Source organism: Mytilus californianus, unplaced genomic scaffold, assembly GCF_021869535.1.
Source record: "Mytilus californianus isolate M0D057914Y unplaced genomic scaffold, xbMytCali1.0.p SCAF_11, whole genome shotgun sequence".
In the NCBI taxonomy this organism is placed as follows: Eukaryota; Metazoa; Mollusca; class Bivalvia; order Mytilida; family Mytilidae; genus Mytilus; species Mytilus californianus.
Genome location: NW_026262593.1, coordinates 20,054,904 through 20,126,992, shown reverse-complemented (window position 1 = coordinate 20,126,992; position 72,089 = coordinate 20,054,904). Strand labels below are relative to the sequence as shown.

At 33.0% G+C, this 72,089-nt stretch overlaps 4 protein-coding genes across 4 annotated transcripts in view; 1 reads left to right on the top strand and 3 right to left on the bottom strand.

Moving 5' to 3' along the window:
• The window catches only part of LOC127719704 (sodium/calcium exchanger regulatory protein 1-like), a 19,955-nt gene extending 3,459 nt beyond the window's left edge, over positions 1-16,496 (bottom strand). The window contains exons 1-2 of the mRNA XM_052225941.1: positions 16,291-16,496; positions 15,690-15,877 (exon numbers count right to left, since the gene is read on the bottom strand). Of these exons, the coding sequence (XP_052081901.1) occupies positions 15,690-15,877; positions 16,291-16,360 (258 nt within the window). The 5' untranslated portion in view covers positions 16,361-16,496. The remainder of the gene's footprint in view (positions 1-15,689; positions 15,878-16,290) is intronic.
• Positions 16,497-33,882: 17,386 nt separating this feature from the next.
• On the top strand, positions 33,883-41,120 carry LOC127719698 (uncharacterized). Its single transcript, XM_052225936.1, has 5 exons — positions 33,883-34,367; positions 35,729-35,881; positions 37,641-37,761; positions 38,351-38,524; positions 40,858-41,120. The coding sequence occupies exons 1-5, from the start codon at positions 33,898-33,900 to the stop codon at positions 41,065-41,067; spliced, it is 1,128 nt and encodes a 375-aa protein (XP_052081896.1). The 5' UTR covers positions 33,883-33,897; the 3' UTR covers positions 41,068-41,120.
• A 3,509-nt stretch (positions 41,121-44,629) lies between these two features.
• LOC127719702 (signal recognition particle receptor subunit beta-like) lies at positions 44,630-55,470 on the bottom strand. The gene is made up of 7 exons (XM_052225939.1): positions 55,295-55,470; positions 50,772-50,863; positions 50,300-50,374; positions 49,259-49,341; positions 47,903-47,962; positions 47,458-47,589; positions 44,630-45,260 (listed from the first exon to the last, which is right to left on the bottom strand). The coding sequence occupies exons 1-7, from the start codon at positions 55,416-55,418 to the stop codon at positions 45,047-45,049; spliced, it is 780 nt and encodes a 259-aa protein (XP_052081899.1). The 5' UTR covers positions 55,419-55,470; the 3' UTR covers positions 44,630-45,046.
• A 7,889-nt stretch (positions 55,471-63,359) lies between these two features.
• LOC127719705 (SH3 domain-binding glutamic acid-rich-like protein 3) lies at positions 63,360-71,451 on the bottom strand. The gene is made up of 4 exons (XM_052225942.1): positions 71,280-71,451; positions 69,218-69,385; positions 64,755-64,843; positions 63,360-63,582 (listed from the first exon to the last, which is right to left on the bottom strand). The coding sequence occupies exons 1-3, from the start codon at positions 71,322-71,324 to the stop codon at positions 64,778-64,780; spliced, it is 279 nt and encodes a 92-aa protein (XP_052081902.1). The 5' UTR covers positions 71,325-71,451; the 3' UTR covers positions 63,360-63,582; positions 64,755-64,777.
• Between the last annotated feature and the right edge of the window lie 638 nt (positions 71,452-72,089).

Below are 72,089 nucleotides of genomic sequence, written 5' to 3'. Positions count from 1 at the left end.
TACAAATTACTACACAGTTACAACTTAAATCCGTCATTGTACCCCGTTATATACAACTTATAACACCGTCACATATCATATTTGTCATTGTACCCCGTTAAATACAACTTACTACACCGCCACATCTAACATCTATCCTTGTACCCCTTTGTATACAGAGTAGCACACCGCCACAACTTACATCCATCCTTGTACCCCTTTATATACAGAGCATAACACCGCCACATCTAACATCCATCCTTGTACCCCTTTATATACAGAGTATCACACCGCCACATCTTACCTCCATCCTTGTACCCCTCTATATACAGAGTATCATACCGTCGCATCTAACATCTATCCTTGTACCCTTTATATACAAAGTATCACACCGCCACATCTGACATTCATCCTTGTACCCTTTATATACAGAGTATCACATCACCACATCTAACATATATCCTTGTACCCCTTTATATACGGAGTATCACATCACCACATCTAACATCCATCCTTGTATCCCTTTATATACAGAGTATCACACCGCCACATCTAACATCCATCCTTGTACCCCTTTATATACAGAGTATCACAACGCCACATCTAACATTCATCCTTGTACCCCTTTATATACAGAGTATCACTACGCCATATCTAACATCCATCCTTGTACCCTTTTTTATACAGAGTATCACACCGCCACATCTTACATCCATCCGTGTACCCCTTTATATACAAAGTATCACACCGCCACATCTGACATTCATTCTTGTACCCTTTATATACAGAGTATCACACCACAACATCTATTATATATCCTTGTATCCCTTTATATACAGAGTATCACACCGCCACATCTGACATCTATCCTTGTATCCCTTTATATACAGAGTAACATACCACCACATTTAACATATATCTTTGTACCCCTTTATATACAGAATATCACACCACCACATCTAACATCCATCCTTGTACCCCTTTATATACAGAGTATCACACCGCCACATCTAACATCCATCCTTGTACCCCTTTTTATACAGAGTATCACACAGCCACATCTAACATCTATCCTTGTACCCCTTTATATACAGAGTATCACACCGCCGTATCTAACATCCATCCTTGTACCCCTTTATATACAGAGTATCACACCGCCACATCTAACATCTATCCTTGTACCCTTTTATATACAGAACATCACACCACCACATCTAACATATATCATTGTATCCCTTTATATACAGAGTATCATACCGCCACATCTTACATCCTTCCTTGTACCCTTTTATATACAGAGTATCACACCACCACATCTAACATATATCCTTGTATCCCTTTATTTACAGAGTATCACACCGCCACATCTAACATCCAACCTTGTACCCCTTTATATACAGAGTATCACACCACCATATCTAACATCCATCCTTGTACCCCTTTATATACAGAGTATCATACCGTCGCATCTAACATCTATCCTTGTACCCTTTATATACAAAGTATCACACCGCCACATCTGACATTCATCCTTGTACCCTTTATATACAGAGTATCACATCACCACATCTAACATATATCCTTGTACCCCTTTATATACGGAGTATCACATCACCACATCTAACATCCATCCTTGTATCCCTTTATATACAGAGTATCACACCGCCACATCTAACATCCATCCTTGTACCCCTTTATATACAGAGTATCACAACGCCACATCTAACATTCATCCTTGTACCCCTTTATATACAGAGTATCACTACGCCACATCTAACATCCATCCTTGTACCCTTTTTTATACAGAGTATCACACCGCCACATCTTACATCCATCCGTGTACCCCTTTATATACAAAGTATCACACCGCCACATCTGACATTCATTCTTGTACCCTTTATATACAGAGTATCACACCACAACATCTATTATATATCCTTGTATCCCTTTATATACAGAGTATCACACCGCCACATCTGACATCTATCCTTGTATCCCTTTATATACAGAGTAACATACCACCACATTTAACATATATCTTTGTACCCCTTTATATACAGAATATCACACCACCACATCTAACATCCATCCTTGTACCCCTTTATATACAGAGTATCACACCGCCACATCTAACATCCATCCTTGTACCCCTTTTTATACAGAGTATCACACAGCCACATCTAACATCTATCCTTGTACCCCTTTATATACAGAGTATCACACCGCCGTATCTAACATCCATCCTTGTACCCCTTTATATACAGAGTATCACACCGCCACATCTAACATCTATCCTTGTACCCTTTTATATACAGAACATCACACCACCACATCTAACATATATCATTGTATCCCTTTATATACAGAGTATCATACCGCCACATCTTACATCCTTCCTTGTACCCTTTTATATACAGAGTATCACACCACCACATCTAACATATATCCTTGTATCCCTTTATTTACAGAGTATCACACCGCCACATCTAACATCCAACCTTGTACCCCTTTATATACAGAGTATCACACCACCATATCTAACATCCATCCTTGTACCCCTTTATATACAGAGTATCAGAGTATCACACCACCACACCTAACATCCATCTTTGTACCCTTTTATATATACAGAGTATCACACCACCACATCTAACATCCATCTTTGTACCAATTGATATACAGAGTATCATACCACCATATCTAACATCCATCCTTGTACCCATTTTTATACAGAGTATCATACCGCCACATCTAACAACCATCCTTGTACCCCTTTATATACAGAGTATTACTCCGCCACATGTAACATCTATCCTTGTACCCCTTCATATACAGAGTATCATACCGCCAAATCTAACATCCATGATTCTTGTACCCCTTTATATACAGAGTATCACACCGCCACATCTAACATCCATCCTTGTTCCCCTTTATATACAGAGTTTCATACCGCCACATCTGACATCTATCCTGCTACCCATTTATATACAGAGTATCACTCCGCCACATCTAACATCTATCCTTGTACCCCTTTATATACAGAGTATCACACCACCACATCTAACATCCATCCTTGTACCCCTTTATATACAGAGTATCACACAGCCACATCTAACATCCATCCTTGTACCCTTTTATATACAGAGTATCACACCGCCACATCTAACATCCATCCTTGTACCCCTTTATATACAGAGTATCACACCGCCACATCTAACATCCAACCTTGTACCCCTTTATATACAGAGTATCACACCACAACATCTAACATCCATCATTATACCCCGTTATTTACAACTAACAACACCGTAACATCTTACATCAAACTTAATTCATAACCCGTTATATACAATAGGCGGATCCAGGGGGGCCCCTTTCGTGGGAAAAGTTTGGTTGGTTGTATAGGGTATTTAACGTCATACCTTACACCCATAATTGCACCCCGTTATACACAAATACGCAAACATTCAGGGCAAACCAAAGATTTTTAGTATTTAATTCTGTCGATTCTTCGCAGCATTATAGTGTCAAAAATAAATTTGTTGGCTCAGAATCAGTATTATTTGGTTGAGTGCAACGACATGTTTTTATTTAGACTGTTTAGTGTGCAAATACGATACAAAAAAAAAACGGACTGCATGAGCTAGTGTGTCGGTCAAGTTCTCAACAATGTTCATCTCATTTTTTTTTTAAATATAACTTGTTCTTGTAATGACATGGCTTATAATTTGCTAATTCATTTCTACAAAATTTCATATTTCAATTCACCTGATATCGCAACAGAGTTACAAAAAATAAAGACATAATAAACCTTACAGTACAATTTTGCTTGACTTCAGTAAGTGAGGCTTGTCGTATGTTTAAGTTTAGAATGAGCCGAGTCTCCACTAAGGAAGAGAAAAACATAAAGTGATCAGTGGGAATCATTTCGGTATAAAGGTTGCAGAAAACTATTACTGAAAGCACACTGTATTACCTGCTTAGATTTTTGGCAAGATTTAATTTATCAACATTACTCTACAAACTTTATTTTTCTTTTCATAGTGTGGCGTGGTCGTTATTTTGCAAACAAATTTCTTTAACTTGCAGGAAGGTGAGAGTCTTGTTGCGTGTTGAATGCTTCACTGTGACTTTGATGTCAAAAAGTCTTTTGACGGGTTAGGTTCCATTTTCGGATCTCAGCCTCCCAGGACGTGCGACAGTTTCAATAGTAGTTTTTCCATTATCATTTCATAAAATATACTTCTGTAACAACTTCAAGCAATTGATCTATCTCATTGGCTGAACCTTTTGCACTTAAACACGCAAGTAAAAGGGTTGTGATGTCCCGAAAGGTGCCAAACATGCAGAAATAAGTCTACTGTAAGTGTTTTAGACGTTTGGGGCTACATAATGGATGCTTCCGGTTTCAGGACAATATGGCCTTTTGTAAACTACTATAGCAAGGCATTTCTTCTCCCAACGTTTTCTCTTTAGAAATAAACGAAAACAAAATATATAATTGACAATGTCTTTCAGCAGCAAGGATTAGCTCATTTGCATTTAATTTGCATATTTTTTTGTAATTTTCGAAAACCGTGCATTTCTCAAAAAACAACTCAGCATAATATAAGGGTTCATAGCGCATACATACTAGTATATACTTTTATAAAGATAAGATTTTGGAATACCCGTAAATCAACTTTCTAACAGATGATTCAGCTGTATGGAAAAAGGTGTAGGCTGTTTATAAGTAAACTTCTTACAGTTTTTTTCTTTCTCTCTAGTACTTACATTCGTTTGCAGACTACTCAGTTTACTAGACAACAGTCAACACAAAGTCATATACTTCTTACAAGGTAGCGTAAAAATGCTTTGCTTTTAAATTACGATTTTTGATAAATTTCAATTCTTTTTTAGTTATTTTTTTATTCTAGTATCATACATGTTGCTTGTTGTATTAAACCTACATATTAATGATAATTTTCTATAAAAACTGTAGTAATTGATTTAATCATTTTGAAATTATAGCTGTTCACAATTTTTAAGTAATTTTAATTTCACTTTACATTGAAGTAAATGAAAAGAAATCTTATAATTACTTAAAAATATACTTTTGCATCAAATGATTATTCTTTGTTTGATGTTTTACAACTAAAAGTGTCCGTCTTCTTGTATTATTAGCACTAGTATATTAGTCATCTTGATGTTGCTGAAGTATATAAACCCAACACAAATGGTAGTAATATCTGTTTGCGTATTATACATAAATAAAACCAGTAACGAGTCCCATAATTAGGATGAATCTTTGATGTGAATAAAACATATCGCTTTAGCGAAATTGCATATATGTTGAGATGGATGAAAGTGATTCTGACAGAAATTTCAATCTTCAAGAAAAATATGAATTGAAACACGATGTTTTAGTCTGATAACGATATTGTTTATTTCTTTAGAACAATAAGCCCTTAAAGTGCAGAGTTTGCGAATACAGCATCATTTGATTTCATAAAACGTTATGAATAAACTTTTGATTCCGACCAACACCTTTCTATAGGCCTGTGTATTCATAATTTTTTAAAGTGCAATAATATCAAAACAGAACAAAATACTGGATAAAAGAAGATGCCAATTTTGTGCATGCATATAACAAAAGGAAGCAATATTCAATTGTTTCATTGCATTTACGTTCTACACCAGCTAGACATGGTTCCATAGGTACTTGGGGACAGAACATTTTTTCAGACCTCCCCATTTTTTCTAAAATCCGTTATATTTTTTTCTATTAATTAGCGGTCACTTTTATATATAATCATGGAAGTATTATATTGTATTGTTTGTCAATATAATACTTCCATGATTATATATAGTATATCAGTGACTGCTGTGGATAGTAAACTTGGAATTGATAGTAAATAGCAAATACAAGTTACTTGTAGTATATTTATGTTCATATAATACAGAAAAACGCGAAAACTAATTGAAATTAATAGAAAACAAAAAGATAACGAATTTTGGAAAAAAAGGGGGAGGGCTAAAAAAAAATTGTCCTGTCCCCAAGTACCTACATGTATGCATGGTTCGTGTTCAGTGACGTTATGTAATAGACACGTTTGGGTTCCTCACACGTTTGAGAGAATGTATAGATTTCAACATTATTTATTTGTTTTCAAATACAAATTTTTAACTTGAATATCGGCAGAAATTATTGCGAGGTTTTTATTAATGCGAATAATGCGACTAGGTTAGTATCGCAATAATAAGAACTCTCATTCTGATATCTTATACATATATCTGTATGCAGATTTTCCTGACATCGCAATAATTAATCTCGCATTTTTGTCCAATCTTCAAAAATCGCAATAATAAATGCACGCAATAATTTCTGAATTTACAGTAATTATATTTTCCATTCGTAAAACTGTCCCTCCTCGGTCAAATAGAAAATTGGAGAACATACATACAAGATTCTATTTTTAATGTTTTGTATTCTACATTTTAATGTATATGAATTGATTGTAATAATTAATGTTTGATCTTTTGTTTGTGTGTTGATTGTAATGAGGACAATCCAGATTTTGGATAACATATCAATAAAATCCTTGTCTGACTTTGACTTTCAAACTAAGGATTAATTGCTTGCTCTTTTCATTCTTTCCATGACTGATTATCAAATGATGCAGAAAAATCAACGAACAATATAAACAGGAAACAAAATCTTATCAAAAGGCGGATAAGCTTTAGAAATACAATTCCTTTGAACCAACTTTAAAGATTGTGACTTATGTGTGAAATAGCCGTGGAAGATTTGAAAGAATTACGTTTAGATAAAAATCGCACCAATCTGGGGAAGAACGTTCAATGATAATAATTCTGTTTCAGCAATGTCGTGTCTTATTGTCAAAGATGGATGATAGAAACTTAATTGCATATGCAAGACAGTATGAAAATAAATATTTTGTCCAACAAAAATGAAGAAGAATGCTAAAAATAGCCGTTAACGTTAACAAATCAGCGCTAGAAATAACTTTAATTCTTCGGAGCTGTATTTTATACATCCTGTACATGTACTAGATTCCAAAACTTCAGCGTTTGACTTTTACTTATTATTTCTTGAGTTCAAAATATCTTAAATGTTTTGGGCGCACGATTTTTAATCTTCAACACATGACTTTAAATTTCCAAAGAAGATCAAAAGGGTTCCGCCTTATTTTGACATCCAATTATTTGCTATTCCCGAAGGGGGATATTTTTAAATGAATTAATAATCTATTCTTGCAATAAATGAACTCTTTTCCCAAACTATAGGACAATACAGTGTATAAAAGAGAATGAAAATAAAACCGTCTTAACAAAAGATTATAATATAAAAAAAGATAATAATAATTATATTGGTCAAATAAACGATTGTTCTACAAAAAAAAACAAAAACCAAAAAAGATGTAGAAAATGTATCACACCTTTTATATGGACAAAACTATTGCTGTTTTCAATACACCTTCACGTCAGATGTTCAGTCTTCGAATTTTTATATAAAATGTAAAATAAGAATTAAATAATTCCTTTATATGAATAAGGAAAAAAATTCAACAGATAACATATGACGTTGGGCACCATGAACCCATATTAGATATTTGTTTAGAGATGTATATAGGCGAGTGTGGGTGGTAATGGTGGTGGTAGTGGTGAGGGGGGGGGGGGGGGGGGGGTCTGGGGCACCATGAACCCAAATTAGATATTTGTTTAGAGATGTATATAGGCGAGTGTGGGTGGTGATGGTGGTGATGGTGGGGGGGGGGGGGGGGGGGGGGGGGGGGGGGGGCTGAGGCACCATGAACCCACATTAGATATTTGTTTAGAGATGTATATAGGCGAGTGTGGGTGGTAATGGTGGTGGTGGTGGTGGTGGGGTGTGTGTGTGTGGGGGGGGGGGGGGGGGGGGGCGGGGGGTCAGATCATCGTTTCTATATTTCTATATCTTTAAATTTTTTACCATTTCACTGTATTCTTTATTCTTTGATCTTTATTATATTCGTCCTAAACATGCATGAAATATTTGCCACTGGACATTAAGCAATCAACAATCAATCAATCTAGCCTTTATATTTCATCACCTTTTTATTCTGTTATCTAAAGTTTTTGGTCCCGCTCCTAATCTAATTCTTTGGCCCAATATTCTCTTATCTGTTAATTCAATTAATGTCCTCATAAATGGTGACCCATTCATAGTCCCATACATGAGGGTTGTAATGGGGTACCTTCATGATGAATAACGGTAAAAAAAATCTTGCCAAATGACGTTAACGGTAATTTTTGGTGCATGGCGATAAAATGTACATTTTCTTATGACGATAAAAAAATCGACTGATCGACGTTAAATCATTTCCAAAAATAACGGTAACGGTTAACTATTTGAGACCTCTGACGAATTACGATGAGGATACTTTGACGAATCACGATAAAAATTTAACCAATTTGACGCTAACGGTAGCCGAAAATGACCGGTTTTGACGCCTGACGGTAAATTGCATTCCTACCCTCATACACGGTAATTGAAACAAGAAACATATACCTTTACTAATTTACAGTATATTTGGACTGGTACATAAATGTATTAGTCCCAGATTATGTTATAAAGTAGGTCTTATAAAATTACAATAGCATTTTATTGATGATTATATATTAGACAATGTCAATTGCCAATTCATTTTTTTGTGGGAAAAGGGGGGGGGGGGGGGCAAGGTGTTTTAAAACAGATTGTTGGTTTCCTTTGAAAATTAGAGGGAAAAGAAATAAGACATTTATTTAAATAAATCTTGTGTGATATTGAAAATGAAATATTTTGTTGTTGAAGAAAGTCACACAAAAAGACAGTTTCGAGAAAAAAATACATTCACAAGAAATGGTAATGTGTGTATTTTGTTATGAAGACATATCCCATACCAACATTCATGACACTAAACATCTATTTGTACCTATTGTCTAAAAACACAGATTTTAGTTGGTAATTTCTCGGTACGTCGACCTAAACACCACCTAGGCCGCCTTGATGCACTAAGCTCTGGAAACTGCACTAAGGGACCGGTCATTATTTATCTCCAGGGGGGGGGGGGGGGGGGGGGGCGGCAAAAAAGTAGGGTGGGGGTCATGAAAAAAATTGAATCTGATAGAGGGGGTCATTCTTTTTCAGGTTGATCAAGTAGGGGGGTCATGATTTTATTGGCCATAGATTCATTGATCGCCATATACCATGACCATAGACTATACATGCATAGTTGTTTGGGCCCTTCAGAGCTAACTTGTCTCCTAGTTTGACTCTTTCACAAATATCAAACTCTCACTATCAGTGATCTAGCTAGAGCTAGTCACTTTACTCTTTGACTAATTTTATTGTCAAGTCACTAATGATTATTACCAAAAAATGTGCAAAATTAGTCACTTTTCTTATGTTTTTCTTAGCCATGATGTTATAGGACTAAGAAACTAGGAATAGAGATTATAAAATTGGTTTCATAATCCTGGCGTCTGACCACAGCAAAAGTAGACTTTGCTTTTTGAAGGTGACACCATTTTTATTTTTCAAGATGAACTCATATATTTTACAAACTGTTGTTTTATGTGTACAAAAAATATTCTATAAAGACATTTTCAAAGCATTTTCTTCTTATTTTTTTCCATATCTTAAATATACCTCATATAGATTTCCAATATAAAAAAATATATGAATGATTTGTTCATTGTTGAAGACCCTCCTTCTTCTGTCAGAGTAGAGAGCGACAATGTGGAAATGAATCATTTATAATACAAGAAATTATTGAAAGGCCAGGAAAATCTTCATTTCAACATCTCTAACTTGAAAAAAAGACATCCTGCATGACATTCTGTATGAATACAATAAAAAGTAATGCTCAGATATCAAACAAAGTTCAAATGTTTTACTCTTTAAAACTGTAAATGACAAAATCATAATTAAATACTAGTAACCAACTTAAACTCCAATTACTTTTGAGTTTGACGAGATGGTGCATATCATTGGATGAATACCGAGCTAAATATGCCACTTTTTAAAATCTGATTTTATATAAAATATATTGGAAATTTTGACATTTTAAAAAAAAATACTTTTAGTCTAAGATACTGTATTCATTTAATTATTTTGGAAAAAAAACTTTGGTGTCGCTATAAATGAATATTTTGTTTAACTTTATAAGATTTGCACTTCACATATATGATATACTGTCTTAATATGATTATTTTTTTAATATAGAGCAATTTTATTATATTAAAGGGTATTTTCAATAAAAAATACAAAAAATTTGTGATTTGAAATAGCAATCAAAATGCTGATTTGAGATTATTATGGTTTTATTGTTTTATAATAATATTTTAATATAAACTAATTGTTGATATTATAGTACATTGCATTGTATTTATGGCAAAAATTCTTGACACTATTTCTTCAAACAATGGGCATTTGGCTTGTTAAAGACTTTAAAGTTACATCAGGGTATCCTTGTATCGGATGTTGTCCTCAATGCATTCTCTGTGTATGTGTATTGAAATACATTACTAGGAATATAAGCAACATATGATAATGGAATCATTTGAAACCTTTCAATTATAATCAGAAAAGAGAGGGGGTCAAAAGTTTTTATGTAGTCGAAAGAGGGGGGGGGGTTAAATTTTTTAACACATTTTGAAAAGGGGGGGTCAATCATATTTTATCATTTCAAATTTACATTTTGCCGCCCCCCCCTCCCCCCTTCTCCCGGAGATAAATAATGACCGGTCCCTAAGCCCAAAATGAAACAGTCATACAAGCACAAAGGTCATCCAATCAATCTTTTAACTAGTAAATTGTTTTTCTTTGTTGCTAATTAGTAATTATAAAAGGGCTGTTGATCTTTTCTTTGATGCTTTGTTAGAAAAAATATATTTGAAATAAAAGATTTGCGGAAATAACAGTAAAAACAATGGATAATGGCTTATACTCAAAGCCGAGAATATTGTAGTCCGTTTCTTTATTTTTATTCTTCCACATTTACTGTGTCAATATTTGCACGAATAGACACAAATTTGAATTCAGACTTATTTCAAATATAAAGGTGTAAAATGTGGCGTCCTTGGGGTTCAACGCAACCCAATATCAACAATTATGACAGACCGCTTGAAATTCTGCAAGACGTAATTATTATTCATATAAAATAGGGAGTTATGGTATGATTGCGAATGAGAAAACTATCCACCAGAGTTGAAATGACGAAGATAATTTAAAAAGCAATTACAGGTCGCAGTACCAATAGAAAAAATAGTTTGTACAACAGCTGGATTGCTGAAATGCATGATCTTAGATTTATTTTATATTAACTGTCAGCTCATTATTGAGACACCATGTACTAAGCACATTCAACAATACTGGTAAATCTTCTTCGATCTCAGCCATTAAAATAACATCATCTTCAGCATATAACAATTAATAACTAATTTTTCTTCATCTATGGTAGTACCAATATTCAACACAATAATATCACCAACCATAATGCCTTCAACAATGAGAAAACCCCATATCGAATAATCGGCTATACGTGGCCCCGATTGATGATTACACGTTTTTCTTAAAGACAAATTGATAAACACATACTTTTCCTTGAGTTAAATGACTTTTTAATCAAAAGAAGGTACAATAGCATTAAATCAATTTTGTGAAAAACAGTATATTTTTAGTGGCCCCGACAGATATTTGACACACTCTAAGTCTTCCCCCTTTTTACGAACACACTATTCAAGGACCCCTTATTTTATTTTAACTATCTATATGAAAGTTGCTGCCCTCATAAATATTAACTACCGGCTGTTATCGACGGATGTAAGCTGTGGTATGATCCAGGACGATTGATGCTGTATAAAGCATAAAACTCGTAACGGTAAGATTGATTGATTGTTGGTTGCTTAACGTTTAATGGCAAATATTTCATGCATATTCAGAACGAGAACAAATTAACAATAAATGCAATAGGTAGGTTCTGTAATAGAGGCGTCCGGGATTGAGGTCGGAGAGATTTAGACTACCTCGGGAAATGAGGGTATATTGGATAGGGACAGAAATTTAGCCTTGTAACAGGTCACCTACGGACCCCTCAAAGAGTTGTTGCAAGGGTTCTTAACGTGCAAAGAGCGTGGCACTCTCTTCACACGAGGCATATGATTTAACGTCCCCATTCTGACCGGACGTGGCTGCAAATTTGTACATCCCGCACAGCCAAACAGACGCCTCACTTTAGCAAGGGTTTTACTGCCGGTCGGAGGAAGACCAATGATGACCATACTTCTATTCCCCAGTCACCCTTGGTGGTAACGGTAAGACAATAATTATCTGTTATCAAACAGTGAGTATGTCAGCTCTTAACGTTTAGTGAATACATATATGAAATTGCAAGTATTTGGCAACTCATAACGCTATTTGAATACACATATAAATTGCAAATGTATATCAACTCATAACGTTATATGAATACATGGCTTAATTGCAAATGTATGTCAACTTATAACATAATATGAATGCATATATAAATTACAAATGTATGTCAACTCATAACGTTATATAACGTTATATAAATACATTTCTCTAATTCTTCGTCAATTTATCCCTTTCTGCACCCATTGTATAAAAAAAATTTAATCAACGTGTGGTTCGTTTGATCTCAGTTCTTCATTGGTTAAAATCCGATTATGACGTCGAATTTTCTTGCTTTCCTCTGAATTTCCTATTGTGACGGCATGAAAAAAGGCGACCATGCCTGATGACGTCACATAGAAGAACACATCTTTTTGCAGATCATTCAAAAAGAAGGAATAAGTTTGCCTGCATATTGTTTGAAAATCATTAGAGAAACAGATTCCACCACCAAATCTCGTGTAATACGATATTTATCCACTCTCGACAGTTAAATTTTAAACATATCCAGAAATCAACGCCACTTTGCTTATTTGAATATTATACTAAAGAAATCGGATACGGGTCACGGAAATTATATTGAAATGATAGGGAATTTTGAAAAAATGTCTGTTTTAACTTTGATTTAAGTGATAGACAGGTTGCCGGGGCAGAAAATAAATATACACAACAATATACACCATTTAAACGAAATATAATGACTGTCGTTGCAAAAATCAAGGTTCCTGAGCTATTTTAAAAATCGAAGCGAGAGGCTTTTAACATTGCAGTATAAAATACAAGCTAAAATGGCTGAAACGTCAAATTTGCAAACTTCGTGTTGAAAATCGGCTAACATGGTCATTAGAAATACAGGTTGCCGGGGTGAAACTTGAAACTTGAATGTCCAAAGAATAAGCAAGTCCAAACCTTGTATGTGTAGTCGTTGAACTCTAGGTTCCCACGTAAAGTTAAAATGCCTCTATTTCAAGAAGAATAAACTCACGAAAACACGAAAAATTCACTAAATTCGCGTTCATTGTTTTGATTTTCACCGCCTGACAACTTTACGGAAATATCAGAGTGATTATAAAGAAGGACTCTGTGACGGGCAACTTATAATATCCGTGTTTTAAAGATTTTAATGATATCAAGCCAGTCCACTTCAAACTATTATCACGTGGTACAATTCTCATTTACATATAATGAATATTAAATAGCAAAAGTACTACTAATTTCTGGCTATGATATTTAAAACGCTCGGCGAGCCTCGCGTTTTAAATTTGAAAATTTAACTGTCTCGAGTGGATAAATATCGTATCACACTCGATGCAGTGGTATAATCTATATATCCAAATTGGAAATGTGTGTCAACTCGTAACGCTATGTGAATACATATATATTATAAATTCAAAACGTTATGTGAATACATATCTAAATTGGAAATGTTTGTCATCTCATAAAGTTATAACTTATACGAATACATATCTTAATTGTAAATGTATGTCAACTCAAAACGTTATGTGAATACATATATATTATAAATTCAAAACGTTATGTGAATACATATCTCAATTGGAAATGTTTGTCAACTCATAAAGTTATAACTTATACGAATACATATCTCATTTGGAAATGTATGTCAACTCATAACGTTATATGAATACATGTCTACTTATAATGTTATATGAATACATGTCTACTCCTAACGTTATGTGAATACATATCTAAATGAAAAATGTATGTCAACTCATAACGTTATATGAATATATGTCTCCTTATAATGTTATATGAATACATGTCTTCTCATAACGTTATATGAATATATGTCTGAATTGCAAGTGTATGCAAACTCATAACGTTATAGAAGTATCTGCTAGAAATCTAGAAACAATGCGAATCCATATCTACATTGTAATTTTCTATAACTCAAAACGCTATTTCAACAATTAATTCTGCCACTGCAAGTTGAAAGCATAATGCAAGTTGAAAATATAATGTGTTGAATGTATAAATACCCTGCCACGTCCCGGTCTCTGTTTTGTTAGATGTTTTCTGCTTTGTATCGATCTGAAGAGTTAAGCCCTTTTCAACTGATTTTTAAAGTTCGTTCTTATGTAGTACTTGTCCCAGGTGAGGAGAGGGTTGGCGCCTTCAAACATGTTTAACCCCGCCAAATTCAATATGTGCCTGTCCCAAGTCAGGAGCCTGTAGTTCAGTGGTTGTCGTTGGTTCGTGTCTGTCATATTTGTTTTTCGTATATTGTTTCGTTATGAATTAGGCCGTTAGTTTTCTCAATTGAATTGTTTCATATTTTTCATGTAGGGTCCTTATATAGCCGACTATACGGTATGGATTTTTTCCCTCATTGTTGAAGGCCGTACAGTTGCCCATAATTGCTAACATCAACTTCATTTGAACTTTGGTGAATAGTTGTCTCATTGGAAAGCATACCACATCTCCTTATTTTTATATAGTAGTATATATATCTCTGCTTCAATATATATTGGATGTTAGAAGGAGTATCAAGGTGCATAATTTATACGAAATATCCCAAGGTTAATAATATATATTGCCTTATTTTAGTATCAATAACTGAATATATACATATTATTTGTATCTATATTGATAAATGTCAATCATCTAAAATTAATCTGACATCTATCCATTCTTGATACCTCCAAGCTAATCAAAGTAAGGGTGGCAAGTATTACCACTATACAAGCTTTTAGGAGCCCGTGGTTTATAGATTTAAAGATATATTTCGATTTGCTATTCTAAGTTACGATGGCAATATCTATTGAACAAAGGTAAACAGATGACTCATTTAAGATACTGCTTCCAAATCGTTGGTCTTAAGCGTACCTGGACAAAAAGTTGTTCTAAAATTGTTATCTGGTCACTGAGTTCTAGTTATGATAGTAACAGTGACCATGTTAGGTTGTATCGATGAAATAATTTGATACAATTTTGAGTCCTACATGGAACTTATCCATCCTCTGAAAAAGTATATTTCCTTTGTAAAGGTATTGACATATATAATGGTTCGAGGCAACCTTTAAAAAGGAAAGGGTGTAATAGAAGACAACGCAGACGGTCCTTGATTATACCAGAAATCACTGCATTATTTCTCAACCTTAATTCCAATTCAGCATGAAAGAGTTCATCATATTTTGACGATTTTCGATGAATTTCGGAAATATTAATTTATTAATATGAGTCAACAAAGTGCATAAGCAGACATTTTGTTATAACTCATTCGAAAGCCTTGTAATTGTGTTGAGCAAATATACGGTACCTTTAAAGGACTTCCGTCAATTGCTGATTGTGACGATTCTTCTCCTACTGCAGCTTTCGATTCCGTTGTTCCCATTGGCGTTGTTGTGATAATCGTGACATCATTTCCAGACACCTTGATTTCTTGCGTTATGTCGTTATCTGGGGTCAAAACTTTCAAAGCTTTCCCCTTCACCTCATCTTGAAGTCCTGAAACATTTTGTTACTTTTATATTACATTAACAATTCTCCATTACCTTTAAAAAAGTAATGAAATGTGTATTGTGGTATTTGGACAACCTAGCTGAGAAACTTTACAAACTTTATTTGTCTGCATGTCGTGTATCTAATGACTGCTTGTAATTTCTTATCACTTAAAAATTACAAAATGCCCAGTAAAACTTATTTGAAGTTTTTTGTTATCCTTACTTGAAATCTTTGAAAAAACTGTAGATTTTTTTTAATTTGTGCTTTTGAAAACTTTGATATAGATGCCCTTGCTCTATATCTTTAACTAGCTATAAGGCAAATAATTATGTATTGATTAGTGTTATAAGCTTATTGAAAGCTTAAGGCTGTCTTGTTAAAATAAAACACCGTAAAATGAATGCATACTAACTTACCCAATGCATCTAAGTATTCCTGAAGTTTTTCTCCAGAAGTAAGTTTCCATTTTCCGTTAAGAGCTGCCATCTCGAAACTAATCTGTCTTGTTCTGGTTAAAAACGCGTGGGTTTATCGATTTACTACGTGTGTTTTACTTTAGTTTTAAAGTTTATTTCAATGGATTGCAGGTTGGTCAAACAAACCGTTGATAAATCACTTCCTAAGTTTGACATTCGGAAAAAGAGATAAAACTGTTTAGGTGTAATATGGGGGTACTTGATACCGTTATTCGCAATGAATATGTTGGTGAATAGAATTTTATAATTTATATATTATATCGATAAAAAGGCATAATATAAACATTGCTTACAAAGAGAACGAAGAGAAATGTAATGTAAAAAATTGATAATGTGAGAGTATTTTTGTAGAACCTAAAAATATACCCTTTTGCAGTTTCAGACAAGTTTTAAATACAAGCGATAGACGAATTTGAAGTCGGCAAACAAATGCATCTTGAGTGTTATTTTCCGATTGATCTAAGTGCATAAAGAAGTCTTTTAATTTATGTGTCATTCTTCTTTGCACAGAGGAAAGAAAGTGGTATTCTTTTTTTAAAGCGTCTATACTTCACATTGATGTACGATGATATGTCTAGGATATTTTTTAATAGAAATTTTCTAATATTTCTTTTTAAATGTCATATGATTTGAATTAAAAATATGAAGGTATCATAAACTCAAACTTTTTTTATTTTACTTTGTAATCCAATTAGTGATGAAATACCGAGGCATCATGTAAATAGATTATTAAACAAGCTAGACGATGATTTCCGAATCCGTCTGATCAAATGAGACTAAGACAAGTTTTTCCCGTAAAAAAGTAGTCTTCAGTACAAAAGTACCAACAAGGACTTGAAAGGAGCTATTATTATCCTTTGTGCTTTTTTTTTTAAATATCGCATTATTTCTTTGGTAAATTGGCATGTGTTGCTCTTCTCAAACTTAAATGATCAGTCCAACTCATCAAAGCAAATAGTAGTTTGCATTTACAGGCCTTCTGAATGATATGTCACCCTCTTATATACCTCGTGTCGATATAACACCCGTTGGACATTCAATACAGTATAGATAATTCTAAGAACATAATGTCACCCGAAACATACAATTTATCGATACAGTGCAACAGGTTCTGCTGCTGAAAACAGCGACGATGCCAAATCGACATCCTTGCAGTGACTGGCGACTAGCCATCCGAGTTAAGACCAAAACGGTTTCATATTCATCTGTGGAACTTAACTCTAGTAGAGCGATTACAAAAATGAAGATATCAGTTAATCCGGAATGATAGGGAATAGCTACTGCATGGTGACGTCATGAAACGGGTTTTTGCACGTATGGTTCAAATACTCTTATGGTCCGGGACATCTGTAAGGGATTTTATATAGCAATACATATAAACATATATATCTGACCTATAAAAAAAAACATCGTTTTTATGGACTTAATATATGTAAAATGATAATAACACTTCATTTTGGTGGCTCCAATGCGCTTTTCTGGATTTACTTTCATCCAGAATGAGTGTCTTAATAATTTCTTTTAACAGAAAAATGTAACTGTATTAATCATGCCAGTACCGAGCTGATATTGTAAGACATAAAAGTGTCCTGTTAAAAAGTGTCCGCCTGGACAGTTTTTCCACAGAATTCAGGTAATAAATAATCTCCATTACCATGAAATTTTGTCTCTTAGGTGGACAGAATTTTACAGCAACAGTTATGAAATAGTTTCCTACCTCACAGGACAATATTTCAAAGCAGTTGTTATTAAATTATGTCCTCTAAAGGAAGGTTATCAATTTCTTTTTATTATACTTGAATTTTAATTAATTAAGAAAGGTGTATCATAAATAGATGAATTTAAAAATAAACATGCCAAGAAATCCTCGCTCAAAATTCAGGTGGAACTCTTACGGCACCCATTAGTAGATAAAGATTTGATTTCATTCAACAAATTAATTTATGACCTGCATGTACGTGTTGCTTAGAACACGGTCATGTACCAAAAGGTCAATATTAATCATCCGTGTAATTTGCTCTATGGGATGTTTGCAAACTTTCAACGGAGGCAATTTCTTGGCATGGGAGAAAGGAAGAAACACCATTCACAATTTGTCTAACCTTTTATTTTCTAATTAAATAGAAAAAAAAAACTTTTCAAATATAGAGTTCATAAGATAAAAATATTCCCTGTGGAACCCCTCATTTTGCTCCCTCCATTTTCACCCCTTGAATGATGTTTTCCAATCTAATTAAAATTAAAACCTTGCTTTATAACCGATCTATTCATGTGCAAGACCGGCAACATTCTTTATTTAATTAGAAACCATACATGCCGTTATACACATGCATTTTGTCTGCTTGGAGTCCCCGCCTGAAAAGAAAGAAATAGCCAAACTCCAAGATAATATATTTCTGTATCACTTGATTTTTACCACATGGGGCTTACATTAGAATAAATACCGAATATAGAAAGTGAAACTACAATTCAAAACATAAAGTCCGAAGGCACATAGAAGAAAAAGAAGATTTTTTTGGCAAAGGGCGCCGGGTGTACCCTCTCTGTGTTCAAGATATACATGACAAATTTGCCACTGCACCTTGTCTGTTCTATGAATTCTTACCCTGAGTTTTCTATCTATTACGGGAGAAAGGAAGAAAGACCATTCACAATTTATCTAACCTTTTATTTACTAATTAAATAGAAAAAAAACTTTTCAAATATAGAGTTTATTTATAATTCAGTGCACCTTGTCTGTTCCATGAATTCTTACCCTGAGTTTTCTATCTGTTACATGCCAAGAAATCCTCGCTCAAAATTCCGGTGGACCTCCTACGGCACCCATTAGTAGATAAAGATTTGATTTCATTCAACAAATTAATTTATGACCTGCATGTACGTGTCGCTTAGAACACGGTCATGTACCAAATGGTCAATATCAATCATCCGTGTAATTTGCTCTAAGGGATGTTTGCAAACTTTCAACGGAGGCAATTTCTTGGCATGAAATGGATGGCAGTGAATACCGACAAATTTAAAACTATCTAAGTTCAAAGAGATACCTAGAAAAGTTCAATGAAAATGTAAGGCTAACACTTCGAAGAAAATGTCAAAATTGGAGGAGTTCTTTTATATTTATAAGGACAAGAAGGCCACAGAAAGTATAGACAAGCTTGTAGTTCATTGCAATAAGCTGGAAATTGTATTGTTGATGTGTCATGATGAAAGTGGCTGTCATCTTTGTATCAATAAGACAGTTTCCAAAAATTGCATCAAAATATTATTTTGTCTCTTAAGTGGACAGAATTTTACAGCAACAGTTATGTCCTCCCACAGGACAATATTTCATAGCAATTGTTATTAAATTATGTCCTCCAAGGGAAGTAATCATAAAGGTCACCAAAATGTTTTATTAAACTTGAATTTTAATTAATTAAGAAAGTGTATCACATTTACTGTTCAAGAACCAAAAGGAGAAGGGGTGATATTAAAGTGCCATTTTTGGCCTCACCCCCAAATTTCATTTAATTTGTCATGTTGAAACTCTATACCACAGACCTTCTAAAAATGGTGGCATTTTGGATCTACCACGCATATTCTGTTGCCTAGCAACCAGTATAATGCTGGAGATAAATTCATTAAATATGCAAAACATACAGCTTAAATCTATTTATATTTGAAATCCAACCTGTTGAAAATGCAGTAATTATACAATTATACACTTGTTTAAATGTAGCACAATGTAATGCACATTTCTTGGCAAAATCATCGTAATTTCTACCAAGTAACAAAACTTTGCCCATAGCAACGGCAATTTGTTTTCTATTTTACAAGATTAAACTTTTCATATGTTGCAAAAATAAAAGATAATTCAAGATGCACATTGTAAAAAGTAACAAACTCCAAGGAAAATATCAAGGATAAATATCAACAAACAAAACTACAGACAAACAAATGTAATTCTTCAAGAGAATGTGGTAACGAAATGCACTTCTAGAGTCCATCTGTGGAGTAAAATAAATGTACCATTGACCTTATGGTGAAATTGCTGGTTATTACATTTTTTCATGAACTACGTGTTCACGTGTACACCTTATATATTCGTTTAATTATCCCACGTATTATTGATACTAACAGATTTTGTCTCTAGTGCTGGGTGGAGTCCTTTTAAGTTTGTAATGCCCCGTGGTGGAGGGGTTTACCCTTGTCCATTCGTACGTCCCGAAATTGGTTTCTGTTCTCTAACTTTACTTTGCCATAACCAAATGTTCTGAAACTTATACACAATCATTATTACAACCAAACACAGATCAAGTAAAAATTTGGGTGGCGTCACTTTCACTGTTCTGGAGAAATGTCCCTTTATAAATTGAAAAGTCAGCAAATTTGCGGTTTCTGTTTTATAACTTTACTTTGTCACAAACAAATGTTATGAAACTTGTCATCAATACTTATTACCACCAAACACATATAAAATTCGAATTTTGGTGAAGTCACTTTCACCGTTCTTGAGGTTTGGCCATTCGTAAATGAAAAAAAAATGGATAAATTGCCGTTTTCGAACTTTAACTTTATGTTGCCTCAACCAAATGTTATGTAACTTATACACAATACTTATTAACACCAAACACAGATCGAGTTCGAATTAGGGTGGCATCAGTTTTCGCCGTTCTCGAGTAGCCCCATTACTGTTTTTTATTGAACAATGAGAGCACTCAAACCCCCGAGTAATCTCTGATGGCAATATAAAGAAACAAATGGCATCCAGTTTAAAAGAAAACAAAACGTCAAGTACATTGACTCTTGCATATTTACAAGCAGTGGCATCTGTGTCCCATGGACAGTTTTGGCATAACTTCCATAAGATAACTTTCTCTCTTATAAACTATTTGTTAATCAACATGTTTATGCGAACCACTATCTAACCAAATCTTAATGGAAATTTTGGTAGGAGAAACAGTCTCATCGTTAAATGTACTATAACAAATTCAGATCTAACATCAATAACCAAAAATGCTAAAATGATGATACCAAATGGCTGATCAAAGGGGCTAGTGTAAAAGTCCCTGTTTTGAACACCAGCAAAATAAATATCATGTTTCTCACCAATTATATACATTTAAATATGAAATCTTTTAAATCTTTTTTCGGTTAATTTGTTTTTTGGAATAATTTATGTTATAACCACAATGGAATAAATACTTAAAGTATGGACGATACGTCTATACAAGGAATGGACGATACGTCCCATGGACGGTGTGGCGGTATGGCCGACACATCCAATGGACGACGTGGAAGTATGGCCGTCGCTTCTCGAAAGCCTATCAGGGACAGGGGCTGATCCAGGCATTTTTAAGAGGGGGGTTCCAACCCAGGATAAAGGGTTCCAACCGTATGTCACCATTCAAAAGCATTGATCGTCATTAAAAAGGGGGGTTCGGCAACCCCGGACCCCGCCCAGTGCTAGAATATAACATTTTATAAATTTGCTGCTTAATAGTTACGAAACGCTTATGGTAGATCGGGTGTCTTTTTACTGGGACTATTATACTGTTAGTAATAGTCGTAGCTTTTTATGAGTATCCCTTCTGGGCATGTTGCAAAAATACTATTCTATTCTACCATATAGTGAGTGCCTTCAACAAATTGAAGATTATGTCACAGGAGGAAACTTACAACAAGACATAGATTGATATATATACAATCTTTAAAAAATACAAAAAAAATGAAAAATGCTTTGTATAATAAAGTATGATGTAATAGTTGAGTTAATATTGATGCTTCGAAATTGAAGATTTGAAAGAGTCTACTGAAGTGCAATTTACAATGTTGTCCGGTAGTTTGTTCCAGTCGGTAATAGTTCTTGGAAAATAGGATTCTTTTCTGTACTGTGTTTTGCAGGATGGAATTTGGAAGCTGTTCGAATTTGAATGTCTTGTTTGTCTTTTTTGTGGGATTAATTTATTATTTTTAGGTATTGCAACCTTTTCGTGTTCAATTTTATAAAGCATTACCAATCTTGAGTCTTTTCTTCTGTCAGAGAGGCTGCGCCATTCAAGATGTTGTAACATGTTACCAACGCTTGAGGTGTTTCTGTATTTGTTGGTAACAAGACGCGCAGCCCTCCTTTGAACTTTTTCAATGCTATCTATGTCTTGTTGTAAGTATGGATCCCAAACAGAGCAAGCATACTCTAGTGATGGTCTTACTAGGGACTTATATGCTTGCTCTTTAATTGATGTTGAGCTTATGTTCAGATTCCTCCTTAGAAAGCCTAGGGTGCTATTAGCTTTCTTGCATATGTTGTTTATGTGCACATCCCATTTAAGGTTGGAACTGATGGTAACCCCCAGATATTTTGCTGTTGTTACATGTTCTAATGAGTGATTGTGTAATGTGTAGTTAAATTTGATTGGTTTTTTATTTCTGGTGACTGAAATTACATTACACTTATCTGGGTGGAATGCCATTTTCCACATAGTTTCCTACGATGCCAGTTTGTCAAGATCTTTTCGTAATGTGGATGCTTCGGAATTTGATTATATTGCCAAATACACTATTGCGTCGTCTGCAAATAAACGTACTGTAGATGTAAGACCAGTTGGAATGTCGTTAATATAATACAGGAAGAGACTTGGTCCAAGAACTGACCCCTGTGGAACCCCTGACTCAACTGCAACATACTCAGATTTTTCCCCCTCTAGAACTACTGCCTGTTTACGATTGCTTAGAACATTTTGTATCCAGTAATTTAATTCCCCCTGTATCCCGTAATGGTGAAGCTTATTAGTTAGAAGAGAATGTGAAACTTTATCGAATGCTTTAGAAAAATCCATGACCAAAATATCTGTTTGTTTACCGTTTTCCATGTTAAGTGAGACATCATCTATAAATTCAAATAGTTGTGTTTCGCAGGATAGACCTCTGCGAAATCCATGCTGTAGGGGATATAAAATGTTGTGATTATCTGCATGTGTCATGATGTGTTTAACTACTATGTGTTCTAAAAGTTTGCAACAAATACATGTGAGAGATATAGGGCGGTAGTTTTCAGGGTTATATTTTTGGCCTTTTTTGTATACAGGAGAGACATGGGCAGTTTTCCAGTCATCTTGAACAACACCTGTTTTAACTGACTTCTCAAAGATAATGGTAAGTATTGGTGCAATTTCATGTGAAAGTTCTTTTAAAAATCTTGGTTTAATTTCATCTGGTCCTGCTGCTTTGTTAGGATTTAAGTTATGTAAAAGTTTTTGTATACCTTCTGTTTTTATGATTAATTTTGTTATGGGTGGAAAAAGAGTATTCTGTGGCATGTTACACTGTTTGACAAATTCTTTATGGGAGATATTTGATGCTGGTGTGAATACAGACTGGAATTGTGCGTTAAGTGCCCTAGCTTTTTGTAGTGGATCAGTTAAGAGTTTGCCATCTTGTTTAATTTCAGTAATACCACTATAATCAGTTTTTTTATGTTTAATATAGGTCCAAAATTTTTTCATAGTGCCAAAATTTGTTCCATCTTGTGGTGGTAATATGATGCTTTCAATGTATTCCCAGTATGATTTTCGTATACATTTCTGTACCTGGTGTTTAACCTCTTTGTATTTTTTAGTAACAGATGCATTCCCAGATTTTTTTGATTTTTTATATAGTCTATCTCTTTTTCTAATGAGCCGTTTTGTTTCCATTGTGATCCATTGGTGACCGTCCTTTGTTTTTGCTGTTTTATGTGGGATGTGATCTTTCACTGCTTTTATTATTGTTGCTTTAAAACAGTTCCTTATTTCATTTACACAAAGATGTTGCTGGTTTTCAAAGAGATGTTTATATGAAGTGTTTATTTCTTGTTTAATTGTGCTCCAATTTGCTTTTTTATATAATGCAATTATTTTAGGCTTTTGTTTAAGTTTTGATGAAGCTATTGCAAATTCAGCAAACACAATATCATGATCAGATAGGCCGGGAATAACTTCAACACGCTGTACTTGGTTTGGTAAGTTTGTAATTATCAGATCAAGAATATTGTCTTTACGTGTAGGGACATCAACAATTTGGGTGAGACATGTGTCGTCAAGTGAGTTGCCAAAGAAGTAATGAAGGTGTGGGTAATTAGTGTTTGGTTTTAGTGATCTGTTGTTCCAATCCCAACCAGGGAGATTAAAGTCTCCCCCTATAATAAGCGTGGAATTTTTTATTTGTGTGGCTTTTCTTATCATTAAGTCAAAGTTTTTGAGACTAGTTTCGTCAGATGTTTTTGGATTGTAGAAAGAGCTTAAGTACAATGTTTTCGAACCAACAATGTCTACTTTTGCCCAGACCATTTCTGTTTTGTCCGGGGGTGCAAGTTCATATACCTCAGAGCTAATAAGTTCTTTCTTTATAGCTATAAGAACACCACCCCCTTCTTTGTCTGTTTCTGTCTTCTTTCTGTCATTTCTGTACAATTTGAAATTGTCAGGAAATATTTCGACATCTTTTATTTTTGGGTTTAGCCAAGTTTCTGTGCCAAATATTATGTCAGGCTTTGTGCTGTTAATGATGTTATTTACTAGGTGTTGCTTGTTTTTAATTGACTGAAAGTTGATATTAAGTACTCTCAAAGGCTTTTTAAGGGATGACACCCGAGTTTTTTTACGTATGGGTGTAGATGCATGAAGAGGCTTGATTTTTTTATTCTGATAATCTGGACTTGATGGAGAATTTGAGTGATTGATGTCACCAATATAAAGGCTTGCAAATGGATTCGGTGAGTCAAGACTATGTAGATCAAAAAGTACTGTGCTGTAGTTTGGTTTGTCACAGATAATGCAGTGCCAGCTTATCATGCTGTCATTAAGATCTTCGTAACTTTTTGAGTGGATACCTTGGCAATTGATATGAAACCACTTATCACATGTCTCACATACAATGCCTTTGTGGTCCCAGTTTACTGACTGATCACAAGTACCACATAAATATTTTGTGCTGTCGTTACTAGGGCCAGGATTTGTCTGGATATCATTCGACTTTACGATCATGAGTAAGAGGAAAAATAAGAGCATTTTAGATGGTTTTAATTTTGTCCATCTAGGATCTTGCTTTGCCATCTTGTATATGGTGTTCTGAATACTAAGATAAACATGCATGTTATGAAGGTATTTAAGATTGAATGTTATTTCAAACATGAATGATAAACTACAATGAAACTGATTATGTAGGTTCTCAATAACTACACAGGTGACTGTATTCATATGCGTCATAGCAGTGTTTCTTTTTGTTTGACAAATATTTTACCAAGTATCATTCAATATATACAACAAAAAACATCTAAAACTTAAAATTTAAAGATTAAACTATCAAAAAATTAAGTGTAGTTAAATGTATTTAAAACTTTCCGAAAAAAATCCTTTTAAAATCAAGGGCAGATAATTATACTGAATTTGATAGGAAAATTTGTGTTTTTTTAATTTTCAAGAAAATAAGACACGTGACCCTCTATATTATTTGATATTTTGGAAGTATTTATGAAAAGCAACTCTCGCAATGAATTTGAATCTATTCTATCGTTTAGTGTTCTCTCAATAAGGAAAAATTAAGATTTCCCTATATAACCCATATAAAATAACTTATTTCGTTTTTTTCAATGTATTTAAACAGAGACATATATGGAAAAAACAAAGTCCGTGACCCCCAGTTTTGATATTGAAATTTGAAAGAACATTGACCTAGAAGTCTTTTACAGAAGTTTAAGAAAAATCTTTCGTCGAACATTAAGACACCCCAGCTACCTTTTAATATTATATTTTGTAAAGGAATTGCGAAATCTTAAATATACAATTCCTTGCATGATCTAAAGGGTTAGGTACGAATTAGACAAACAAATAAAAAAAAAGTGTGAATATTATGTTCCAACATTAAAAGATAAAAATTCGCTATTAGCAGCCAGTATGGTTAAATTTTGCAAAAATAAACCCCAAAACATGCATAGCTGATATATTATATACAACAATTCGACCTCATTTGAGAATATTTGTTTCTTCTTCTTCTTCTTCCAAGTAAGGAACCGAATTCATTTTGAATGTGTATGGTCCCGCGAAAACTTAGCGCAGTGCCGGGCAAGGCAACAAGTCTTCTCAAGGTTATTTACATTTAAAACGTTCGCCAATTTACAATTAAAATTATGTACACGCTATGCTGTTTACTTCCTTCCAGATCCTGCTTTCAGAGCAGCTCTGAATCCCTCTATCGAGTCAGTCGATGTTGTTTTAGCTGGAAGTTGATTCCAATCCCTGATGGTCTTTGGGAAGAATGACTGTCCATAGGTGTCGGTTTTTGTTCTCTCTTGGTAGAAGCGGCCTATACCTCTGGTCCGGCTGTCGTTGGGTATTAGATATTGTTGTCTATCTATATCGATTAGCCCGTGCTGGATTTTAAATAGCATATATAGTCTGTTGGTTTTCCTACGTTCTTCCAGGCTTTCCCACTGTAATTGTTTAACCATGTGTGTTACACAGCCAGGTGTTCGGTCTGAGTAGTTATTATGAACAAATCTTGCTGCTCTTTTTTGAACTTGTTCTAATGATTTGATCTTTTTTTGGCTCGATGGATCCCAAACTGTGCAGGCATATTCCACTGAAGGTCTTACCATGGCTGTATATGCTGCTGCTTTTACTGGTTTTGTGCAGTCTTTCAGATTTCTTCGGATAAATCCCAATGTTTTATTTCCTTTGCCTACAATATTATCAATGTGTCTATCCCAGGATAGGTTGTTGCTGATAGTTACGCCTAAGTATTTGCTTGCATCAACATTGTTTATTGTTCTAAAAAGTAGGCTATCGTCTGCAAAAAGTTTTGTTTCAGATGACGTTGATGTTTCTGGCATGTCATTTATGTAGGTTAGAAACAATAGAGGTCCAAGAACTGTGCCTTGGGGGACGCCTGATAGTACCGGGACTTGAGAGGAGACAGCTCCTTCTAATATTACGCTTTGCATTCTGTTTTGAAGGAATGATTGAATCCATTTTGTAGCTTTAGGGTTTACTCCATAAAATTCTAGTTTGTGTAAAAGGCGGTGGTGCGGTACTTTGTCGAATGCCTTTGCAAAGTCAAGAAGGATGATGTCAACTTGGGATCCTTTTTCCAGTTTTTTTGCAATGTCGTTGATTGTTATTATAAGTTGTGATTCGCATGATCGTTTTTTGCGGAACCCATGCTGTGCGTTGGTAAGTATGTTGTGTTTGTCAAAATGGTCCATAATGCTGCTGTGGACTATGTGTTCCAAGACCTTACATGTAATGGAAGTTAATGATACAGGTCTATAGTTGGAAGCTAAATGTCTTTCATCTTTCTTGAATAGGGGTACCACGTTAGCATCTCTCCAATCTTGTGGGACTTCTCCGGTGTTAAGGGATGTTTGGTACAGATCTGTTAGAAAAGGAGCGAGTTGGTCTGCCGCTGTTTTCAGGATGAAGGATGGAATTGAGTCTGGACCAGTAGCTTTGTGTGGTTTAAGGTTTTTGAGTAGTTTGTGTACGCCCTTAGTGCTGATTTTGATATCATCCATGGTGGAATATGGGCTCTTTCCTTTGTTAGGAAAGTTATTTAGGTTTTCCTTTGTGAATACTGACTGGAATTGATCATTGAGTATCTCAGCTTTGCTTTTATTGTCGCTTTGAAGAAATCCCAATTTGTTCTTTAATGGTGCTACACCTGTCCATTCTTGACCTTTGCTCTTTATATATGACCAGAATTTCTTCGAGTTGTCTTTATAATTGGTGCTTACTTCTTCCATATATTTTTTGTTGGCTTGCCTGACTTCCCATTGTGTTTCCTGTTTGAGTCTCTTATATCTATCCATGTCTCTTTTCTTTTTCGTTTTCCTGGCCTTCTTGTGGGCTTTATTTTTTTTTATTTATCTTCCTTCTAATGGTGGTGTTTATCCATGGATGTGTGTGTTTTCCTTGGCTCATTTTTGTTGGTACTCTCTTATCTATGGTGTTTTGGATTGCTTTTTTGAATGCTTGCCACATGGTTTCAACATTTCTGTCTACAGTGTTAATGAAAGATGAGTTAAAATTGGCCAAGTCTTCTTTTATTTTGTGTATTTCTGCTTTCTTCCATAAGTAAATTTTTCTTCTCACTGGCTTTGGTTTAAATGGTTTGCATGCCAAATCTAGTAAGACGATATCATGGTCACTATTTCCTATTGATGGTAGTGGTTTGCATCGTAGTTTAAAAGCTGGATGAGAGGTTAGTATAAGGTCCAAGGTGTTATTTTTACGTGTGGTGAAGTCTACAATTTGCTCCAATCCGTTATCAGCTACAATCTCCAAGAAAGTTTGGTTGGTCCTGATTGGATATTGTCTGTTTAGTATGGATTGTTCTGACCAATTAATGTCTGGTAAGTTGAAGTCGCCTCCAATTAAGAATATGTCTTTCTGGTGTTTCGTTCTGATGGTATTTATTTCATTCTTTGTTTGGCTCAGATATGTGTCGTCAGTTTTATCCGGTGGTCGGTAGAAAGCACCTACAAGCATTTTCTTTTTCCCTTCTAGATTTATTGTACCAGTAATTAATTCTATGTCTTTGCTTTTTGTGATGTTCCCTAGCTGTAATGGTTTTTTAGCAGCTAACATTACTCCCCCATGGGGGTCTTTTGGGCGATCTCTGCGTTCCATATCATAGTTAAGATAATCAGGGATTATCTCGCTTGACTTGATGTTTGAGTCTAACCATGTTTCTGTGCCTATGATTATATCTGGTTCAGTTGATTCTATTAATGTTTCAAGGAGTTTACCTTTTTTCCTTAGGCTTTGGAAATTGATGTTTAGGATTCTTAACTGTTTCTTTGGTATAGTCCGAGATTACTCTGACGTCCAACGGCTGTTTTGCCAGACAAGCTGGGGCCGTGGGACGTCAGAGCTCGTCCCATATCAAAAAGTGGATATTTGCCCGTCCAAAATAGATGCGCTGCTTCGTCGCTTCTGGTGCCAACGGACGGCCTTGGAATTATATAAATCAGGTATCAATTTGTTCATTTTTCATTTATCTCTTCATTTATGTAAGTTTCACCTACCTGCCACCCTTTATTTTCTCATATTTAGACAGTTTTCACAGTGACCCAACGTTTCTGGCATTTTGACTTTCATTTTGAAAGATTGTCATGTGATCACGAGAAAAAAGTAAGGCACAATGGACTATGGGAAATGATGTATGCATATGACCCTAGGTCAATATGAATATATAATCTAACACCTCGCTCATTTACGATGCAAGCAATGTAAATATAAGAGAGCTTCCGAATGTTATCGTGGTTGGCACTAAATGCTAAATACCGATCTCCTGTAAAGGAGGTGAAAAATCGTGGTTGGCTACTAAATGTTAAATATCGATCTCCTATAAAGGAGGTGAAAAAAGTATAAATATTTGCATATTTGAGTCTCGAGGTCGCAAAATCTCTCGTAACATTTGAAAATAAAAGTAAACATGTCTGAATCGATGGGTCACTGTGAAAACTGTCTAAATATGAGAAAATAAAGGGTGGCAGGTAGGTGAAACTTACATAAATGAAGAGATAAATGAAAAATGAACAAATTGATACCCGATTTATATAATTCCAAGGCCGTCCGTTGGCACCAGAAGCGACGAAGCAGCGCATCTATTTTGGACGGGCAAATATCCACTTTTTGATATGGGACGAGCTCTGACGTCCCACGGCCCCAGCTTGTCTGGCAAAACAGCCGTTGGACGTCAGAGTAATCTCGGACTACTTTGGTACTGTCTTGGTTTTTATTGGTTTAGGTGATGATGTCATGATCGGTATATCTGTACTGAAAGTTGAGCAGTTAAATGATGGGGAATTTATGCTGGATCTTGATGTTGATGGGATGGATGCTTCGGATATACTGTCTGCCATTAATGGATTGGTTGATATGTTTAGCGTTGAATGTTTGCTGCTATCTCCATTTGGTATAAAATATACTTTAGTTGAAGAGTTGTTTGGTTTTGAACAAGATGGGCATGTCCAAGTGTCTTCACTTTTTCCTAAATTGCTGAATTCTGTTGTAGACATTCCAATACAGTTTCTGTGTGTCCATTTGTCGCAGTCATCGCAGGCTATAGATTCCAATTTGCATGCTTTTTGGCAAATTGTGCACGGAAATCTTGGCTGTCTTGGGCCTGGGTTAGGTTCTATACCACTAAGTAGGAGTAAGATCATATGTTGTGTGCTCCTGTCCCTGGCATATGCAAATTTTGGTTGACACATTTGTATATGTTTTTTACTGTTCTTTATCCAGTAATAGGTTTGAACAGCTGGAGTTACCTGGTTACTAAGTTGCTCAGTTAAATATATGTTCACCCCTTCAATAGTTCTGTTGTTGTAGATACAGTCCTGATGAGTTGAATGGTATTTTGACTGTGGGGTAAGTATTATGTGATGTAAAATTAATGTTTGTCTTGTCCAAAGAGTAAGTGTTAGCATGAAGATTGTATAAGCGAACATTTCTATTGCTGTGTATGTATCTTAATAATGCCGTTAAGTACTTACTAGATGTGATGATCCTTCAATCTGTGTCTTCAATGTATTCTAACCAAACAGCTCCAATTGTCCTCAGCTGGAACAGAAAACGTAGGTTGAGTGTGATGTAAGTGTTTTGATTCTGTATAAACGGTAAGTAGTAAAACCTGATAAGATAAACTAACCTAGAATTTTACTACTCGTCTATATATAGTTTCTTGGATCACTGGTACCTATGTTTTCTTAATAACTGGCAGAAGGTGATGGTTAGAATAATGAGTTCAGTTCCTCTTGTTCGACTCTGATCTGTATGAAGTCAGATTCCTGGTCTATGTGGAAGCATTCAGTGTAAGTGTCCAGTATTATTTGTTTAGTGATGGCTAGACTTAGTAATCGTCCAGGGTGTACACCGTCCTTACTGTTAATTGATAGGTTAACAGACTTGCGTATTTGTCCACTCCTTCGTTTGCGTCCTCTAAAGTAGTATTTGCTGACTTTCACTGTTGTTTTGTTGAGTTTGTTGTTAATTTCAATGATTTTACTATTTAGATCTTGTATTTGTTTAGTCAGTAAAAAATCTTCAATTTTGTATGTCCCTGGGTTATTGTGGCCTTTGTTTTTGTTCCACTTTGATATTGATAGTATTGGACAATCAATCAATTTAATTTCAGCGTTCTGATGTTTATTAACAATATTGATGGCTCTTATATATTGTTCTTCTATGTTGTGGATTGCTTTATTGTTGTGATATTTTAATTTGATGTATCTTCCTTCTTTGGTGGTGAGATCGCATGTACCGGACCAGAGGTAAATGATTATTTGGTTGCCTTTTTAGGTCCTCTTCGATTAATCGACATAAAGCTTATAACAATCAGCTTGTCCGTCTGTCCGTACTTGTGTGTGTGTGTCCGTTCGTCCGTCACAAATGATTTTCGCTCTCTTAACATTAAGGGCATACGATACAGTTACAGGGTCAGGGGAGGCAATGACGTTGCTAACGTAAAATGTTATTTTGGCGACGTCAAACTGTGACATATCGGGAAAAGATGTATAGACGTATTTACACTTGTATGCAAATTTGTCTGCCATTATGTAAAATCACACAGGTTCCCGTAAACTTTGACATCATAATTCAAAACATTTGACGTCACAATTTAAAAGTGATTGTTGCCTGACGTCAGAAGGTGATTCAGAGTAGATCTAAGGTGATTCGGAGGCAAAATATAGCTAAATACCAAAAGTGTAAATACGTTTATTTTTCGACTGATTTTTATCATTCAAACTGATTTAACTTGAAAACGAGTTCGTGGACCCCTCTTTTTTTAAAATGACATTCGGTTTGATTACGTATGAAGATTATTTGTACCAAATTTCATGAAAAAGTCAATAATGCAATTTTTTAAATTTGATAAATATATACATGATATAGCAAAAAATTACGTTTTTTTCTATATTCATGAACATTTGATGAATTTGAGTTATTTCTAAACAAAAGATTTCATAAATTTACAAATAATTTAACAAAAAACAGCTTGTGTTTATCTTTTAAAACAAAAAAGTTATGCATTTCTGTCGGAAGTAAAAATACGTCGACAAATCCGAATTTTGAGCAAAACTCTGAAATTTCGAACTCATTTTACTTTAAAAGTAGCACATGAAGGTATATTTTTTATTACATATTTGATTTAATCAGGTAAAAAATAGCCTATTTGCAAATTTTCTTCAAATTTTCATTATGGGATCAAAACTGTATCGTATGCCCTTAAATCCCCTTAATCAACTGTTAATAATTGTTCCATGATGAAACTTTACATGTTTATGAACATGTTATCCTTCAGAAGGTGCGTCACAGACGAGGTAAAACTGTATACATAAACTTGATATAGCCTATTCTGTGCACATGTACAAAATTTTTCAGAGTGGGGAAGATCCTCATATTAATTAAAATGGGTATTATCTCCATTTAAAGGTAATTGTTGAAGACCAGTTGTTGTCTGAAATTCACAGTCTTTTTAAATTAATTTTATAGGAACTCATTTATTTTAATTTAAAAAGAATTATTCAAATATGACGACCTATATATCGTCCACCAGTATAATCAATATCTACTTTTAGCGCAGACGCATAGATGCACAACATTGGCTGTTCTGCGTAATGCCCATTTATTATTGAATAATATTGTATCATTAATATTATTATATGTGGGGTAAAACACAATAGCTGAAACAGCGTCATGTTTATAGGGCTTTCACTGTTAAATTCAAAATTATATAAAAGGGGAAATGGAAGATCTAAATAAAAATGCATAATTTTTACACCATTAATATAATTTCTTGAAACATTTGACATAATACCATCTGATGTTTAGTTCAATACATTAATTCTTGAAAAGTTTGACATAATACCATCTGATGTTTAGTTCAATACATTGATTCTTGAAACATTTGACATAATACCATCTGATGTTTAGTTCAATACATTATTTATTGAAACGTTTGACATAATACATGTACCATCTGATGTTTAGTTCAATACATTAATTCTTGAAACATTTGACATAATAGCATCTGATGTTTAGTTCAATACATTATTTCTTGAAACATTTGACATAATAGCATCTGATGTTTAGTTCAATACATTAATTCTTGAAACATTTGACATAATAGCATCTGATGTTTAGTTCAATACATTAATTCTTGAAACATTTGACATAATAGCACCACAATCAATGGTTGGGCTATAAAAAAGATATTGGTTGGTACATACCAGTCTATATTGATTCATACCAACATGTAATGCTTGTTGGCTTACATTGATTGTGGAAAACACAAGTTACTTCCACAGATTGGTCAAATTAGACTGTTTGGATTGTAGTCAGAATGACATGTCTGTCTACAATGATCTATGGATTGATACCTTGTCACCTAACCAAGTAACATATATGACTTGGTACTAGTGTTGGTCTCAAACAAGCCAGAGTATTTAATAAAACTAAAATTGATTTGATAGTTAAATTTTGATTTTAATAATTTTGTTTTAAATTTAGATATATATACTAGTATCAAATGGAAAGAAGACAAAGATCTAGATCTACTGAAAGGAAAACAGTAAAAAGACACAGAGGCTCTTCATCGCCTTCAGACTCTAGCCCGTCAAGAAAAAGCTATTTCAAAGTTCAATCTTGGATGAACAAGTCTAATTCACAAAACTCAGCACCGTTTTCACCATGGGACTTTGAAACTTTGGGAATTTATTATGATACCACAAACCTTTCTCTTGAAGAAGTCTTTTCTTTAGTGGAAAACAGATGTAATGATAAGATCAAAGACTTGCCAGAGTTTACACAATTGTTGATAAGATTAACAAAAGATTATTTCAAATTATCCTTGAAAAACTTTGGATTATTTGAAGCAAATAATAGAACAGAGGAGGATATTGAATTAGTAAAGGATAGCAATTGTCAGCTTAACTCGGATATCAACGAAGAAATTAAGAAATTGTCTGAATTCATCATTGACAGAGTTGATAATAGAGGGTAATTTAATAAGAAATATTAACAAAATATCAATTCTCTATGACCCTTTCTTGTGTACTCAAAACCTGCTTCATTGTTCCATTTTATAGTTTTGCTCTAAAATTAGTCTAGCTGGTACCATTATAATATGTATAAGTTACCTTAGAAACAATTGATGAATAACTATTTAAGTACCCTAAGCTTCTATATGTGTAAGTACGTGTCTGCAACCAATCAAACTATAATGAGGGGCCTGATGGGGGGGGGGGGGGTCTCATCACGATTCACGAGTTGATTTTTTTGTCAATCACGGTTTACAGAAAATAAATTTCCATGATCACGGATCACGAAAATATAAAAAAAAATAAATCTGTAGAAAAACGGATCACGATAGCGAAAATGCGCCGATCACGAAGAACGAAAATAACCCATCAGGGCTCTCTATAATATATGTGAGAAACTAAAGATTTATTTTGTATAGGTCTTTTTCATATGTCAAAGTTTTGTTAGAATTGTCAGGATTGTATTCCTTTAATTTTGAGTAGGATTTTTAGGTCCATTTTCTGTCATCTATATGCTTATATTATTTTTATCAATTTCTGAAACTGAAGAAAGGAATAATGTATAGTGAAAAATAAAACAACAAAAATACCAAACTCCAAGGGAAATTCAAAACAGAAAGTCCCTTATCAAATGGCAAAATCAAAAGCTCAAACACATCTAATGAATGGAAAATAACTGTTATTTATAAAAATTCCTTATGTCTCTCCTATCAATTTTAGTACATCAAATATAAATGACATCAAATTATACTTCAACTGGGAAATCAAGCAAAATTTTATGAAGTATGTCAGAATAACACTTTAAAACAGTTTCCTAACAACCTTAGTTTTGTCTTTATATAGCAGTTTAATCTATTTTGTTAAAAAATTGTAGAGGATACATTCTGATTGAAATATATGGTCTCTGATAATTGGATAATTGAATGTATTTTTTAATATGATGAATCAATAAAAAAAAAATTCAAACTTGAGGTAAACATTTAAATAATGTCATATTGTCTTTATAAAGACTTCCCCTTAAATATTCCAATCCTACAAATCAAAAGGTCAAAGTTTATGTTAAAAAATATTTCATGAAAAGGATAACCATGTTAACTTGCCCATCTTGCTTGATTGTGCTTCACTACCTGCCTCTAATTCTAGTAAGCACATTGGTATCAGGTGAGTTTTACATGTTTTTAGAGCTTCCAGTTTTAGTATAAGTCTTCCAAAATAATATATATAAAGAAGTCACAAAATCTTAAATGAAAGATGAATCTTTTTATAAAGTACAACTAATAATTGTGATATTTAATAATTAAAATGTTGGTTTTTTTTCAGGATATTTTACAAATGGTACTTAAATTTGAAACGTTTCCATTCTTTTGACCTGAAAAGATTTTTATTGACTCTCTGTCATAATTATGAAGTGAAGGAGAAGGATTTTCAGTTGCTTTTCATGAAGTTTACTGAGATTTTCTTGATGGAACCAATGTAAGTGTTTTTAAAATTTGTATTTTATGCATATTTGAAGAAAAAAAATGAAACAAATAAGACATAAATGCTCATGAGACAACAATAAATGAATTACCAAGAGTACTGTGGGTCCTATTTGATTTTTGAAGAAGTATTTTCATGTGTTTTTTTCTGAAGTTTTAATCTTGTGTGCATTATTTTTTTTCTTCATATTGTCATACAAAAGGAACAAAATTCATGTGCTAAATGTGAAATTTATGATCATACAGAGTTCAGTGCTATTAAAATGTGGATAATTGTTATTGTAACTGCACAATTTTTTGCCATAATTGTTGGAGGCTATGCGTTTACATCTGTGTCCTTTGGTCTTTGTTGGATAGTTGGTCTTATTAGCAATCATACCACATTTCCATATTTTTTATGAAAAAAAAATTATATTAATACAAGAAATAGTAACACTTAATAGCTTCTTTTTAGTGTCCCATACGCTCATTGATTCTTTATTCACAACAAACCAGAGTTTGCTTATTTTCAATAAATGGTTTTTAATGAATTCTAAACTAAAATTTGAAGATGTCCAAATTGCTAGTATATAAAAAAAGTTTGCTGTGTTTCTATTGGCATTCAGTTTTTGTCGAGCCTGCGACTTTTGTCGCAGAAAGATCGACATAGGGATAGTGATCTGGCGGCGGCAGCGTTAGCTAACTTCTTAAAAGATTTATATTTTAGAAGCTAGAAGATCTGGATGCTTCATACTTTGTATATAGATGCCTTATGATATGAAGTTTCCATCTGTCATATGTCCATTGTCCTTGACCTTATTTTCATGGTTCAGTGACTACTTGAAAAAAAAGTCAACCTTTTTTGTAATGTTTTTTTCTTTCTTATTATGAGTAATAGGATAACTATATTTAGTATATGTGTACCTTGCAAGGTCCTCATGCCCGTCAGACAATTTTCATTTGACCTCGACCTCATTTCACGGATCAGTGAACAAGGTTAAGTTTTCGTGGTCAAGTCCATATATCTGATAAAATAAGCAGTAGGTCTAGTATATTTATTATATGGAATGATTTAAGGTGTACATGTCCAACTGGTAGGTGTCATCTGACCTTGACCTCATTTTCATGGTTCAGTGGTCAAAGTTAAGTTTTTGAGTTTTGGTCTTTTTTTCTAATACTTTATGCAATAGGTCAACTATATTTGGTGTATGGAAATATTTTTCATAATTGTCTTAACTTTATGTCTTGTATTTGATTAATTTTAATACTAACGATTCATTTAATCACGGCTTGGGTCATTTAAATTCGTTTCGTTTTTATATCACGTGAAATATGTTCAACACACTAACGTTCCACTTGGACAATCAACAAAGGTGTTAATTACCGGTCACCATAAACATGTCATTTTAACTGTTATACAAACAAGTATGTTTACTCAGCTTTAATCTCTTTTGAAAATGATTAGGTTACATAAGAAATACATCTGATTTGAATTTTTATCATTAGGTCTGTATCTTTCGAAAATTCTTACTTTCGAACTTAGAGACATCGGGGTCAATTTAAATCAATAATACATCAATGGGACTATAAAATTTACTCGACTTAACCGAGTATTTGAATCAACCGAGTTCGACTCATCAGAGGTAATAATGCATTGATCAAACAGGAATTTTACCGGCACCGAGAAATTACTTCGACTCATCCGAGTTTTCGACACAACCGAGTTCGACACAACGAGGTTCGACTGTAGTTATAGTATTGTGTCTTTTCTTTAGACCAGGTGATTGCTGTGAAAGTAGTATTGAAATAAATGGTGAGATGTTGGTGTATGGTGCAGATATCAAGTATGAAAGACTCCAGTCAACAAAATCTTTCCTCAATGTTTATGTTAATGAGGTAAGCAAACAACTACAAAAGATCATTTATGAAATACCAGAGGTTGATAATACTTTGGACTTTGGACGGCAAATTAACATGTGGCAGGATTAAATAAGCTTGACTTCTCCACCATTCTCTAGTTTATCTAGATCAATGGAATAATAAATGGCACAGTGAAAAGGTACAATAAAATCACTTACCTGAATGATATAGGTATTATTGACAACAAAAACAGTAACAAGTTAACAAACACTAATTAATGCAGTATCAAACTGCTGTAACTGGTAGTTTCTACTGACCTAAAGGTATGTGTAGTTACTTAAAGCTCAATTTCTACTGATAAATAAACCATGTTTTCCCATAGCTTTTTTTCGTTTTGCTTCCTTTAGAAGTAGAGAATATCATGATCACATGCAATCATACTGTGAAAATGTATAAGAACTAAAAAGGATTGAATGTTCATGAAATCTAATATTTTTATACTATGTACATTGCATAGCAGACTAAGGCATGCTTGAAACGTGATTTTAAGAATTGATTTAATTAACTAATCTAGTTTGAATATGCATTTCTGATTTGTTTTGATTTAAGTTGAATTTCATTTCAGATAAATAAGGACAATAAAAAGTTATATGAAAATATTGATGAGGGAAAAGAAAACAGGGTTATCGACTCATTATCTGATGATCTTTTGGGAAAGGTTGCAAAAGAGCTCTTATTTGAAAGTCATAATTCTTGCTTTTGTCCTGGAGTTATTGGAATACTTTGCTGTGGAACAAAGGTAATTAATTTGATTGATGAAATGGGACAAAATGTGTGTCTTTTTTTTTTTTCTTTTTTTTGATTTTACCTAAATAAATCTGATAAAGTATAACAAATCTTTGAATAACATTAACTTATATATACATTTTGATACTGCCTCAGTGGTCTTGTGGTAGTCTGCTAGTCAATGTTTTTGGAGGGCCTCGGTGGCTAAATGATGAACGTAGTCCATCTACTGTTTCACAAGCCTGAGGTTGTGAGTTTGAACCATATATATTGTATGTGCATTCAACTCCAATCTTAAATGACGAGGATGATCAATTTTTCTGCCATGGTTGTGGTTCTCCAGCTTCCTCTACCAATTAAAACTGACTGCCACAATATAGCCAAAAGTGCTGAAAATGGCATTAGACACCAACAAGTGATTCAATGTTTTTGGTGTCAGGTCAAATCATATAATAAAATTGAGAATGGAAAATGGGTATGTGTCAAAGAGATAACAACCCAACCAAAGAGCAGAAAACAGCCCAAGGACACCAATGGGTCTTCAACACAGCAAAAAAATCCTGCACCTGGAGGCGGGCTTCAGCTGACCCCTAAACAATAATGTATACTAGTTTAAAAGAAGTCGGAGTCCAATGTTAGAATAGGTAACAGAAGAAAGTAAGCAAAATGACAATGATAAACATAAATTAACAAAGGACTTCTAGCAGATATTTACATGCCAGCTCCAGAATATTAATTTGAAATCTATTGTTTTTTTGCTAGGACATTTCGGGGATATAGGATAGACAAGTAGACTCAGGATGATGTGTCCAGTTAGTGTGAGAAAACATACCTTTATCCGTTTCATACCTATTTTCAAGTATGAACAAAATTGTCAGATGACTCTTAATAGGAGTAATTTCCTTAAACATGTTAAATGATGATTTTTGTCGCAGAAAGCTCGACATAGGGATAGTGATCCGGCGGGGACATTAGCTAACTTCTTAAAAGCTTAATATTTTAGAAGGTGGAAGACCTGGATGCTTCATACTTTGTATATAGCCTTATGTTACGAAGTTTTCGTCTGTCACATGTTCATTGTCCTTGACCTCATTTTCATGGTTCAGTGACTACTTGAAAAAAAGTTGAGATTTTTTGTTATGTTAATTTCTCTCTTATTATGAGTAATAGGATAACTATATTTGGTATATGCCTACCTTGCAAGGTCCTCATGCCCGTGAGACAGTTTTCACTTGACCTCGACCTCATTTCATGGATCAGTGAACAAGGTTAATTTTTGGTGGTCAAGTCCATATCTCAGATACTATTAGCAATAGGTCTAGTATATTTGGTGTATAGAAGGATTGTAAGGTGTACATGACCAACTGGCAGGTGTCATCTGACCTTGACCTCATTTTCATGGTTCAGTGGTGATAGTTAAGTTTTTGTGTTTTGGTCCGTTTTTCTTATACTTTATGCAATAGGTCTACTATATTTGGTGTATGGAATGATTGTAAGGTGTACATGTCTAGCTAGCAGGTGTCATCTGACTTTGACCTCATTTTCACGGTTCAGTGGTCCACGTTAAGTTTTTGAGTTTTGGTCTTTTTTCTAATACTATATGCAATAAGTCAACTATATTTGGTGTATGGAAATATCTTATGATGTACATATCAGTCTCACAGGTTTTATTTGACCTTGACCTCATTTTCACGGTTCATTGCTCAATGTTAAGTTTATGTGTTTGATTCTGTTTTTCTTTAACTATAAGCAATAGGTCAACTATATTTGTTATATGGAAGGATTGTAAGCTGTTCATGTCTGCCTGGCATAGTTCATCTGACCTTGACCTCATTTTCACGATTCATTGGTTTTAGTTTTAGTTTTCTTGGTTTAGTCTGTTTCTTAGAAACTATAAGCAATAGGTCAACTATATTTAGTGTATTGACTGATTGTAAGGTGTACATGTATTTCTCTTTTGGTTTATATGACCTTGACTTCATTTTCTTGGATCATGTTAAGTTTTAGTTTTCTTGGTTTAGTCTGTTTCTTAGAAACTATAAGCAATAGGTCAATTATATTTAGTGTATTGACTGATTGTAAGGTGTACATGTATTTCTCTCTTGGTTTATATGACCTTGACTTCATTTTCTTGGATCATGTTAAGTTTATGTAATAGTTGTAGTAAAGCTTTCATTTAGGACTATCAACATAATATCAATGGTTAGTAAAGAAAGCAAGACATTTCAGCGTGTGCACTCTCATTACTACATGTACTATAAATTCAGAAATTATTGCATGCATTTATTAATGTGATTTTTAAAGGTTAAACAAAAATGTGAGATTAATTTTCATCTTTATTTTCAGATAATATTTTTATACTGTGAAATTACTCCTAGTCACTGGAAATCAGCTATGGAGAAAACAAATCCTTCTGGAGATGGTTTTCACAGCACTATTCATTTTACAAAAGCATATGATTATATGAGTGCAGAAGACAGAAATGAAATTATTCCTTATCTCTTTTGGCTTGGATATGTCCAATCATCAAAATATGAAATTTTTGATATATCTTAATATAATGTATTAAAACAAACAAAAGTAAGAATTGTTACTTTTGTTTTAATCATTTTAACTTTATTACAAGGAGATTATGAAACTATGCTTCTTTATTGACTCCTCTTAACAAAGTCACAGAGGTGTGCAATAGTTTTGCTGTCTCAAGGGTCCGCAATTGTTCTGAGTTTGTGATAGGTCAGTTTAAGGTCAAGGTCCAGAAAATGGGCTATGTCACAGATTTTTGTCTCGCCTCAAAATGCTAGACAGAGGGATAACTATCCAGCGGTGGTGTAAACCCTGGTGTAAAGCTTTATATTTTAGAAGACCTTGATGCTTCCTACCTTGTATGCATATCTATCCCTTATGTTACAAATTTTCTGTATGTCATTTGTCCATTGTTCTTGATCTCATTTTCATGGTTCAGCGACTGCATAAAAAATATGTTGAATTGTTTGTGATGTGAATTACTCACTTATTAAGAGTAATAGGAGGATAACTATACTTGGTATAGGGGATCCTTGCAAGGTCTACATTGTCTGTCAGACAAGATTGATTGATTCACCTGGCCTCAACTTTATTTCATAGATCAGTAATCAAGGTTAAACTTTCGTGATCAAGTCCGTATCTCAGATACTTTAAGCAATAGGTCAACTATATTTGGTGTAAGAAATTATTTCACTGTGTACATGTCAGACTGGCAAGTTTCATCTTACCTTGACCTCATTTTCATGGTTCATTGTTCAATGTTAAGTTTTTGTGGTTTGTAGATATAAGATGTGGTATGAGTGCCAATGAGACAACTCTCCATCCAAGTCACAATTTGTAAAAGTAAACCATTATAGGTCAAAGTATGGCCTTCAACACAGAGCCTAGGCTCACACCGAACAGCAAGCTATAAAGAGCCCCAAAAATGACTAGTGTAAAACCATTAAAACAGGAATACCAACAGTCTAATCTATATAAAAAACGAGAAACGAGAAACACTTATGAACCACATCAACAAATGACAACCACTGAATATCAGGTTCCTGACTAAGGACAGGTGCAAACAAATGCAGCGGGTTTAAACGTTTTAATAGATGCCAACCTTCACCCTACCTGAAACAATAGTGTAACATCACAACATAGAAAGACACACTATAAAATATCAATTAAAATGGCTTAACTCAATCAAAAGACATATTAACAAAAACAAGTGAACATACACTGAACGAATAAATTAGATCTATGACACAATGTCAATACAAAATTAATAAAACAAGGAGTTAGATGTAAAACAATATCAGAAAGACAACCATAACCTTGGACAATATGCCACCAAATAAAATAACTAACGTAAACGGGTAAATAAAAATAATTTTGTAGTAAGGTATACATGGAGTACAGAAATAATTTTTACAAAATAAATAATTTTGTTGTTCCTAGTATTGGTCTATTTCTCCAATACTATAAGCAAAAGGAAAACTATATTTGTGTATACATTTGTGTAGTATGATTGTAAGGTGTAAATGTCGGTCTGGCAGGGTTCATCTGACCATGACCTCATTTACATGGATCTTTGATAATGTAACTTTTATGTGATACTTGTAGTAAAACCTTCATATTACAGACTTTCAACATAAATTCAATTATGAATAAGTAAAGCATGCAAGACATTTCTGCATGTAAACTCTTGTGGTAGAATTTTTCATACAACTTTGGCTCTTTGAAATTCAACTGAAAATTTAAAGTTCAAACAAGACCAATACCAGGTCTGGACCTGTGTCGCTGCATGTATTTGATTGTGGTTGCATGTATACTGAAGTATAACTGATCAATCCCTTTCATTGAAATTTCCTTGTACAATGCATGTTGTAAAATTTCAAACTATTCTCAAACAAGAAGTGGCTGTAAGGCAGATGTAAAAATTGCTTACACACTACAACTCATCATTATCAATGCAAGCTGCAGACCAAATATAAAATCATTCCCTTCAATACAAGCTTAGGAAACTTTGACAAAAAATTTCCTTTGTACAATGAGTGTTGTAAAATTTCAAACTATTGGCAAACAGGAAGTGGCTGCATGTCAGATGTAAATATTGCTTACACACCACAACTCATCATTATCAAGCTGTAGACCAAATAACAAATCATTCCTCCTTAAATACAAGCTATCCAAGGTATTTTGAATGGGTGGTCTGACAGACGGACATATGGACGGAGTAGAGTGGTTACTAGACCTGCTCTTGGCTTCGGTAACACAGGTAAAAATAATTCATTTATCTCATAATTTGAATGAATTCTTTAAAAATAGTTCAAAATTTGTATAGAAAGCACATAAAAGGTGAAAAGGGTGCTTTAATATGTTTTGATATCAAATCTCCAATTACAAATGCATAGATTTTTCCTAAAAATAGAAATGTTGTTGATACATAAACTTCTGTTTGATTGATAAACATTGTTTCAAGATTTCCCATATTATTGAATGAATGTGCTAAAATCATAGAATAGTATAAGACATTGTTCAAGCATACTTGTTATTGAATGAATGTGCTAAAATCATAGAATAGTATAAGACATTGTTCAAGCATACTTGAGTTAAAGATGGATAACTTTTACCAATAATACATTAGCCTTCAACAGGCATGTAAATGAATCCAGAAGTCTATGCTGAATAATGATTTTCTTTCTTTCTATACAAGCAGATGCAAAACTTCAGTATGTGTAATATGTCTTTCAAGTTTTAAGGATAATGGTTGAAAAGTGTAGGAGTGTATTACACAATATTGACAATATCTTTTTTGGTTAATTTTGCTGAAATATGACTAGGTTCCCAAATCGGGAAAAATAGAGAAAATTTCTCAAACAATTCCATAAGAACAGAATCACTACTTCAATGTTTGAAACTTGAAAACTAGAAGTTGAATTACAAAAAATAGGTACATGTATCCACTTTCCCCCACCTTCCCATCCGAACTATTATCCATATTTGCACTTGGTGCAACCAGGCCAAAAACTAAATTATTTATTTACTGAGAAACTATCTGGTAATTATTTTACTACAAACTAATACTGTAAATTCAGAAATTATTGTGAGGTTTTTATTACAGGGAATAATGCAACCTTGTGAGTATCGCAATAATAAAAAGTTGCATTCTGATATCTGATGCATATATCTGTATACAGCTTTTCCTGAAATCCCAATAATTAATCTTGCATTATTGTCCTTTCTTCAAAAATCGTGATAATTTCTGAATTTACAGTACTCCATGAAAGTCATGAGTATTTAAACAAAAGAGCTGCTCTCATCCAGCTTTGAACCAAATGCCTTACCAATATTGCTCTAGCATAAAGTTACGATTACTTTTTCTTGAAATGGTTGCTGTTGCTGAAATATAACCCATATAACTCAAGAATGCTCAAGCTAGGATCAAGCTATCTTTCTAGTATTATTGTGTTACAAAATTAAGTACTAGAGTTGCATTTAAAAGTAATCTTGGTCAATTTTTTAATCATCAGAAATTTGCAATAATGAATGCACACCTTGATCTATGCATTAAGGGTCCATAATTGTGGTATACATCTAATTAATAAATACATTCAAATTTCAATATTTATTTCTTCTTCCAGCACCAAACAAAATATACACAATTGACAATTTGAGTATCTTCCAATACAAATTCTGACTGTCTTTAAAAAAAAAACTTGATTTTGTACTATTGAATGATTTTGAAATCTACTAAATTCAATCAATTACTCTTATTTCTTCTGTTGTCATAAAATAAAGCAGTGATAATGATTGGTCTCTATAGTTCAAGAATACTCTACAGATATGAGCATTGATCAACAAGTGGTACTTAAGTACATTTTAACAAACAATATCCATTTAAACTACAAACACAACAAGTATAACCTTAACTGTTCTTCTTAAACACATAGTTTGTTTTAAACAATCATTTTGATTTTTCAAGCATACAAAACTTGCACTCATGAAATTTTGAATAACCAATGAAATCTTAAGCTATTTTTATCAACCAATCATCTAGGTCCTTCATTTGTGGTTTACTTTCAGCATCTTTTCCCTTCAAGCTACACTCTACAAAGTCTACTTTCATTGGTTTCAGATCATCAAAACTGAAATCCTTGTTACGTTTACCAAGAAATGTGTTGTTGTTCCCTGAACTTTCAATCTGCTGCAATGAGGCCGACCTTGTTACTCTCAATGTGTTCCTAAAATATCAAAAATATTTGAACAATTTGTTTTATTGGCAAATTTACAATTTCTTCCATAAAACTTTTGATACTGGTTTTGTTAAGTCTGAGATTGCTCTGACATCTGACAACCTAAGAAGTTGTGATCTTATAATATTTCCTCACAGCACTTGTGAACATGGGAGCTAAATTATGCAAAAAAGGGGGTTAGTATGTGAATAAAAGTTACATGTTCGTGGAGTAATATGAATAAGGAATCAAATAATGTAGGATTTATCTACTTGAAAATGGATCTGCAATTTCAAGATAGAAACTTGCCGCACCAAGTCCAGGTCAGCAATTTCCATGTTTAATACATTGACAGTGCTCTGACGTCCCACAACCCTAAAAAGTCCATCAAACAACAGAGCAATCTTGGACTAGTTTTGATTACACTTTAGTAATGCTGTATCAGCGACTTCTCTAATTACAGCCATTACAAATGTACTATTAACCTCTGAAAAGAACTTCAATGTACATGACAGGTTTCTGGTATATCCTTCATCAGGTACACTCGAGACAAGAACTTCGGAAAGCCAAATACATGACAATTTCATTCAATTCAATATTTTATTTACGTCTCAATTTATGCAGGTATTGAGTTTGAAATTTGTTTTACAATATCAAAATAAAGAGCTGCGCCATGAGTGCATGATACGCCCGTCCCTTTTTCAATGAATAAAGTTCCATAACTCCTCAATGTCATATCAGAAATTTATAAAAATAGGGAGGTTATTTTATTAGATATAAATCAGTCACCAAAGTTTCATGAAAACTACTCAAAGCACTTTTGAGTTATTGTCCGAAAATTGGAAAATTAACCCTTTTTACATATATAATCCCATAACTCAGAAACTTAAAATCTAAAATTCATAAAAACATATATAAACAATTCACCCAAAGTGTTTTGCAAATTTATGAAAGTGTTTTTGAGTTGTTGTCCGAAAACTGGAAAATCCCCCTTTTTTAATGAATAAACCCCATAACTCGGAAATGTAAAATCTAAAATTTATAAAAATCTAAAGGGAGCTTACAACCATAGATATAAACAATTCACCAAAGTTTCATGCAAATTGGTTAAAAATTTTTGAGTTACTGTCCGACATGTTGACGATAGACGGACGGAAGGACGGACAACGGTATACCATAATACGTCCCATAAAAGGGCGTATAATAAGAAGATGTGGTATGTTTGCCAATGAGACAACTCTCCACAAGAGACCAAATGACACAGAAATTAACAACTATAGGTCACTGTACGGCCTTCAAAAATGAGTTAAACCCATACCACATAGTCAGTCCATTTGGACAAGAGCACTGAAAGCATTGATAGATTGTTTGGATTTAACTTTCACTTGTCTGGGCTGGGAAAATGGGATAAATGTTGATGTAAAACAAAATATAGAGTTCTATTTGAAATAACAAAATCAAAAACAACAGTAGCAAAATACTCCTCAAAGATACCAGGCCTATAATTTGGTACACCAGATGTGCATATTGTCTATATTAGACTCATCAGTAGTATTCAAAATCAAATCTGTTGGAAGGCCAAATCATATACAAAGTTAAAAGAGTTCCAATGTCCCCCGTGTTGCACATATTTTATATTTCCAAGGGGCATAACTCTTTTAAAAAAAGTCGATCGTCCACCATTATACAACTTGTCTGAGATATTGCTGATATTAACCTATAGTACAAGTTTTATAAAAGTCTGGCAAGAATTGTACCTGTGAGAGCGCTAACAAGAACGGACGGACGGTATTTCAGTGTACTCTGCAATGCATTACGCGGGAGACAAAAGCGAAAATTTCAAAAGGTTGTGCCAAATACAGCTAAGGTAATCTATATCTTGGGGTAGCAATACCTTTGGTTTTTGAATTATTCAACATTTTATAAACAGTTAGTTTACAGAAAATGAAAATATCAATGATATTTCATGTCAACACAAAAGTGTTGACTACTGAGTTGGCTATACCATCCAGGACAAATCATCAACCAGCAACAGTATTGACCCAGTGGTAATGCTCAAATAAAATACAGTTACATTAAAAGCACAATAAACAATATTTGCTTATCTGACTATTTAAATTTCCATTCTGTTAATATCAATCAAATGAACTTTTTTATTTAGATTCAGTGTTAAAAGATGTTACACATAAACAACACATGTACTTACATTTCTTTTTCTAATTGTGACCTTATAACCTCAGCTCCTTTTGACATTAAAAGGTCCTGTTTGTTACATGCTATCAATACAGGTGGGATATTGTATGATATAACGCTGTCACTTAGTGCTGTGTATAGATAACTAAAAATAAAATATAATTAAATTTTACTATGTCTGAGGTAACAATTAATGAAGTCAGATGATCACTAACAACTCTTCTTACAGAAACTATAAAAATTTCTCTATCAAAGCCGCTAAGCTTCCATCAATAAAAATCTCTTTATATTTCACAAAAAAATCAATTCAATCGAGCATAAAATAAAATCAAGTCACAAGCATTTAATTGCTATGTTTTGGGAGTGTCCTTTTTATAAGAGTTATTGTCATACTAATGTATACTCTATTTTTCATCTTACTGATTTCATGAGAACATTTATTTTCAATATTAACTTACTCTGCAACGTCTTTAATTTCTTTCTGTAAAGTTGAACTGTCAATCACAAATATTATACCCCTGGAAAAAAATAAACAAGGTTGTAATAATGCTGACCCTTTAAATAAATTGAAAAATTTTAACCTTGGTTTTAACCTTTAATAAACTATAAAACTACATAAACAAACAGTTTAAAGACACAGACTTTACCAAATTCTTCCATAGATACAAAGATTTGGTTTGGAAGTTTGGCTGTACCTGTAGACAACTTATTTCAAACAGGATAGCAATATTTACGGTGATGATGTCTACTGAGTGTGGAGATTAAGATACGATCCAGGTAAACTTATGGATCCTTTAAAAAAACTTATTCTAAAAGGTTACCAATTCAACACTGTAATTAGATCTTTGAATATTGTTTTTATTGGTATAAATATTGATGTTATCAGTAAATTAACACATACTTAATATTATTGTTATACACATTAGCATTCATGGTTCTACAATCTGTCGATACCTATATTATGGCATTGCACAAGGTCATGTTTTTCTCCGACTGTTAATGACCTCTTTAAAATCAATTGGATGTTGGATGTGTACTGATTGATATATTAGTCTTAGATACATGATTTTTTTTTAAAGTTGTTATTGGCTTTGAACTAGCTGTCAGTAACTGTGAGTACTCTCAGATCTGTACTTTGTCTTTTTTGTTATGGGGGGTGTATAAATTCCCTGCCATGCCCAGTCTGTGATTTTGTTAGTTGTTTTTCTGATTTGTATTGATCTGATGAGTAAAGCCCTTTTCAACTGATTTTTATTGTTTGTTCTTATGTTGATCTGTAACACCACTGTCCCAGGTTAGGGGGAGGATTTGGCGACAGAAAAAATGTTTAACCCCGCCACATTCTGTATGTGTCTGTCTCAAGTCAGGAGCCTGTAATTCAGTGGTTGTTATTTGATGCTGTATATCATTTTTGTTTTTCTTTTATTGTTTCGTTCATAAATCAGGCCTTTAGTTTTCTTATTTGGATTGTTTTACATTTGTCATTTCAGGGCTTTTTATAGCTTACTATGCGGTATGGGTTTTTCTCATTGTTGAAGGTGGTACAGTGACCTATAGTTGTTAACTTCTTTGGTCTCTGGTGGAGACTTGTCTCATTGGCAATCATACCACATCTTATTTTTATATTTATGATTTTTTTGTGGTTATCATTTAAAATTTGAAATAATTTTATTTGTGGTATCACAATATGACAGGTTTGAACAATATACAGTCTATTTGTAAAAAATAAAATTTGATAAGAATTTTCATCAATCAAAACACTGAATAAAACCCCATGAGATCTGGTAAAAGTATACTTAAAGCCTTTACTTTACCTTGCTAAGCTTTTATACTGGTGCAGCATTGTCTGTCTTAATCTCTCATGTCCTGGTACATCAATTATCCTTAAACTCTTAGTCTGCAAATCACAAGTTAAATGTGCAGTAGAATTTCATATATCTATAAATAGCTTTTTAGTACGAGAAAAAAAAAATGACTCAATTCAGTAATTAATAGAACTAAATTATTATAAATTTGAACTTTTTATTTCCTCAAAAATAATATGCGAGATACATTACAGTACTATTTTTAATCTTATATAATATACTGATCAGATGTAGTGAGAGCTATCACTCACTTATTTATCAAAAATGACCAAATATCAAGAAGCTCTGATTTTTAGTCTTTTTAAATAATTTTCTTAAACATGCATCTACATGAATAACATACATTTATACTGAAAAAGTTCAAATATATTTAACTGAATACTGGAATCTTTCAAGGTAGAATGTATAGATGCTAATATGACACATTGGTACCCAATATTAAAGAGCGCAACTTTGTAGTTGCTGAAAAAAATGCAACAAAAATGTGTTACATTATGGATGGACGAACACAACAGAGGGAAACCACTCCAGTATATACAACCCTCATTTGGAGTTGGGTGTAATTAATGTAAAAGCATACATGTGTATTTCAATTCATTTTTCATTTACATATTTTGAGTTGGAGAAATTCTACTTTACACTATCAACTAAGGATGTTTCTGGCAGGTTCGATGCCCAATTCATATATGTTCCTCATGTCATTTTGATGGTATTAATCATAACTTATTCATATTCTCAAAAGTGTAGCAGCTATTTAGTCACTCATTTTGTACAACAAATTTTAAATTTGACTATGCTGTATGGTTCATTGAAATCTTACAAATTACAATTCAATTTTCTACGACTTGACCTAAACAAACACTAAAGGAATTTATTATATGCTTGTAATATGGTCATGCAACTCAAAGATGCATCTCTGCAGTAAATTACATCCCTTTAATTACCCATTGAGTCATTAAATAAAGCAGAACTATTTTGTATCTACAGTACCTTTCCTTGAACTTGGTAACTTCCAGAATTACTGGCTATTGAGGTAAAGGTGTCTGTGTAATTCTGATGAACAAGCTGCAAAAAAACCCAGTTACAGTTAAAACATGGACATACATGTGTATATTTGTATACAAATATAAAAGTATCATTACACATGTACCATTTTGCTACCTCTCACATTGATTTTACAAAATAACAAAATACTTTCTGACAGACAGCAATTTGTGGTTCTTGCCTTGTATAATGGTAGGTAAGGATACTTAAAAATTGTTAATCTAAGAAAAACCACAAGATGAATGTTTGTATTTAACTCCATATGTGTAGCTGTAATGAATAGAGACAGAAAAATACATTTAATCACACCAACTTATATGTAACTTATAAATCTAACACAAAGTTTGTGATGCATGGTTGGATTGGGATCAAATAAAGTCTGTGAATTAAGTGTGTTGAGTATATGTTTTGAACTTACCCTGGTATACAGAAGAGTTTTCCCCGATTCACATGTTCCCAACAACAGCACACCACTTCTCTTGTTGGATTTTCCTTTACAGACAAGGATTACTGAAAATAAAAAAGTCTATTAACAAATATTTATTTTATATGAAGGTTTTACTATATTTCGGGATTTTGTACCAATTTTTCGAATCTATACCAACCTTACCTGGATTTCAAGGGGCTGAGAATAACCACATACAATCATAAAAAGCCCATGCTATATTATGCATGCATAAAATGTTTATAATGGAGGGGAGTGTTGCATTTTGTTTTTAAATATAATATTGCATTGAAAAAAAATGTTTCTCACTCAGTATTTGGATGATTTTTTTAATAGAAATAATGTATAAGCCAAAAACATGCAACCCATTTGAGCTATAGTATTATTTATTTTATAGATTTTCAAACGAAGTTGAAAGCCATGAAATGTACAAGGGGTCTATTATTTTTTTATCTTAAGCCACTGTCTACCAGCTCTCTGCAAAATAATTTATTACTGCTGTTCCTTATCCAAGAAAATTGCTAGAGTAAATTTTATTAATTAAGAATATTCTATAGGTAAGAAGGTGTAGAGCAATACAACCCAGTTCTTAGCATACTAATTATATATAAAGATACTAAACTGACTTAGAAAGTGAACTTTTTCAATAGTTCATTTGCTAATTACCTATTTGATTCTGTTATTACATGTACATACCATTTAACACAAATTGCTTTCCTTTGTTAATCATAGACTGGTACCATTTCAAACAAAATTGGCTTTTGCCAACATAAAGCATGATAAGTTGAAAATGATATATATCAGCGTTTTAGCCAATTTTAATAGTGAAAAATAACTACTAATATCAAAAGTTTTTAGCTTATCAAAAATTAAATATAACAAGCATTCTGTGAGTATTGCATGGCAATACATAGTCCCCTACCGGTTACAAATTCTTTGTAATGGAACTAAATTCTAACTTGATTTATAACTTGTCATGGTGTAAACTACATAAAAATATCAAGTCAAATCTTCAAGCATGACGAAAAAAACTGTTGAAAACTGATTATTTAAGTGAATTTTCTATGCCCAAAATTATCTGACTGGAACAAAATTCCAACTTGATCTGTAACTTGTCATGATAAAACTATATACTGAATATCAAATCAATATCTTCAAGAATGACAAACAAACCTACCACTAAATTCTTCAAACTATTTAACAAAGAAAAGGAAAAAAATCCAAAATGTCATTTTGTCTTTTAAAAATCTTTTAAAAAATGAGTTATTTCCCTTTGAACAGAAATCTACTTATTAATAAGTATTTCATCAAAAAATTTAATTCTAGGGAAAGGGTTTTAACTGAACAAAGAGAAAAGCTAAAATCGTGAAAATTGAACTTGACCTGAAACTTGTCATGATAAATCAATAAACCAAATATCAAAATAATATCTTCAAGCACGAAGAAAAAAAGTCTGAAAAACTTTTTTGCCGGACTGACAGACTTCGTCGGTAGGTGACTAATAAAAAGATCTGAAAAACTTTAATGTTACACACATTATGCACAGATAAATTTGCTCTTTCTGCTAGCTCTCCATTGTCAATGAAATTTTATGTCCCTCCTAAGGGAGACAACTAAAAAATTGATCCCTTAATTATCACAGGGTCAATTACAGGAATTGGCAAACAGACTATTAGTCAATTATGAAAGTTGCAAGTACTTCCTTCCTCAAATACATGACATATACAGTACACACAATCAACAAGTTTCCTCACATACTTATCTGAGACAACTTCACTTGACAATTTTTAACAAATTGACATTTTATTCATATCATATACATTATGTAATACAGCTTGAGTATACTGAATTTTTGTCACAAGATACTTGTTTTCAAATCTTATATAGAGACATACATTTAGTGACTTATGTGTATATTAGAGATATGTGATGGTGATAAAAATGGTTGAGTCATTAACCATATTTCTTTTAAAAAACTACCATATATATATCATTTAACCAAATTTAAGTAGGAGATTGAATTTTTCTTGTTTTTTTTTTCTTTTTCTTTTTTTACTTTAAGAGGAGGTGGTCACTGCAAAATGCATTTCAATTTATTATATATATAATTATATAATCTATATATATATATCCAGCAATGCCTCAAAACTTTCCCAGGTACAAATGTACACATATGAGTTTGTACTAAAGAGTTTTAAACAAGACCATAACCCCTTTTGGGATCTGAATGGGGAGCAATTTTCTGATTTGACAGCCCTAATTAGAAAATAACTCAGGACAGGGTTTCCACTGGTGGTTGCCATTATCACATTTTGCAAATTAATAATAATTGTGGCGATTAAAAATCATGATTGGCAAAAGAATTTGGGGAAAGAAATACAACAGTAAGAATTTGGCCATCTTCTTAATTATGGTTCAGGTTATCTGACTTTTTCCCTGATCAGACAATACTCAGATTTCACCTTGAACTCATCATGTGTACCGATTTTAATACAAAATCAATAATCAGCTGATTGCATTTGGTAGCAATTTTTGGCAACAATGGACTAATAAATGTAGGTGTTAATTGTATTGGTTAATGAAAATGTGCTGTAAAATGGTGTTACATGTCATCTAAAGAATTGTTTTAACAACTACAAAAATGTTATTGTTTTGAAGAGGGTACTTCACATCGTTTTAGTGTTGCACCTGCTGTTTTACTTCTTAATTTTTACTTTTAAGGATGGTCCAGAAAATAAAACTAGTGTTATAAAGAAAGGGTCAAAGTAAGAAAAAGATTCACAATGGTTCATAATAAGCTGTCTTACATGTAGTATCTTTGTCATTTTAGAGGAAAAGTTATGATAAATTTAATTAAATAATACTTCAATATGAAAAAGCGTCACCTGAAAATAGCATTCTTTTCTTACATCAAAAATGGCATCAACAGAACTTCAGCTGGGAATTTTTTTTGGCAATTTAGTAAAGATTTATTTATTGTTCAGCCCTCAATCATAAAGCCAATGATGTGGGGTATCTCAAAAGTTACCTGTCCCACGATTTCCTTAGAATCACAAAAAACTCAATATGAATACAAAAACCAATAGATATTAACCGAACATTTTACTTGTTATGGAGTAGTACTGATTTAATCAGGAACATATATTGACGGGACTTGACACTACCTAGTTACATGTATAGCCAATTTTATCGTGGGGTCATAGTTAATAAATGACACGATACAGAAACGGACATGTGTAAAATATGTACTCGCTATTATCTTAATAATTTCTGATAATATCAATAAAATGTCATTCAAACTAAGTAATAAGTAATGCCAGTGTATTGAACTTGTAATCTGTCACTTCAAATTTGTCACAATTGCATTCGTTTCATCACAGAAGGGTACAGAATGCAAACGGAGTAATAAAAAATGGTGCCGATGGCATTCCCAGTAACCGCGAGTTTCATAAACCATTATAAAACACATCACATCAAATAAATCATACTTATATTGGTCATTTTATATGACAAAATATATCTTCTTTACGATAAAACTTGTATTTGTTGAACGTTTGGAATTATGTGGTTAATTTATCGAGCAGTTCAGATAGTTTTTCAGTCAGACGCTTCCAAAATCGATAAATCTTTCGACGTCTCATAAAGTTCGGGATTTTATAATTTTATACTGAAAAGCCTATCAGATTCATTTCCCGTTAGATAAACTGTTCCCAGCTTTAATAGATATCAAATTTTTACTCCAAGAAAGAACAATATAACTTCATGAATTTGATGTCTTTAACTTTTATGCAAGTTCCTTGTATAACAATATGGCAATGTAATTATTCAAACTTTATCATGGAAGGCGTAAGGTATGCCCGTGCCTTGTGCAATGTACCTTTGTAGTTTTAAATTTTCCTAATTAAAATAAGCAACTTTTCTATAGTTTAAAATTTATAACATATTTATCATAGGTATTTAACTTTTGAATAATTATGTCCGCCATATTGTTATACAAGGAATTTGCACACAAGACACACAAATCAAAAATCTGAAATTAAATTGTACTTTTATTGAGTAAAAATGACAAATATATATATCAAATGGAAAGTCTTAATATAATAATAATCAATAAAAACAGAATTACACCATATAAAATTGAGTTTTCAGGTTATATCTAGTATCTGTTCTCTGGTTCATATTGAGTTTTTATGAGTTTCGCGAAATCATTGTACCCAAAAGTTACTGATTGTTTTTAAATGATACTGATAGTGATATAATTAAATGTCATAATTCGTAAAATAGTTGATGACCATAGAAATAAGATTCAAAATCATTTTTGTTTAGTTTTAATTTTGCAAAAATCAGTATTTAAATACATATTTAAAGGGATCTAATGGTAACACCTGCCTCATATTAATATAGATAAACTATAAAATTATCGGGATAAAACATATGGCCACATTTCTTCATGCGATTGCAACATTTCTTGGGTATAGTAAAATATCATGTGTTACCTATCGTAAGCAAAACAACTAAGCTTGCTACTAAGATGCCTATAGTTGTAGGATCCTGTTTCTGGACATTGTCAGTCAATACATTTGCGTATTGTATAATTTGTTCCTGAATGCCGGCTCCCATGTTGTCAGTCAACGTCAACTTCCGGTATCAATAACTGCCAGACTAAAGACGGAAATCGCAGCGTATTCCGACTTTTCCCTTAAAAAAGGCGTAAAAAGGCGGAAACAACCGAACATGTCAGAATATGTTACTTACTTTAAAAGTTATTAAATTCAGGATCCTTACGGTTATTTACCACCAGACTCACATAGTGTGATTTGTTCTCTGTTATTTCTGTTATAGCTTACGTTTTTTTTTTATCAAATTTATTATCAATTAATTATTTAAAAATTTTATCAAAACGTAGATTTTACCAAAACAAAAACAAAAACAATTTTTTTTTTTTTTAGTTTGATGTTGTTATTACTTTTTGTTTGGTCATATATTTTTGTATTATCAATTTTTACAATTTTTCTTTGTTTTTAGTTTATATTTTTTATTGTTTTTTTTCAAGTTAATATTACATTTTTAATTTTAATTTTTTAGTTGAAGATAAAAAAAAAAACACGATTGCCTGTTTATTTCAGGTGTGGATAAGTATCAATGAGCACATCGTGATCGAATGCATCCTTGAAGGTTTCTGTAGTAGTGTTTTTAGTAATGTCAGGGGATAATTTGTTCCAGTCTTTAATGGTTGACAAAAGAATGAAAATGTGTAGCTGTCTTTATATTACATTGAATTTGTCAGTAGTAGTCTTTAAGGGTGGATCTTGTAGTAGACTGACTCTGCTGCAATAAATTTTGCGATGGAATGGCAATATTTTGATTTACAATTTTTGTGAAGCATTATTAGCCTTGTTCTTAGTCGGCGTTCTTGTAATGTTTGCCAATTCATGGTGTCTAACATCTCAGGCACACTGCTGGTGTTGTGATGTCTGTTGCACGCATACTAGTACCTTAATTGCCGTCCGTCTCTGTACTTATTCTAGTGATCGTATATTTTCATTTGTAAACGGGTCCCATACAGTACAACAGTATTGTAATTAGGGTCTTATATAAGTGTTCGGTATGCTCTTTTTCTAATTGTTTGTGATTGGACTTTGAGATTTCTTCTAATGAAACAAAAGCCATTTGCTTTAGCGGCTGTTTGCTGAATGTGGTTGTTCCGTTTAAGGTCTGCAGAGAAATTGTGATACCTAAGTATCTTGCATGTTTTACTGATTCTAAAATGTGTCCATACATGTTATAATACAAGTGGATGGGATTTCTCTTGGCTGTTATGTTCATGATGTTACAATTGTCAGGATGGAAAGATATAAGCCAGTCTTGTTCCCATTGTATGGCAGCTTTTAGATCTTCTTGAAGCTTAAGGCAGTCATTGTGAGATTTAATTTGTCGGTATGTAAATTAGGAATAGTATCGGTCCCGTAGCACTGGTCCCTGTGGGACACCTGCTGTGAATGCATGGTATTTTTGAAGATGACATGTTTTCTAAAAGTACTGTTGGGTTCTGTTTGAAAGAAAGGTTTCAACCCAGTTTATGATTTGTTCTGATATGCCAAAGTATTTCATTTTATATAGTAAATTTTTGTGTGGTACCTTGTCGAAAGCTTTAGCAAAATTCATGATTATAAGATCTGTTTGTATGTTCTTGTAATTGTTTTGTGATAATTCATGTATCAGAGAGATTATTTGGGACTCACGTGATCGTTTAGCCCTAAATCCATGTTGTAATTCATATAGTGTGTTATAGGGATCTAGATGTTGTATCATGCTGCTTGCAAAAATATGTTCGAGTAATTTGCAAGCTATGCATGTTAATTATATAGGTCTAGTTCCCTAGGTTGTGTTTATCCCCTTTTTTTGATGCAGGTGCGACGTTTGCATGGTTCCAGTAAGATGGTACTTTTCCTGTTTGTAATGATCTAGTAAATATTAAAGTGAGGATGTCTGTACATATTTCAATGTTTTGTTTTAGTACTCTGCCTGCGATGGTGAAAGGACCAGTAGTTTTATTAGGGTTAATGTTTTTAATTAGTTTGTAAACACCACCCCTAGATATTGTAATGGGTTCCATTTTGGGATGAGTACTAGGACCTTCATCTTGGGTGTTAGTGTTTTCTTCAGATGTAAAAGCAGACTGAAACTGTTTGTTAAGTATGTTTGCTTTGATGTATACGTACTTGATTGCAGTGCAGTGTACCTTCACTTCGCAGAGAAGCTATGCCGGTGTTTTCATTTTTCCGGCTTTTAATGTAAGAATTGAGTTTTTTATGTGTATTTTTGAAGCTAACTCCTTTATTTCAATATCAAAAATCATATATTCTATGTATTGACAGTACGAGTTTCTCATTTCTTTCTGGGGCTTAGTTTTTATTTCTTGGTATTGTTTTTCATACTTAGGATTTTCCTTTTTCTTTTTATATAGGTTGTTTTTCTTCTTTATCACATTATCATGTGGCTTGTCCCATATTTTTGCAATTATTTCAGCAAAACTGTTTTTCCTCATACTTGTTTTGAATCTTTGGTACTAGTATATGATTTTGTTTCTACAATAAAATTCTGTTCTATATCTGTTGTCTGTAGATTTGCCATATATTTGATCAAATTGCTTGCTTTTGTGCCCTCCTGATTCTTCTAAATGACATTGCTCGAAGTTTTAGTTTCTTTAGTCTTTCAGAGAAGCTTAGTTTAGCAAATCCTGGTATTTGTCGTGTTGTTCTTTACTGTACACTCTCTATTTTTGTATATATATCTATATACTTTTTTTGAAAGATTGGAGCTATTTTCCAATTCTTTCCCAAGGCACTGACCTCACCAAACAGGAAGTAGTTAGACTAAATTATAAATCAATACACACTGAAATATAGTTCCCAGTAATTCTCATACATCTGTGTACAGATCATGCACAATTTTGGTTATATCTTGAAATCAGATCATTCATGTATGTATTATTTAATTTTGTCAATTTGATAGATAATTTTGCCATTTTAATTATGTAAAAGTACTGATACAAGACCAATCATTGATGATTGACAACTGTTAGGATCAATTTAATATTATGCGATAAGGTGGAAAATTAATTTTGATTTTCTCATCCTCTTAACTGCCAATCATATTGACTAAATTATCTAATGTTAGTCTTACTTAGCTAAGCAGCTTAAAAAACCAACTCAATACACAGCTCAATATACAATTATTGACCTCAATTTAGTGTTAGATGTTTGATACCATGATATCTCTTTATTTTATATAGTAGAAAAATTTACACAGTCTTCAAATGCATCCATCGGTAACCTGTATTACTTTTCCAATTGATGGTCGGGTAAGGATTTCGGGCCTTAGGTCTTATGGTCAGACAAACTCACCAACGGATTTTTACTGGAATACCACGACGTCATGCTTCAGTGATTCCCTATATAATCAACCAATTTTTTCCCACGAAAGGGGGGGCGGGTCCCCCAGGCCCCCCCCCCCCCCCCCCCCCCTGGATCCGCCTATGATATACGACCTGCTAGTCAAATGCGTTTTGTTAAAATATACTTATTCACTCATTTGGTCTTTTGGAAAATGTTGTTTGTGCTGTATTAAGACCCCTCTACCAAGAAATTTGTTTTGCATGCACACGTATAAAAAATGCGGTTTTTATCCAACGCAATCATAGGTTTGAACGTTGTTTTCAATTTAGACTTGTTTATATATAAATATATTTCTCTAATTCTTCGTCAATTTATCCCTTTCTGCACCCATTGTATAAAAAAAATTTAATCAACGTGTGGTTCGTTTGATCTCAGTTCTTCATTGGTTAAAATCCGATTATGACGTCGAATTTTCTTGCTTTCCTCTGAATTTCCTATTGTGACGGCATGAAAAAAGCGACCATGCCTGATGACGTCACATAGAAAGAACACATCTTTTTGCAAATCATTCGAAAAGAATGAATAAATTTGCCTGCGTATTGTTTGAAAATCATTAGAGAAACAGATTCCACCACCAAATCTCGTGTAATACGATATTTATCCACTCTCGACAGTTAAATTTTAAATATTTAAAACGCTCGGCGAGCCTCGCGTTTTAAATTTGAAAATTTAACTGTCTCGAGTGGATAAATATCGTATCACACTCGATGCAGTGGTAGAATCTATATATATATAAACAAGTCTAAATTAAGAACATCTGTTGTTTGACCTGTTAGTCAAATGCGTTTTGTTAAAATATACTTTTTCACTTTTTTGGTCTTTTGGAAAATGTTGTTTGTGCTGTATTTAGACCCCTCTATCAAGAAATTTGTTTTGCATGCACACGTATAAAAATTGCGGTTATTATCCAACGCAATCATAGGTTTGAACGTTGTTTTTAATTTAGACTTGTTTATATAATTTTTCGTTTGGGCTTGTATTATATTTTCCATCGGGTTTATATGATCCGTTCATCCTATTTCTAATATTTCGACTCTTCAAAATTCAAGAGTCTTTCCTAAATTGAGGTAAATTATATGGCCTTCCAAATACCGTTTCGATCCCTAACATCACTGAAGAGACATTAATTGTCGAAATCCGGATATGGTGTACTAATTTTTGCACCTTTTGTTTGCGGTATACCATCTTTTCCGCAAGTTTATTGTTTTCTGTTTGGTATTAAATTAATAATTTTAAAAGATCCATTTTGTAACATCTTGTGATCCGTTTATTTTGCAATCGCCAATGGCAGTCAGCAGGGTTTAAGAACATCTGTTGTTCGACCTGTTAGTCAAATGCGTTTTGTTAAAATATACTTTTTCACTTTTTTGGTCTTTTGGAAAATGTTGTTTGTGCTGTATTTAGACCCCTCTATCAAGAAATTTGTTGTGCATGCACACGTATAAAAATTGCAGTTTTTATCCAACGCAATCATTGAACTTTTTTTTTCAATTTAGACTTGTATATATATATATTTATATATATAGGTCACTGCACGGCCTTCAATAATGAGATAAACCCATATCGTATGGTCAAAACTACTAGAACGTTGTGTTGAGGATGTCATCATATTTCACATACATGTACTAAAATTCTACAACAGTGGTATAAATTGACGATTTTGGGTAAAATGATCGTTTTTTTGATTAGATATCATTGAAAACTTGGAAATTTTAATACTGATGATTTATGTCATTATTTCGAAACATATTTTATAACTGCATAACTCTATGGAACACCACAAACATGATTGAATAAGGAAAGTGGCAAACTTTTATGACCAGAAATTATTATTTTGAGGCAAACACTCAGATTTGTATCATTCATGCTCCGAAAACAGGAAACCGGAAATTGTGTAACTCTATTTGAAACATCATAAACATGATTGTTTAGGGAAACTGACAATTAATGACCAGGAGTTTCTAAGTAGTATAGTATAAGTAGTATAGTATAAGTAGTATATTTTTTTGTTTTCTGTTAATTTCATTTATTTTCGCGTTTTTCTGTATACTTTGAACATGTGACCGCCGTGGATAGTAAACTTGGAATTGATAGTAAATAGCAAATACAAGTTATTTATAGTATATGTATGTTCATAGTATACAGAAAAACGCGAAAATAAATGAAATTAATAGAAAAAAAATAAAAAATAACGGATTAAAAAAAAAGGGGGGAGAGCTAAAAAAAAATGTCCTGTCTCCAAGTACCTATGTCGTATTATTGTCCACCATACAGTAAATAATGCTATTTTTGTATTATTATGTATGTTTTGATATGTACCGTTAGTTTCATAATGATTTCTGTGATGATTTAAAGTAATTGCACGAAAAAGCCTTTGCAGACACCTGACTGATTTTGATTATGTTATATTGTGTCAGTTTTCGTGCATTTTAGCAAGTTAAATACGTTTTACAGTAGTCCGATCCCATTTTTGTGTAAGTATTAAGCCTGTATCGCCCTCTAAAATTTCTATGTTTTGCTTTGTAAAGTGTCCCCTTTTTCGTTAATTTTTTTCTATGGAAAGCCATAGGTGTTAATTGTGTTAATAATTTTTTGACATTGTATTGTAAATCGTATTATTGAGTACATATATGTTTGTTATCGTACTTAAGGTTGTTTTTATTTTGTCTTTTGTAGTTTTTACCTTTTGACTCCAATAAAGATGTGATTGGTGAACTTTGTGCTTATTTTCAATGCATGTTGGATTCAACCGGTTAAACTAACTGTCACGTTTGAAGGTCTATTCTATGGATACATAAACAACACACAACACTCGTCAATTTCGTTTCTTCTCGACCTCTAGTAGGTGTCCGACAACCTATATGTCAATCTTTTCAAAAAATTCCCTAACTAATGTTAAAGAACTTATGAAATTTTGAAATAGAGCGAATAAAACAATAGAATTACTTTTTTTAGATAAAGGGAGGCATATGCAACCTCCCGACAAACAGGAGCGATATTATCAGCAGCATGTCTACACTGAGCAACTTAACTCCACTATTTTAAAGAGAGAATGTCATTTAAACAAGATACAATTTAGTAACCGTATCAGTTTATTGGATTTTCTATGATAATTTAAGTTGATACACGAAGAATGAATTGAGTCTAGCAAGCAGTTTATCGGGTTATTATCGGATGTACAGTGTTCTTCGTTGTTTATTTCTATTGAGTTGCACCGAAACCATTTTGTTTATAATGCAAGTCAAGATCTATAACAAACTCCATTAAATGTATTAGTGTTTTCTTCTTTATATTAACCAAGCTGAGTCTTTGAACATCGAATGTATAACAATTTTAATAAATATTATATCTTGCTTAGGCTAGGTCTGAGACAAATATAAATTATTAATGTACAAAGGGAGACGAGCGATTTTAGGTTGAATTAGAATGATCTCTCTCCATGTTCTATACTAAATTATCATGTACACATTCACTATAAAATGATGTGCGTTCCTGTGTGTAATCATCATCGCAGCCCTTTAATGGTTCAATAAAATACTACATGACTATAAAAAATCAAAGTACTGAAGTACTGACCATCGGATGATCGCAAGCACTTGTCTCCGAAAAAAAAATTACATCTCTATACCTGAAAGTGAGGTTAAGGTACATAGATATTTTTTTTTCAGAGACAAGTAAGTGCGTGGATGATGAATAAATGACAGGGAATTCAACCTCACCGTAATAACTATTATATTGTAGTGATACAAATCAGTATACTCTGGTTTGTTGTTATATATTATATTAATGTTACATGTATATATAATTTTCACCCATTTGTATATCATTCTATTCTACTATTTTAATAATAGTGCAGTGCAAGTGCACGGTGGACACTCTTCTGTAATAATTCGATTTTTCTAATAGATTGGATTTGAGTAGGCATTCATATTTTCCCGCAAAACGTTCTTGAAATATTAATCCGCATGCGTTGACTCAAATTTTCGGTATTCTTGATTTGTTATTGATATATATATATATATATATTTCTCACGACAAAACATTTTCATATCATTTATCTATGTTCTTAAAAATTATTTTCATGAATATTTATTGGTGAAATTGATATATAACAAGCGATAAGGAATGTTATTTTGCGTTCGGTTATCAGTCAAAAACGAAAGTCACGTTGGTAGAAATGTCTGTGGCAACAATACACCGGAATGCCCTCACGGTCATCCGATGTAATAAGGAGATGCGGTACGATTAATAAGACAACCTATCTAACAGAGTCTAAATAATGTGGCCGATTTAAGCAATTATAGGTAACCCAACGGCCTTCAACAATCATGAGATAAACCATACCCAGCTTCAGTCAGAATTATAATTTGTTACTGGTATGATTTGTATGCATAAGATCTCCGGTTGCTATAGCTCTGATTAAATTTTCATCAGTAATTTCCTTATGCTTATTCGAAGCCTAAGAGAGTCAGAAGCCGAATCTTAATCAAATTGCAGACACAGAATCGCAAGCTTCTCGTCAAAAATTTACAGTGCAGTCACCATCAAATAACTTTTAGAACTCTAAGCTTATCGAAGATGACAAAAAAAGCAAAACAGGAAGTAAAAAATAACTGTAGTTTTATTTGATATACAAGATTTTCACAATACAAATTTGTCAAATCCATATTCAGTTCTACAAGCAAATGACATCTGTAAAAACAAATACGACACGGAATTGCATTTTTTCTTTTAGAATTGCACTTTATATATAAAAGTAAAAATATTTCTTTGTAGTTCTTGCATTCTTCGGCATACGTCTTCTAGCACATAACAGGAATCATTCACTGCAAGTAGAAAAAGTATCTTCTTGGATTTAACAATATTTGGTATACGTTTTTCTTGTTTACGTACAAATATATCAGATATATTTGAATAACATAATGCTACAATAATTGTGAAAATTCAACGTGCGCTCTTTATCGGTATAATAATTTTCTTTTATTCCATACATTATCAACGAAGAACTCAGGCATTGTATAATCGAATTTATGAAAATGTCCTACATATCACAGCCTTTCATTTTTACATTTCTGCCAAATTCATTTAACAGCCTAATAACTTTAGAACTTAAAAAGGCGTCCTTTCAAAAGCAAATTTTTATGTCTCATTATCTGTCTTCGATTTAGTAAAAAACAAAATAGATTTGTTTTCTTCATTTTCGAAAATATGCCCTGACTACCAATAAAATGTCAAATAGTTTTGAAATATTCACATATATATATACAAAATATGATATAAAACGATATGTCTGTCAAATCAAGCTCTCAATTCGGAAGAACATGGCAAGTTGAATAAAACAACGGTTTTAAGTAGCTATAACGAGGACGTGTAACCTTTACACTGTAAAATCACTGCCTGTTTATTGATTCTAAGATGTATTTTGGTAATGAGAAAAATTTAATGAAATAGGAGCAGTCGACAATGACTAAGTGCGACTCGATTGCTTTTGTTTATGTTGTTAACATCGTTGTATCTTAAGTGAACTATAGAGCAGTGTCTTAAACGAGCTCAAAAATTCAAAAATTAAATAGCCCGATTAAAAATAATTGGATGGCAAAATCTGCCATACTTCTAACAAGTAATTCAGTGGGTCCAGAAGGTCAATCTAATACTTCCATGGTTAAGCTACTTTAACATGTGTGAGGTATAATCAAGTTCAAAATAGTATAACATGTGAATAGATAAATATAAAATGTTAAACTAACGAGTCGTTCCATTGAGACTAACAGTTGAGAAGAAAAATCGGTGTAAACTATGTTTATTAAGAATTTTATCATAGTCTACTGTACAACGGATACCACAACCACAATTATAGAAGTTAAATGTCTCCGAGTGCTCATTTTGTGTTGAATAATGTTTTTTTGTAATTCAATTATTTACTTTGTAAGAAGGGACATGTTCTTACTACAGAATGTATGAAGGGCTTCTGGGTATGCTATATTTTAGTAAAGCTTACCATTTAAAAAAATCATCCATCACTCATTTCAGAAGTAAAAATTCATGTAACGTTCCTGCTTCCAGTGCATCATCAAATGATTGGAAATCCTACAATGTAATGAAATATTGAATAAACAATAATGACACATGCATCATTACAAAACTTGACTACTCTAGCACAATATATATGTATACAATTGACTTCTGAGATATAATTAGTTGTGTATATCTCCCTTTTTCCTCTAATGTGACATCACCAAATGAGACATATCACCAAATTTGTACTAACATGAACAACACGACAGGTGTCAACTGTGAAGCAGGATATGCTTACTTTTCCGGAGCACCTAATATCACCTTGGTTTTTGGTGGGGTTCGTGTTGCTCGTTCTTTGGTTTTCTATGTTGTGTTTTCTGGACTGTTGTTTGTCTTTTCGTCGTTTTTCGTTTTTTTTGCTATGGCATTGTCAGTTTAATTTCGACTTATAAGTTTAAATATCCCTTTGGTAACTTCCGCCTTTCTTATACCTTAAATCACAAGGTTGGTCTATTTTCTGTGTTCGATATGAATACAATGAAATGTGCTGTATACCTCAACAATACAGCAATCCAAAAATACAATACAAACAATATTGAGACTAAGTTGTGGCCTTTACTGTCGACAAGTGTCTCTACTACTAGTATATGTAAATGGAGACTATGTACGACTGTTATCAACTCCAAGTCATCAGTTAAAGTCCTTTTATAGGCTCTTGATTTTGGACATGCAGGAACATTTTTATATAGATTAGACCATTGGTTTTCCTGTTTGAATTGTTTTACACTAGTCATTTTGGGGCCCTTTATAGCTTCCTGTTCGGTGTGAGCCAAGGCTCCGTGTTGAAGGCCGTACTTTGGCCTATAATTGTTAACCTTTTTATACATTGTGACTTGGATGGAGAGTTGTCTCATTGGCACTCATACCACATCTTCTTATTTATACATAAACTTTTGACTTGGATACGAAAGTTTTGAGTTCTCATTCCTCCAGACCAGACTAATCTCCTACATTAGAATAACAAAAGGCACAGAGAAGAACAAAACTCAGTTCAGAAAAGTATACTTAACCAAAATATCTGCGATAAGAGAGACACAACTAAGTCCCCGTCGGATTTCTAACTTCACGTCAGTCAACTTTATGTCTGAAACGAACACAAATATGACCCAGCAAGATACATGTCGTTTTTTTTTTTAAATACTTTTCCATTGTCTATTGACCTAAATAACTTACATTGTATGAGTATTGCAATTGACTACAGAAAATATACTTTAGAATTACAGTGACCGTGTGTTTGCCTTTACAGTCAACAACTTTTTAGGTACGATTATCGCTTTATAAAACAGAAATCAATACTTGTGAATGTCTTCATTAAACAATTGTGCGGCTGTTTTGTCTGTCAGACTATGTACAATACATCTGATAATTAATAAAGGCAAATATTATGAAAAAGAGCATGGGATTGAAATAACACGGTAACTAAAACACAAGAAAAGTCAAGAAAGCTTCAGACAAGCTTTTCAGCTCACCAGTTGCAGGCAAATTTTTTAAAACGCAAAATCAGTCAACCTTTACTAGGGTAAAGGAACGAGGTAAATGACACCTCTCTCGTGAAATCATGAGCCAAAATTCATCTTTTTGAACACTGAGTTAATCCCAAAGATAAAACTGTGACAAACTAAATTACAAATCAGTTATTATAATAAATGTATGTTTGATAGGCAGATAAATCAAAATACCGTTTAAGCTGCACCTGGTAAGTGCCTCTTTTACATCATTATAAATTTCGGGTTCAGATAATATTTTTGATTTATTAATTGAAACAAGCGTATCATGATATTTTCATTATGTACTTTTATTTTTGAAAGATATCTCATTCTCGCATTACATATAACTGTAAAATAAAAGTGTGAAGGACGAATAAATGGAAAACGACACTAAAGCATGCACTTTCATAGTCGTTGATATCAAAATAACCAGAAGGCAATTACTTTTTCAACAGCTGAGTCATGTAAATATATGATTCAATGCACATGCATATCCACATGCACATTGTGCCTGTAAACTAGAGTAAGTTTTGAGGAAATGTAAAGGGTAACAACTTAAGGCATTTCAGTAATTGTTTATGTTTGATCAAAGAACGAATAAGGTTGTCAGTTTGAGTTTTCTTTGATTTAACCCCATAAAACAACAGACATGTCAGAATAACAATTTGACCCTCGTTAAAATAATTGCATTTCTTTGTAAATGCAATATCTTAGGGAAAAGAAATTTAGCATCGAAAACTGAAATAAATGGAGACAAAATGATGAATGTCAGTCACTACAACAACCCGAATGATCCAGTCGTTATATTCCGCCCACTACGATCAGTTCATTAACAGGGAACGTGGATTTGGGGGGGGGGGGGGGGGAGGCGGGGGGCGATTAATTATTCGAGTTATAATAACAAGGGCTGAAAGTAAACATTTGAGTAATTAAAGATGTATAAATATACGAAATGCTATGTAATCACATAGACATAGACAAACTGTGTTATGTTGACTGATACCTACCATTACACAAGAAATACATGTAATGCTGAATGTCACATGTTATTAGTACACTGCAACTTGTGCAAGTGTCAGTTGACAATCTCAATCGAATATATCAGAAAATAAGAAATGAATGAATGATGGCTCCCTGTGTGTCAATAAAAGAATCCAAGCTCACCCATGAGCCCAAACATCAGGAAATATATGCAAAAAGGTTCCTGGTAAACCAATTGTTTTATAAGAGTACCGCTACACGATATTGGTAATTTTATTGATGACATAGGGTCCCTTGTTACAAAAACAAAATACTTATATCAAGGACATTTCAAGTTTTATAATGATTAAGACTTCAAAGTCTCCAGAAAACTGCTATTTAATAACATTTGAAGCAAAAAACAAGAACAACATTCTACTCCAACTATCAAGTTTCTCTCCTCAACAGTGAAATCAAGGCTGGAACTTGCAGACTGTTGAATTACATTCTAGTTCATCTCTTCTCGCCTTCAGAAATTACTAAATGTCATTTAAAAAGTAAACGTACAATCGTAAGCAGTATGTTTGTGCCGGGTTCCCCTATCTGGTCTAATATGTCATGCAATAATAAGGATGAACTGAAGAGATCAAGCATCTCTTATGACAAATGTATGACAGACACTTTATACAATCCCTGAACTGTGTTTATCGGGAGAAGTTGAAACTTGATGACACAATTTACTAAAATGCCACAGATACAATGTTTTGGCTCCGATAGATCATGGTAGATCAAAACTTTTTAAAGCTGTGCGAAATTTTATCATGAGTAGCATTCGATTAACAACTACAATCGTATACCTCTAGTCAATCCTGCGTCCAAAAGAAATATTCTCTCTTTCTGTAATATTAATGTTAATATTTCTAATAAACCTTTCCTCTCCCCATGAACTCATTTGTTTATATACATATACATATATATATAACATCCAATAATACATATCTGTCTGCCTATCAGCATGTAAATATAGTTATGTAATTGAATTTTAGAACTTATGGGAATTGATTTATATATAAGAGCACTGCTCATGTTTCTGAACACAATTTGTTGAATAACTTGTATATTTCATATTTGTTTGCACTAGTATTTATACATGACGAATTTATTAATAAAACAATAATGTCAACAATTTGCAACAGTATATGTTAATAAAAGGAAAGATTATGAATAGACGTCTTGGTAAGGAATGATAAGGAGGAACAAAAACATATTAAAACCAGTAAACACCATTGTATGTAGTACTACTGAAACATTAACACAACCGCAGCTGGAAGATTTTCATCCATAAATACATTTTTTACTTATTTAATCAAATAACAAAAAGACAAACAGTTGTTAAAATAATAAAATACTTTTTTTGCCATTGTTGGCATTTAAAAAAATTTTTTTTTCAACTTTGTCAAATTCATAATAAATATTTATATATGCATTATAATATTAAATATCATTGGTATCTATAAACTTGAACGTATTCGGACTAAATAATAGAAAACATTAATGGCATACAGGATAATATTGATTGCTTCATCAAAAATGTTTTAACTCGTGTAACTCTAAACCGACATGTATTTAACTCTAAACCGACATGTATTTAACTCTAAACCGACATGTGTTTAACTCTAAACCGACATGTATTTAACTCTAAACCGACATGTGTTTAACTCTGAACCGACATGTATTTAACTCTAAACCGACATGTATTTAACTCTAAACCGACATGTATTTAACTCTAAACCGACATGTGTTTAACTCTAAACCGACATGTATTTAACACTAAACCGACATGTATTTAACTCTAAACCGACATGTATTTAACTCTAAACCGACATGTATTTAACTCTAAACCGACATGTATTTTCTATTGACCTAAGAAGTATATTACCCCACAATATGTGTCTCCATTAAAAATTTGTGGTGGGAGTAAGTCTGGAATTCCTGCTTTTTCTCTCATGTAGTCTCGCTTTTCCTTGTCTTTACATAAATCTACTTCTTCGTATTTTATTCCTTTTCCGTCAAGAACAAGTTTTATTCTACTTTGCTTATGGTATATCTAAAACGAAAACTCATACATTACTGAACGAATGTATTTATTGTACTCTTACCACAAAACCTTATGACAATCATGGAAGTCAATACATAATCACCCGTATATCAAATTCCCATGTAAATCAACTAGAGGCTCTAAAGAGCATTTGTCGCTCGCCAAGGTATATGCGAGTTACAACATTAGACACTCTCAAACATTGTGGACTAGAAAATAATTCATGACTAAATTCTCTTTTTTTGTTGAACTTATATCACCGATTATTTTTTTATGTCTATAGTTTCTCTCTATCGTCTAAACTTTTTGCCCAAAACACATAAAGGGTGGAAATAGTCATTTAAGGGCAATAACTCCTTGGTAGGCGGGGTCATCGGACATATTTTTTTTAAACTAGATACCCCAATGATGATCGTGGTTATGTTTGGTTAAAGTTGGTCTAGTAGTTTCAGAAAAGATTCTTGTAAAAGTTAACAGACGACGGACGCCAAATGATGGCAAAAGCCCACACTGGCCCTTTAGAACAGTTGAAATAACGAAAAATAGAAAAAAGCAAAAAGGACCATTTTGTATGCCGATGCTAATTTTATTCTGTAATTTGTTACCACTTTACTCAAGCGTTTTGTCAATATTCATACTGAGCGGAAAATGTAATAAAGAGCACGGATTATGTTTAAAAAAAATATGAAATACTGAAAAAATCTGGGCACTCCATGAATAAATGTTTGATATCCTCAATATGTTTATTCAGCATATAAACTAGAGATGGCAGTATAATAATGTGATCATTTTTTTTCATACTGTTTTAACTAACAATTTTTTCACACTGTTTAAAATAACATTAATTCATCATACATGTGTAAAACTGTCGTAAGTGTTCGTGTAATTATCTGGTCATGATTTTCCTACAATCCCACAAAAGACACATATTATGTGCTTAGAACATGTGTTTGACCAAGTTTTTACATCAAAATATCCTTAATCTAGTTTTATACGTTTTTAATTTACAAGATTTTAAGCACACTTATCTTCAAGTTTGTATACAACATCATTCAAGGTCAAACATATGTTCTGAACATCAACGGTATTATGTATCAAATTTTCGTAAAAAAATAATCATATCCTTCGAGCTATACATCATAAAACATGTATTAGGATAGTGAGAAAATTGACATTAAAGCTTTTTACTGTTTGTACAAAGTTGATAGATATACTTTACCGGGTGATTATACTTTTATACATCAGAAGGATTATGAATGAGCTTAAGCGATTTATTAGACCCCCTATGTACCCCCCTTAGATATCAGCGTGAGATGACATACAGATTCATCATGAATGCATTCACATGTGAATATTTTTCATTTCCTAGTTAATAAACAGACTAATTAGCGAAATCTTCTGTACGTCTCTTATGACACATCAGAAGCAAAAAGATGATTAAAAAGCGGGGGGTGCATGGGTGGTGAGATTGGGCATATGCATTTGCATTATAAACACACACAATGAAAAAATGTTTGCAAAACGAACATATTTACACTAGACTGCCATTTCTTTTCAATATTTCAAAGCAAAATATGAGAAATAACAGTCTATCCCCCTCCCCCTTTTTTCAGAAAGATAGAGTTCAGTCTACTCCGGAGGACTAGTAGACATGTTATACTTTGCGTCTTTTCGCCATATAGAAAACACAAATGACCAATTACACTGCATTGACCTATACCAATCGATTAAATAGATAGCCTGCAATAATTTAATAAGGAGTGTGAAAAACAGATAACCATGGAAACCATTTTAGATGAAGTGCTGGGGAAAAACTGAGAACAGAGTCGGCATTTTAACGAAAATAATAGAATTTTGTATGCATGCAAATCAAAATCATATTGCAACAAATAAATGAACTCACGTCTCTGTTTGTCGTTGTTGAAGTCATGTATATAATCACAGACATCGCTTTAGAAAATTATACACAATAAATATATGAAATCCTATATTACTGAGAAAGTTATCATCAGGATGCTGACTCACATACAGCAGCAATTGGCACATCCCGATGTTATCTGATCTCGTACTTAATGGATCAGTTCATTCATGTGGAGAAGGGGAGATAATATTTTACTAATCGAAGGAATTATTCGATATATGCATCTTTTTTTCTTCGTATGATTTGACACGAAAGCTTACGCGATTGTTACAAAAGGAACATATGATTGCTATTTATAAATTGGTCCAAGATGAGTCGCACGGTTTTGTAACACTAACTGTTCTGTATTCAGTACCAATTTATATCAATTTTATTCGACCCCTATCTGCTACCTCGTTCGCAATATATGACAAATAAAACATTAGTAAATTATCAGTTCCAAGTATATGTTAAAGTGGTTCGAGAAAAGTTAAAAGATAAATTGCTTTTGAGAATATCTACTAAAAATAACGAACCTTAAATTTTAAATAAAACTTGAAAATGTAACCAATTTATTCAAAAGACTACACTGATTTCTACACTATAGTATTTGGTTTAATGTTATCAATTCAAAAAGCCATCTTACATATAACTTCATGTCTGTTACATTATTATGATAAAATGTTCCAGAGTGCAGACCATAAGATATTTGTCTGCCCCTAAATAAACCCGTATTTATGACATTCGAAAAGGGAAGTATATGGCCGCTAGCAAATAAACATAGAAGACGCTCCTCTAAACAGAGACAACATC

What these genes read in the sequence shown, in the direction of transcription:
- LOC127719698 (XM_052225936.1), top strand. Translation starts at nt 33,898, where the DNA reads ATGGAAAGAAGACAAAGATCTAGATCTACTGAAAGGAAAACAGTAAAA. An exon ending in GACAGAGTTGATAATAGAGG is followed by an intron (nt 34,368 to 35,728) that starts GTAATTTAATAA and finishes GTTTTTTTTCAG; the next exon opens with GATATTTTACAAATGGTACT. An exon ending in TACTTTGCTGTGGAACAAAG is followed by an intron (nt 38,525 to 40,857) that starts GTAATTAATTTG and finishes CTTTATTTTCAG; the next exon opens with ATAATATTTTTATACTGTGA.
- LOC127719702 (XM_052225939.1), bottom strand. Translation starts at nt 55,418, where the DNA reads ATGGGAGCCGGCATTCAGGAACAAATTATACAATACGCAAATGTATTG. An exon ending in AGTTGTTTTGCTTACGATAG is followed by an intron (nt 50,864 to 55,294) that starts GTAACACATGAT and finishes TTTTATTTTCAG; the next exon opens with TAATCCTTGTCTGTAAAGGA. An exon ending in GAAATTAAAGACGTTGCAGA is followed by an intron (nt 47,590 to 47,902) that starts GTAAGTTAATAT and finishes TTTTATTTTTAG; the next exon opens with TTATCTATACACAGCACTAA.
- LOC127719705 (XM_052225942.1), bottom strand. Translation starts at nt 71,324, where the DNA reads ATGTCTGTGATTATATACATGACTTCAACAACGACAAACAGAGAC. An exon ending in CAACAACGACAAACAGAGAC is followed by an intron (nt 69,386 to 71,279) that starts GTGAGTTCATTT and finishes TTTTCGTTTTAG; the next exon opens with ATATACCATAAGCAAAGTAG. An exon ending in ATGGAGACACATATTGTGGG is followed by an intron (nt 64,844 to 69,217) that starts GTAATATACTTC and finishes ATTACATTGTAG; the next exon opens with GATTTCCAATCATTTGATGA.